This window comes from Tauraco erythrolophus, chromosome 6 (assembly GCF_009769465.1).
Source record: "Tauraco erythrolophus isolate bTauEry1 chromosome 6, bTauEry1.pri, whole genome shotgun sequence".
Classification (NCBI taxonomy): Eukaryota; Metazoa; Chordata; class Aves; order Musophagiformes; family Musophagidae; genus Tauraco; species Tauraco erythrolophus.
In genome coordinates, this window is record NC_141470.1 from 10,638,038 (window position 1) to 10,707,842 (window position 69,805).

Here is a 69,805-nt window from a genome sequence, read left to right on the forward strand (position 1 = left end):
CAACATTCATTAAGCAAAACTGCATCCCAGTGAAAGCGATAAACAGTGTCTTTTGATACTGACTCTTGATTGAACAGTTTCCAAAATTTTTTTAAGGAGCTTTGCTCCAAACTCCGTGAAAAGCTGTTTTTCTGTTTGCCCTTCCTCCTTTCCCAGGTGGCTGCGTGTCAGAGCTGACAGTGGCCCACCAAGAGCCCAGGCAGAAGGTGGCTGCTCTAAAGAGGATTTAATAACCAGGCAGGAGGAGGTGCATCAGCACGTGGTGAGGACTACACTTCCCGAGAGGCTCTGCGTGGCTGTGCCTCCCTTTGGTGGAAACCCAGGCTTTATCAAGAGCTGGAGGGACCAACTACCAGCTCTCTCTGGGGACAAGCAGCCATGGGACTGAGGTGTGGGATGAGGACCACCAAGTGCCAACTGCTGGTGACCAGCCTTTGTGTGATGGTGAGCAGGCAGGTTTGGGGAGATCTCTGCAGAACCGAGGTGAACCGTTGCCTTTCTTGTCCCTGCTCGGGGAGGGTTGGGTTTTCCCACGTTCTGTTTTTTGCAGGTGGAAGGCAAGCAAAGCCAACTGCCTGAGTTATCGTTGCTCCCTGGGTGGTTATCGCTGGCCACCAGCATCGTTCTTCCCCCCCCCCGATAGACTTCTGGTTTCTCGGGTCTGTCACACCGCTGCAGCTCTTTCATAACCCGCAGCCACCTCTAAGGAGAAAGGAAAGGTCACTGCTGGCAGAACGGGTGGTTTTCAGAAAAAAAAAAGATATTTTCTCCTGTCTCCTTGGAGCAAAAGAGGGAGGATGGACCTGCTGTAGTCGCGCCTGTTGCTGCGAGGGTGGTTGGCTGCAGGTGGGATCAGTGAGGATATGAAACTGCAAGGCTGCGATGAACATGTATGTGACAGACCTGTATCCACAAAGCGAAAGTAGTTCTAGGGATGCTTTTTTATCAGTTTTTGAAGCAAATTCAAGGGGCCCTTCTTGGCATCTGCTATCAGAGCTGATGGGAAATGGTGGAAACTGGGGAATGCTTCTGCAGGATGCTTCTGTGCTCTATGTGCTTGTTGCCTTTTCACTTCATCAAAACTCGCAAGTTTAAAAAGAATAATAATCTGTGTTTAATTCAAAGAGGGTTGGTGTCTTGGGAAGAGTGTAATGAAAAGGTGATGCCTTATTTTGGGCTACATGTGAAATGTATAGTTTGTCCAAATTTCAAAGTTTCAGGACCACTGGCTGTAGTGGCTGTACGTTGTTCCCTCTTCCACATAGCAGAATAAGGCATTTGGAGAATATCAAAGAATTGGTACCAGAGGTGTTTAGAGGAGGTGTTAAGGCACAGCTGCCGTGGATGGCAAGAATCCTATTATTGCTGTTGGGAGGATTTTAGACTGGTGTTTCTCAGAAATCTGAGCTAACCGGTGCTGCACTTAGCATTTTGCTGGGCGTGGATCGAGATATGCAGTAATGCGCAGCACAGAGAATCAGTAGGTGACACAAATTAGGTGATTTATAAGCAGAAAATGCTACGGCTTGGGTGTATTTAGTCTCCAAAACCATACTCTCCAGCAACAGCTATTAGTCTGCTCTGGAAGAAAATGTCATGCAGTGGGGATTTGGGGATTATGTTGACACAGGACTGTCACATTTGACACAGTGGTATCTGCCTTTAATTTCCATAGTGTAAAGTCACAAAATGCTGAAGCCTTATCTTGGGACCTAAGAGTGGCCTCGCGTCTTGTATTTTCCAGGTTCGTTACACTAGAGTTGGAGCTCTTTTCTAACTGTCCCACTGTTGGTGCCTCCATCCCAGCTCTGCTGTCAGTTCTGCTGTAAGGAGCTCTGCCCCAGAGCCAGGTGCCTTCAGAAATGTTCCCTCTCCATTGCCTGGACTTGCTCTGGGCAGCACAGAGGATATTGTGCTGGTAGTCACCCCATGCCTTAAGCGTACCAGTGCTCTCAGGGATGGGACAGAAACACAGACAGCCCAGCAGCATGTTGCAGAGACAGAAACCAACACAGATTACTCATAGTACAAGACTCAGCTCTTTCCACTCTATGATAGGAAATATAGCCAAGGGCAGGCAATGGGACTAGCATTGTAAAGAGCAAAGCAGGGAACATCATCCCTGCCTGGGCTGCGCAGGTGTGCTGCAAGAACATCAATCCTCTGGGCTTTCTTCGTGTGGTGGGAACTTCATCCATGGACCCTAGCCAAGAGACCACGGGCTGCGCGGTGCCACATGCACTTGTTATGCAAGAGAGAAAAAGAGCCTTAGTATGTTTAAGTGTCTGGGGTTTGTTTCTTTTATGGACAATTTATGCATTTTGGGGTACATGCAGTGGTCTTTGGATCATCAGGCTGTCTGCATCTGCGTGGGGCTCAGGAGTATCGAGATACACCTCAAAGCTCTGTGTGCTTTGAACTCAGCAGGAGCTGCTGCCTTGTAAATCATTTCTTAAAAACCTTCTTTTCCAGCTGCTGGGGTTGTCCATTGCCACGCTGAGCACAGTCACTCACTACGGGCTCCATTTCACTATCATCAGTGACATCTCCCTGGAAAGCAACTCCTACAGGGTCATCCACCACGCAGGTACGTCACAGTCACGTCTCAGTGAGACCTTTGGTGAACCCAGGAGGTGCAAAATCCGCTAAAGCAATTGAAGGACATGCAGAGGTATGGCAGGAGGAGGCAGGGGCTGGCTTTTGGAGGACATATTAGGACTAGCACAGTCCCACGGGCACTTTTTTTCTGCATCAGACCCAAACGCCTGGCACCAAAGGGTGCTGTGGGAGCACAGGGTGCCCAGGTACTGCTGCGTTTGCTCCTGTCCCTCTGTCCACTGTTTCTCCATCCTTCCCCTGTGCCGCAGTGAAAGCTCAGGGGGAGCTCAGCCAAAGACAAATCCAAAGGTGCAGTGGGGCTGGAAGGGCCCTGGGAGCGTGGGGAGAGGGAGTTGAAGCAGAGCATAGAAAGTTGAGGCTGGGAGGAGAAATGCACGGAAACATCTGGTTTTGGAGGAAATGTGGGGGGTTTTCCCTACACAAGGGAGAAGTATAAACTGAGTCTCAGGCACAAGGCTAGAGCAAAGGGGTGAGAACAGCCCAGATGCTAAAATACTCTGCTTGTGTCTGCTGCACTTGCTTCTGCTGCTTCTGCGGATCTACGATCCAGGCTTAAACATGCTCATACCCTCTATAGATCCTGATTCTCAAATTCAATTTAACAAGGCAGCTGTAAGAACTATGTTAGCTCAAATTTAAGGTACAGCCCTCCCCCTTTCCTGCGCACACCAGGCATTACATAGATTGACCCTTAATGCAGCTTGTCGCCCCTTTAAACAGATACTCCCGCTTGCTTTGCCTGCAAGGGTTAACTCTTAGCAGGGTTGGCCCTGTGTGAGGGTTGCAAAGCCCTTTGCAGGGCTGTGGTCCCCCAGCCCTGCCCCGGTACCGGCTGTGACCCTGCCTTAGCCAGGAGGAAACGGGAGGGTGAGTGTTGCCCCAGATTAGCAGGGCACGAAGTCCCGATAGGGACCGTGGGACAGCTGCTGTGCGACAGCCCCTCCCCGTTCGGGGGGGATCCTTATCGGAGTGCTGAAATAATTGACAGCGTGTGGTCTGTGGGGTGGACCGACACCCTTTTAGGGTGCTTTGCTCTGCTAGAGCTGTGGGAACCGACCGCTCAGAGGTTTACAGCCTTGCTGCATCAGCAAAGCATATGCAGATAGGGGGTACTGAATAAATTACAAAACAATTTCAGTTCTGCAACCTGGTCCTCTTGGGCCAGCTCCCCAAAATGCACTTTTTGGCCCCTCTCTGGGCGAAAGCATCAGACCAGGCCTCTGTTAGTCCTAAAGTCTTGATGTCTGACCGCAGCTCCCATGTCTAACTTCCTTCCAGCTTTCTACTTCGGGCTCTGCCTCAGCATGACCCTGATCCTCGCAGCCCTGCTGAGCTCTGCCGCCACGGTGCGGGAATCGCAGTGCCTCACCGCCATGGTGCGTATCGGGAGGGATGGGCTGGGAATGGCTTTTTGTAACCTTGGGCTCATACCCGTAAAATGTGGGGCTGGAGGCTGGTTTGCCTTGTACCTGAGAGCGTGCACGCCTGGGGAAAGAAGTCCTATTGCTCCACCCTGTGCTGCAAAGGGACATTTTTGTAAAAGGCATGACCTTGCAGAGCTCTTCCAGCTGAGGATCTCATCCTTCCGCTCCTCGTTTCTTTTGCCAGGGTGCTGTGTATGCGGCTTTTGGAGTGGGGTCAAAGGGAGGTGCTTATCTGCCAAAGCAATTGCAGTGATGATGATTCCCAGCACTTTTTTTTTTTTCCTCACCAAGTCAGTGCATGGCTTGTGTGGGAAAGCCTTAGCAGTGCAAGTTTGAATCCCATGTTGTTCCTATGACTTGTGACAGCAAAATTAGCCCTCCTCCTTACCCCTCACTGCAAACATCCACCGCAGCGGTGGTGCGATGGCAGCAGGCACAGGGCCTTTGGGCTGGACCTTCAGTTTTGGCCTCCAGGGAGAAGGTGAAGGCGTACCACAAGAGCTGAAATGCCACCTTTCTCCTCTCCATCATCCACAGTGAGGTGCCTGTTTGGGCCCTGGGCCACACCAGTGTTAGTAAACTGGACTGTGAGTTCAGCTCCATTTAAAAAAAGCACAGCCTGCACACAGGGCTTAGTCTGAACAGAGCCACTTCCAGCCTCAGGGCGGGAGGGATGAGCGGAAGAGCGCTGCTCACTGCATGTTTGCCCGTGTTGTGCGAAGGGCAGGAGTTAACAGGTAGGTTGCTGTGCATGAAGCCGTGCTTAATATAAAATAATTGCCTTTCTGTCATACATAAACTAGCTTTCAAGAGATTTCTCTAATCTATGTAATTGGGGAAAACTATACTAATGGTGGGAATGAGAAGTGGACACCTTTAAAACTTAGTGCAAAGCGGCTCCTGAAGTTAATGTTTACACCTTCTCAGCAGCAGTCTCCCTCTCTCTGTCTGAGGTGCTCAGAGGGGCCTGGGGGACACAGTTCCCATGAATGCTACTAGCGGAGTACCTGTAATTCCGCTCTCTTTTGCTGAAGTATACTTTGGTGTGTGCCTGCAATTACTGCATCTAAAACAACAGGTGGGTATGTACAGGGAGATTGTCAGGGCTGCCTGGAAATACAGTTGACCTTCTCTGTAATATTTATTCGGTTGCCTTATACCGTGTGCATGGGACATGCCACTGGGTAAAAGAGGTTGTTAAAATTATAGCTGTTTCCTGAAGGGATAGTTGAAGAAAAACATATCCAGTGAACTCCAGCATTGCTGTCCCTCCTCCAAGGGCCATCTGCTGCTGTTCTCCTTTCCCCTTGCTGTGGGGGTGAGGACAAGCAGGTTCTTTCCTCCAGACCCTTGTGGACTCCCCTAGCCCAGCCAGTTTGGTGTAACAGCCAAGCTATGGCCACCAAAGAAAGCCCTGGCTGGTGGAAATCCCAAACTAGCTATTTACTTTTCCTTGTGGCTCCTAGGGCATCCTGCTCACTTCACTTTAGCATTCATGGTTTGGGTCCTCTGAGGGAGGTGGCCGTCTTCATTTTGGACCTCTGATCATGCCAATGCAGTGAAGACACGGTGTCATTTCCTTGTGGGAAGGGGAGGAAGGGTGCGAGCTGCTTTTCCTGCCGCTGTGGCCGTGAGGCATCCATCCCGCTCTGCTCTCGGCCGGGGATAATGGGATCCCCCTTGGTCGCCTTTAAACTCCGCTTCCACTGTCTCCGGCAGCGTGAGGGGCCCGCGGGGCGTGTGAGGCTGCCCGGGCAGAGGGGGCAGCTCGCACCGCGGCGAGGGGCCGCTCCGCCGCGGCGCTTCCCCGGCAGCGGCCGGGCCGGCTGCGCCTTCGCCGCTGGAGGGGGCCGCGGGCTCGCCGAGCTCCCGCTCGCCGTTCCGCTCCCCGCTCCCCGCTCCCCGCTCCCCGCTCCCCGCCCCGCTCCCCGCCCCGCCGGGCCGCGGCTCTCGGCACCGGGAGATGCCCGGGGAAGGCGCTGGGGAAGGGAGCGGCCGCCGTGACCGCTGCCGGGGTGGCGGCATGTCCCTGGCCCTCCCGAAGTCAACGGGGTGCCCTGGGAAATACCCGAGAGCTGGTCGCCAGCGACCTTCGTCTCCGCTGCTCGTTGTTCAAGCGGCTCATCAGCATCTTATTCCTATAAATTGCCCCCCCCCCGTTCAGTATGTCATAGCCAGGACCATGTGATCTGATCTAGGTGGTCCTGCTCAGGCAGGGGGTTTGGACTAGATGATCCTTTGAGGTCCCTTCCAATCCCTAACATTCTGTGATTCTGTGATTCTGTGATTCTGTGACCAGCCCGCTGCTTGTGTTCCCACCAGTTCCTATAGCCCCCTCCCAGGGCTCATGTTTAATCTCTGATCTGCGAGCAAGAAATGCAGGGAGAGCCAGCCCCTGTGAGAGGTGATCACAGGCAGGAGTGGGCTTCAGGCCAGTGGGGCTCTGAAATTTGTTGTCAGGGTCTCGTCCTGCCCTGCTGATCCCCACTGGGCTGTAGCTAGAAGAAATGATCATCCCCTCTGCTTGTAGCATTTGTTTTTAACTTGTTAATAGAGAGGATTTTTCACCTTCCTCTGCTATTGATTTTAAAGGACTTTTCCTCTCCTGCAAAGCATGTGTCTTGTTTAGAAGACCATTTAATTTGCTCTTTAATCAAAGAGGGAAGACACCAGAGTATTGGTGCCTGACATCTGTGGCTGTATAGGAAACCAAGCCATGCTCAGGGGATGTCTGCATCGATATGGCTAATCCACCATGATGCCGCTTGGTAAATCAGTTACCCTGGGGAAATGCCAGCCAGGATGCAGAATGGGCTTAGAGGAACATCGGCTTGGTCACTGACTTCTTAGGTAGATCCCATCTCCTTCTTGTGCCTCAGTTTCTCTACTGACATTTTTTTTTTCGTCTATTTAAATTATAAACACTCACCCTGCCTGGCGATCTGGAGGTTTGCATGTATACAGAGGAGGGATCTCAGTCTTTGCAGGCCTTACTGGTGCTGTCCTAATAAAGATAATGGGTGTGCAGTGGTTAGAAGACAAAAAAGATCAAATTGGTTAAAGCATACATATCTCAGGAACTCGTCTTGTAGCTGCATCACCAGGCCACATAGACACTACTGTGCATCCACTGATGCTTGAGAGGAAGCTGTTTTTTAGAGAAAAATTTTTATGCTTACCTAAGGATAAAAAAATTATGTTCTAAAATCCTGGGCTATTACCCCCAAAGCTCCTCTTAAACAGGGAAAGTAATGACAGGTTTATTGATTGTCCTCGAGTTCTGGCAAACTGCTTTTTGGTGATCCGTGGTCCGTCATGCAGTCAGTCCTGAATGTAAACATCCTGCAGCTCTCACGGTCCCTGGAGGCCATGTTGCTATTGAAGGGGAGGAGAAGGAAGGAAAACTGCAGTTTTGCTAGTACTGCTTGTACAAAGGAAAGAGTCTGGCTCCAGTGGGGTTTAAGGCACCATGTGCTGTTGTCTGGTCAGGCGGAGAGAGGGGAGAAAAAAAAAGCAGGGAGCAACATGTTGACCAGAATATCCCAGCTGGAATTCTTAAATCTGAACTTTCAGCCTAAAAAACACTTGTGTAGAGCAAAATTTGCGTTCAGGGTGGAGCAGCTGCTCCAAGCATCGTTTCCAAACAATTTCTGTGGTGAAACAGCCTTAGTGAATGCCTGATACAACCCACTTTTTCACCGAGAGTGATGTGCCAGTAGGGCCAGTGCACAGCACAGGCTGTTTGCTTTACTGTTCCCGGGTGTATCATTGTAGGCAAGTGCGTAGAAGGTCCTTAATAACACTGCAGAGCACTTCAGCGTCTTGCTTTTGCAATGAATCTGTCTCCCGTGCTCTCCCTCACGGTGCGGCACTCCTGAGCGAGGCATCCGTGCGCCGGTGGACCCCGGGAAACAGGCGTGGGCAGAGCCGATGCGCTCAGCTGGAGCCGAGGACGGATTCCTCCTTTGGGCTGAGATCATGAGATCACTGGCTCGTGTTTAGAGGCAAAAAACATCGTGTGCTTTTATATTAACTGGGCCAGGGGGGGAGGGATGCAACCCGATGGATGCTGTCTGGAATCAGCTCCCCCCTTCTCCACCCCCGGGCTGTGAATTCTGGCAGGGAGCTGGCCCTTGCAATGGCCACAGCAGCACCAAAAAGCAGCTGGAGCTGAGCAGGGCACAGGTCGGCTCCTTCTCGGGGTGTTTGGCTTGGCCGAACTCTGAGCTAAAGGATCCCTCCCACATCCGAAGCGGGCTCCCGAAAGCGAAGGGGAGGCGGCATCAGAAAGGTGAATTGAAAGATGCACCCGCCAGCAGACAAGACGCTGTTTCTGCGGATTCTGCCAAGTCTCTCGAAGACAAATTGTTCCTTGCAGCCAGGATGGAAACAAGGTCGTTCATAAAAGAGGAATTGATGTCTGACTGGTGACAACCCTCCGGGGGGGCGGATGGGGCTGCCTCCTGCAAAGGGAGCGAGCGGGCAGCAGCCAGCGGCCGGCTCCAAGGAGCTCCGAGGGTCTGGGAGATGGTGAACCAGCCTCGGCCCTTCCACATTTTATATGCAGACTACACGTTGCCTTTTTCTTTTTTTCCTCCAAATGTCTTCTAATGTAATTAGAAAGTTGCTCTTCCAAAAGCCTTTTGGCTGGGAAGGGAACAAGCAGCCTATAATTCATTTATAAAATGTTCTCGGAGCCACGTAATTGCTCCGCACTGGCTGGATGGAGGGGGAGCTTCCTGAGGGGCTGCATCTCGGTATTCCCAGAGAAGCTAGACAGAAATAAAGGGAGAGCTGATGCTGGAGGTGAAGGACTTGAGATGTGGGGTGGAGCTGAGGAAGGGAAGATGAGAAGGAAGATTTTAATCTGCTGGGGTTTCTGGCTCCGGAGGGACATCATAAGTGCTGGAGCTGGTGGGAAAAGGAAGGGAGAGCATGGGGGGAGAAAACTGGGTGGTGCCACTGGCACGCTGTTGTTCTCACTCTCCAGGTTCATGATGGTCATCTCAATTAAACCCTTACCGGAATGGCACATGGAAGAGCTTTCACATTGCTATCAGTGCTGGTTTTTTTAATCTGCCGTAATTTTCTCTCTTTTTCTTGTCTGTGATCTTGATTTTGGTGAAAACATTGACTTTGTTATGCTATTTGTTTGGGGAGGAAATTGTTGGAGGAGGTGCAAAATGCAGGGTCTGGTCCTAGTGAGGAGCAACCTGAAATACCTCACCTCCTCCCCTCTCTAATTTGTGCCATACCTGCAGGGCATGGACTGCTCATCCTGGCTGCCTCCAGGCTTGGTCCTGCCGTGCTTTGGTCCGTGGCATCTCACCCTGTGGGCTCTTCCCCATCTTTGCTACTTGTATTCCCCCCTCCGTCACACCAGCATTTGATCAGACTTTCCTCTTATCTCCTTTAGGGTCTTCCATTATCCCATTTCAGCTCCTGGCAAAGCAGCAAGTGATCTCACTACCTATACAGCCAGGCAGCTGCCAAAAATATAAAAGAAAAGGAGAGACCAGACATACATAATTTAATCTTTTTTGTAAGAGCCCGTATCAGGGTTTTCCTCAGCAACCCGTGCAGAGGCTGAAACGAGGCAGCCCCGAAAGAGCGGGGAAATGCCACGTCAGTCTTGTTCCCACAGCCAAGCCCCTGGGCACGGTATCGTCCCTGCAGGCAGAGAAACACAGCAGGCAGCAGATGGACAAGAACCAGCAAAAGGCAGTTTATTGGCATGTTCACATTCATTTCCAGGATTTAAAGTAATGCATTTTCCTTTCTTGCCACATGCGGAGAGGAGTTTGGGGCGCTTTTTTTTTTTTTTTTAGCACCATACTTTTTCAGCGAAAGTTTTTTGGTGAAGCAGAGTTGGTAGCAGCAATGCTCTTCTTGCTCTCCTTAAGCTTGAATTTGGTACACCTTCATGAAAGATTTAATCTTTTGTAAGTGACTTCAGCTATATCATACTGTTAAAACACTCATAGAAAAAAAATTAGAAACCAAAATAAGCTGCAGTCAGTTGGGTAATTTTCCCCTGCTGCATAACTTCATGTTGGAAAAGGGACAGTTTCACGGAAAAAACTTGTAAGGGCAATAATTTTCTACTGGTGCTTATTCATCGTCTTTTGCCATTCCAAGACTAAGCTGTGGATTCATATTTGATGAGCCCATTTGGCCTTCAAACGCTTTACAGGCGCTTTTTTTTCTTCCTTTTTTATTTTTTTATTTTTTTTTTAATGTGAACAAGATCTTTTGGGCCAGCTGTCACAACAGGCAAGCGCTGTTTACATCAGGGTTGGGTTTTTTTTTGGATCGGGTTTGTTCAAATAAAGAGACAACGCATCTGACTTCCAGCTCTGCAAGCCTAGGGAAGAACGCAAAAGTCAAGCCGCCTCCTGCGTCGTTGCCATTGTTGTTTAGAGACTTCAGGGTCAGTTGCTGGCCTTGATTTTGTTTCTGTTGTCCTTTTGTCTAACTGGGATGGTGCTGATTTAAGGAAGGCAGCTTGGCCGTGCAGTCGCCACCTTGCTAACAGAGTAAAGTCCAGCTCCTTTTCCAGAGCACGCTGCTCTCCGTCCCGATTACTCGCTTCTTTATAGACTATTTGTGGGGGGTTTCCCCTCTTTAAAACCGACAGCTGAGTTTTAAACATGGGGAATTGAATCCTGTGGGTAAGGAGGAGTTACTCCGGGGCACGATCCTGCTGCAGAAGAGGAGCATAATGTAAATATAATGTTTTTCTCTCCTTTTTCTTTCCCCCCCCCCCGCAAGGGGAGTTTGGGCAGAATAAGTTAACTGCTGCGCAGGAAGCTGGGTGCTATTTTTGATCAACCCCTTCAAACAGCCACAGTGTAATTAGAGAGCTCCTGACAGAGAACCACATACTATCCATCTAATTTCTTTTAAGTAACCAACATTATGAGGGATATTAAAAGAAGGGGATGTTTAGCTCTAACTTTAACTAAACTTGCTCAAACGAGCGTTTTAAATGTGTCTCAACGGTGTTTTCAAATGGCTGTTTTTCTCCCCATACTGTAACTGATGGCATTTTTCCTCTTTATCCTCAGGGATTTTTCTGTTTTGCTCTGGCCTTCTGCGGATTGATCCCAGCTGCCTGCTGGAGATACATGCACAGCACGGAGGTAAGCCTTGGCTGCTAGGAAATACCACCAGCATCTCGTCAGACGGAGAGGTTTTTTGTAGTAGTGATTTCTCCCATAAAAGGGACATCTGATGGTAATTAAGCCGTCCATGCCGACCTCTATCAGATGCACGCTCTGTCGCATCCGTCCTTTGCAAGAACGGGGCCGCTTTTATCAGCTGCCTCTCTGATGGGGTCATCTGAAGGGAGAAGCCATGGAAACCCTCATGCAGGGCAAAGGCTTTGTCCTGGAGGCAAAACAAAATGCAAGCCTTGTTTTAAATAGCTTTGGAATTTTTTTGTAGAGGGTGTTTTGTTTTCATAGAATCATAGAATCATCTGGTTGGAAGAGACCTTCAAGATCATCGAGTCCAGCCATTCACCCTGCACCATCAGGGTCTCTAAACCATGTTGCTTAACACCAAATCCACACGGTTTTTAAACACCTCCAGGGATGGGGACTCCACCACCTCCCTGGGCAGTCTGTTCCAATACTTCACAACCCTCTCTGTAAAGAAATTCTTCCTGATATCTAACCTAAATTTCCCCTGGTGTAACTTGAGGCCATTCCCTCTCATCCTGTCATTCATAACATGGGAGAAGACACCGACCCCCATCTCCCTACAACTTCCTTTCAGGTAGTTGTAGAGAGCAATAAGGTCCCCCCCAAGCCTCCTCTTCTCCAGACTAAACTGTCCCAGCTCCCTCAGCCGGTCCTCATAGGACAAGTTCTCTAAACACTTCACTAGTTTTGTTGCCCTTCTCTGAACCCGCTCCAGCACCTCAATGTCCTTTTTGAAGTGAGGGGCCCAAAACTGGAAACAGTACTCAAGGTGTGGCCTCACCAGTGCTGAGTATAGCGGGACAATCACTTCCCTGCTCCTGCTGGCCACACTGTTTCAGATACATGCCAGGATTCCATTCTGTTTTATTTTAAATGAGATGCATTACTTTTAAAAAGACATTTCCAGCCAGCTCTAATTCCTGCAAACATCAATTCAAAGGCGATGGCAGGTTGTGACTGTTCAGGTTGTCTCTGACGATGGTCAGGAGAAACACCCAAGATGGGTGTTCATTAATCAGCAGCAGTGGTACAGTAAAATTGCTAACCCAGAGCTTGCTAGTGGCATAGTAGGTGGTGCTGGAGATGGATGGTGCTGGGGAAGTCGAGTTGAGACATGCAGAGTTGCTAAGGGACAGCCCTGAGCATCACAACAGGTACCCTCACCCCGGAGCTGGGGTGGCCCTGGGGCCAGGGTAGCAGGCTAGGGGGGAAAGCAGGAATTTAACTTAGTATTTAGTAGCCTAAAGAAGTTTAGACTTTTTTTTAACCCTTTCCTAATCTGGTATCATTTGCTTTTTGAGTCTTTATTCCTCTTCGCATTCAGAGGAAGGTGTTGCTGCTTGGTCTTGATTCCCCTTCCTACGTCCCTGCACTCAAAAAACAAAAAAAATTTAAGAACCTTAGGAGTGCAAAAAATCATGACTTCTCCTTTTTTTTTGAAAGCAGAACACTAATATTTTAGGCAAGTATCTAAATTATGTAACACTAATTCAGATAAGTGTTTGGGACTTTCATAGACGTTTCATGCAGTGAGTCAGTTCCCATCTCTTGTTTTGCTCCTCCCCAGCCCCAGGCATGTGCCACAACCTGCAACGCTCTGGCCACCAGTGAGGGCATGAGTGACATGAAACACCATCCCAGTGGATTAGGGTCCTGTTGATGCTGCCGGCTCATCTCTTTAGGGTTACAGATGGTGGGGGGAGATCAAAGACAGTGTCAGAAAGCTGGCCATGAAATTTTGTTCTGTGCTGGAGGAGCTCCATCAAAAGCCTGGAGAATCAATCCATACCAGGACTGTGGCAATTGCACTTCTGGGGACCAAGAAGCCCTGTCCCATAATAGTTCAGTGTCCTGTGCAAAAGTTAAAATCCAATCCTTCTAGAGGCAGAAGTCTAAAGGGCAATGGAAAAATTAAGGTGAGGGGTAAGGTCTTGCTTCTCTAGAAAGTTTATCCAGAGCTGACCAGTGTCCACAGTAGTTGAAAATCCTTTGAAACACGTAGGTGGCTACACTGAATCAGACCAAAGGTACCCACTCTCAAACAGGCACACCCACTGTTAGCCAAAGTAGAGGCATAAAAACCCACCAAGCACAAAGCAATGCTTTTTCAGATGCCAACAGCTTGTAGCTCAGGTGCCTGCTGGTGGCACCTCCTGGTGCCTTTGCCTTTAATGCTCTCAGTGGATTTTTCCTCTGTGAATTTGTCCAACCACTTTGGAAATGTTAGAGTGCACATTGATAGCACAGCAGTGTCACTCACCAGAAGAAGGCTGCAGCTCTAAAGCAGATTGTCACTTCTCCCACAACCAGGAGGCAATGGCCCGCCTTTTGTAGGAAGGGCCTTAACTTCAAGGTAATTGGTTAATTGATTACAAATTCCACAATTCCTAGCAGCCACAATTCCTAGCAGCTGGATCAGCTGGATCCATACAGCAGTATCTTTTATCTTACGTGACCGAAGTGGATTCAATCAGATCTAAGACTTCCGTGAAAAAGAGTCTTTCCACAGCCTCCGTACAAATTTTCCCTGGTTTCAGGCAAAACCATCAACATTTGTTATATTTGCCCTAACAATTTAATATGGAAATAATTCTGTTTTCGTGACCAACACAGAAGGGAGGCCTCGAGCACAGTTTCCTCCTTCTTCTGCAGAAGTTTCTAATGAGAGATTGAAACAAAGCTGCGATAAGTAAAGGAGAAATGGTGTCTCGTTGGTCTTGTGAAGTTGCATTATCTAAATAGACTATTTGCTTATACTTTTTAGTCAACAAACATGGAGTACGGTGTAAAAAAGCTGCAAGAAATAGTTGTATATTGGGTTAATACAGGGATGTGTCATTCAAAACAAAATTTGCTAAAAATATTTGAAGGAGAATTACTTTCTCTGTATATCTCTTAATCACTACATCTGTTTTTACTTTAGATTATTTTCCTGTTTTTTTTTTGCTTTGAGTGCCCTGCCCATAAATGCATCCATGTGTTATGGTTAGCTTTAGTAGTTGGTTGGGTTTCTTCAAGCGAAACAGTTTCCACTAGGCAAAACGAGGTGTTTTTCTAAAATGTTTACTTTTTGGGTAAAGAAAACCAGCAGTGTTTCTGACAGCAGAAAAATTAAAATACCATTAGAGATTGCCTTGGATTTCTCTGCTTCCTGAAATGCAAAGAGAAACAGGGAATATAAATGAGGAAAGATTTAATTAGGAGTGTCACTTACAAAACACATGGAAATTTGGTTTCTCTGGAAAGGCAACCTGTCTCACCAGTGAGAAGAATGCAGATGTGAGAGAGAAATGCAGATGTGAGAGAGAAATGCAGATGAGATGCAGCTGTGACTGCCCCTCCAGGACAGAAAAACAGGTAATGCAGTGGCACAGAAAGCCAACTGGAGCAGGGGGAAGTCTTATTATACAGCCATTTGTCTGTCTGACTTTCTCAAAGTAAAGAGCAAAATCAAAGCAGGTGTCCTCCCCTAGCCTGTGGTGGGTCAGTACTGTTGGAAATACTTCTAGTTGCCGTAATAGAGCGGTGTTGTGTTTTTAGGCTGATCCAGCAACTAAAACTCACACAGTCTCTCCTTCTCCAGTAAAGCAGAGAGGAGAGGAAAAAAAAAAACAAAGGGACTGAGGGTTGAGACAAGAACAGAGGGAGCACCCACCAACCATGGTCCCGGGCAAAACAGACAGGGCTTTCTCAAAGCAAAAGAGTTTATTAATGATTACTTAGAAGGACAAAGGGAAACAAAAACCGATTACTCGAGAGGACAGAAAGAAACAAAACCAGATCTTAAAACCGACACCTTCCCCCCCCCCTTTCCTTTTCCTCCCGGCTCTACCTCCTCCCCCCAGCAGCACAGGGGGCAGGGACTGGGGGAGTGCAGGTCAGTTCATTCCGTGCTGTTACTGCTGCTTCTTTCTTAAAGGAGGAGGAGTCCTTACACCCTTTTCCCCTGCTCCAATGGATCCCCTACCCACGAGGAAAAATCCACAAACTTCTCCAGCGTGAGTCCAGCCCACTGGAAACAATCCTTCCCCACAGATTGCTCCGGTGTGGGCTTTACCACAGTCTCGGGTACTTAGGGAGCTGTAGCCACTCGCCCCGGCGTGGGTCGTCACGCAGACTCCAGATGCCTCTCTGCCTTGTCGTGCACCCCAACACGACCATCCTCAGGCTCAGGCATCTTCTCCCCACGGGCTGCGAGTGGGTCTCTGCTCCACCGAGGCCGTCCTGGTTGCAGGGGGGCCGCCTGCCATCTCACCATCAGCCGCAGGGGAAACTCGGCTCCGGCACACCTCCTCCCGCTCCATCCTCACTGACCTGCTGTCGATGCGGCTGTTTCTGTCAGATCTCAGTCCTCTCCAGGTGAACTCAGCCCAGTGGGCACCCCGGGAGTGGGGTGCCCCCGAGTTCCCCAGCTGGCTCCGCCGCCGCCATTCTCCGTGGGCGGCGCCAGCCCGACGCAGGCAGCTGCCCGGCCGGGAGCCAGGGAGCGGGGCAGTGCCCTCCTCCCTTCTCTCCTCGATCCTGGGCAAAGCACCTTTTCCGGTTCCTTTGTCCTGACTTAAATAGGGCAATTCGCAGAGGCGCCCTATTGGCTCAACCCCGAGGGGGATGGCAGTCTGATCTGGTGGCCAGAACTAAGCCTAACCCGGTTCCAAAACCGGGGAGGTCACAGGGACCAAAACCCCTCTCCTACCACCAGAACCACCCCCCCCTCCACATCAAACCATGACAGGCGGGAAAAATCAAACTCAGCCAAATTGACAGGTGTCTTGTAGGCCTCATGGGATGCACACAGCTCCCAAGAAAGGAAGAGGATTTGAGGGTGTAAAACTGAATATGGATGAATATGCCCGTTACACGTGCCTGAATCAGTGCCTCTGAGAGCGCCGAGGGGCTACTGCCCCCGCGATCATGGCTAAACCAAAAGTTTGCATTTTCCCCATGCAAAGTATGTTGACTTACCAGCGAAAAGCCAAAGAGAAAATCAGTCTGTTCCATTTGGAAATGCCAGCTGAGAGCTGATGTCAGTGGATCCCATCCTCTCCCTCTCCACCAGCGAGGTGCCGAACGCCGGTAGTGCTGAAAGTGGAGCCCTCCCCTCCCTCTGCAAGCCAGGAGATAGGACGTCCCTCCTGCACCAAACCACAGCAGATGCTCCCAGTGGTTTACTCCACTTTTTTCATAAAAAAAGTCTAAATTTCCTTCATAAAGCAGACTTTTCTTACAGAAAATTGTTTAAAATGGAAAAGCCCAGTTTTCAGTTGAAAAATTGTTTTGATGGTTATTCTCAAGAGGTGAGAGATAGAAATGTTATTTGAAAATGATGAAAGCAAGATGCCCTTTTTGCCTTTGTGACTCTTTTAGAGACCTATCTACAGTACTTCTTACAGAGAAGCTGCATAGGACAGGAGAAAAAGAAGAGGTTTCTGTAAATATTTGATATTCTCAGAAATGGGCACTGTAAACAAAATGTGAATTTTCTCATTTCCCATTCTTTTCTGCTTTTGTGACCTTCTGTAGCTCCTGAATGGCTTCAGGCAGATGCTGTGTGTTTTAATTTCAAGTTACCTGCCTCCCACATAGACTCAGTGTCACCTGTCCTTATTCTTAAAATAACATATACCAGACATGCAAAAATCATGAATCTGAGGTTTATCATGCTTTACCCTAAAAGGTTGATCCATCTATTCAGCTGCATAGTTATTCCTGCTCTATTGACCCATCCATGTGTCCAATGAATGGGTTTTGCAAGGTCCAGGCTTCCTCCATACTGCCTTCTCAGGCTGCTTCGCATCCATCTGTCCGCGTTAAGGTACTTTCAATGAGGAACTAATAAACTACTCATTCCCAAAGTGTGTTTGCTTGGTAGGTTCTGCAAAGAAATGGTGAACAAAACAGGGAGGAATAAATAAGTCAGAGAAACATCCCAGATCCGGTCCCTACTTTGCCAGCACGTGTAGGGCAGCCTTTCTGTTAGGATCTACCACCAGTTCACAAAGCAACACTTTGGCTCTGTGTCAACGGCGCCAACAGAAAAGGTGCTGCTGTCACTTGGAGAGGTGTGAAAACTTTTCTAGGCAGATCAGCTGCTCAGAGGAAAGTCTGCAATGAAAATATTTGTAATCTGGAGGTTGTTGAAGGACCTTTTCTCCTGCTGGCTGTAGTGCTGGGCCATTCATGTTTTGGTATTTTCTAGCTGGGCTTGTTCCTGAGCCCCATCCTCACCTGCTGCGCCCAACACTCCTCTTTCACTTCTGTCCCATCACACTCTCAAGCCCACAGCTCCACAAACACCCCAGCCTGGCCTCCAAGCCCTGTGAAATCCTAGTGTGCTTTTCTGTCTGGCCCAAATCACTTGAGAGAGTTGATCCTTTTCCATGTCCGACCCAGTGCAGACAAGGGTCTCCACAAGGGTGAGGAGCACATCTGGTTGCCCTCCCTGTGGGCCATCTGGCCAAAACGTGTCTTGGTGGGAAAGTGTCACAAACCTGTCTGAGGATTGACAGTATAATCAAAGTGAATGAGAAAGTGACGTACAAGAGAGGGCAGGGAAGGGGACCTCTACTTGAGCACCTTTGACGCAACAGCTGCGGTGACCACGGAAATGACAAGGGTTTTGGCTGGTTTTCACCCACATTAGGAAGTCCTGATTGCTGAAGCCAAAAAGCTGAGCCTTGTTTTCCAAAGTCATTTTTATAGCAGCTCCTTTACCACAAATCACTGCCTGTTTAGGTGAGGTCTTTTAGTCATTGCCAGTGCAGCCCAATGCAGCTGGGACCTGGGATGCAGAGAAGGACGTAGAAGAGACTTATATCACATCTGGCACAGCTGGTGGGAAAGGCTTCTGCTTCCTTCTCCTCCTACCCAGCTTTCCTTCTCTGCTCACCCATTACCTGCTGCATTAAAAACCTGCCTGCGGAGGCTGGAGGAAAGGGTAGCCTTGCAGCTGCGGTATAAAAGACTTTTGGTCCCCTTGCTAGCCAACACAAAAATAGGTTTGGGGCTCCCTTCTGGGCCCTGCTGTGAAAGAGGCTGAAGGATTTTCAATGTCACGTCACCTTCTACTGTTCCCCTCCTCTGCAGCAGCTTAGAAGATCCATCCAGCAGCCCTGTGACGCTGGCCCTGATGGCAGGGTGAATCGGCAAAAATAAAATTGCTGCAAGATGAAAAGAGTTTTGCAACAGAACAAGCTTTTTAACTACAGAGATTCATTTGCAGGTGAACATTAGCTTAAACCCAATTAAATTATGAATTTCCCAACTCAGGGGAAAATTTGAAACCAAGCACTAGTGCAAATAGTTGACCATACTTCTGGCATAAAGGCCAAATTTCCCACATCCTTCGGATGAAGATGTCGCTTGGATTTGCACTTGCTGCAATGATATGGGAAACTCTTAGTTTTGCAACAGTCTCTCAAATTGCTGGGTGAGTTCAAAAGGAGGTTTCACCAGTGGCTTTTAGCTCCGCATGCGTAGAAAAGCGTTAGCCTCTGCATTGCGCTGCATGTAGTAAGAGAATAAACATGAGGATTTAGCTTTTTATGGAATGGGGAACACAAACCACTCGGGCACATTCTGGTTCTCCTGCAGTGTTGCTCTGCTTGAAACTTTCTTCAGAGGAACCTGTTTGCTCTGCTCTCCTCACACTGGGAAGAGGGAACGGAGCCTTTTATGTTTTGTTAGTGAGCAAGGTGGTATCTTTTGAGGTGGTGATTTTCTAACACGCCCCTGGGGTGCAAAACTGGGATTAACAGTTGCAGCTGTTAAATAACGAGCTACACCCAGGGCTCCTTCTTGAAAAGAGCAGCTTCCCTGCTCCTCTTGCTGTGCATGGGGTCAGTGCTGTTTTTTTTCTGTCTGCGTCTCTTCCTCCTTTGTAGTGCCAGATGCAGTGGTGCCTGGGTGCCAGAGACAAATCCTGTCTTTGCATGCTCAGCAACAGCACGTGCATGTGCATCACTTGGTTCTGCAGGTGTCCAAGGAGTGACACAGCACTTCCCAGGTAATTTCTTAAGTGGGATTGCAGAGGACTTTCTAGTGGCAAACCAGGCCTGTGTTTTTTCTAGGATCTGTGTTTCTGTCCCTCCCACTAGCGATGCATGTTCAGGTGAACTCTGTAAGAGTCCAGTTCCTCTGGTTTAAAGGCAGGCTTAAGTCCTAGAGACTTTAATGGCGCTTAAACACGAGCTGAAGGTGTGTTCGGGTGCTTTCTGAAACCAGACCTGAAGCATACAGGTAGTTTCCTTTTGTTTTCTGATTCAGCAGGGCTGGATCAGGATTGCAGCCACTCACAGCAGTCTTTCAAGAGCATTTTCAAAAAGCAGTGATTTGGCTGCCAAAACACTGAATAATCTGATGTCCCTCTTGCTCTTACTCTGTCAGGCACAATCACTTTGTGATTTTCCCAGTCTTGGAAGTCTGTGGAAAAAAAAAAAAAAAAACAAAAGGGAAAACCTCTCCCCCTTCCTTAATGTTTTTAAATATGTGACTCTTTCCTGGCATTTATGTTCCCATCACACAACAACGGCCCGCTCCTCGCAGCAAGACTCTGCTGTCCTTTGTCTGCTGTGCCACACAGGCATTTGTGCTCACAGCTTTTATAATTTATTGCTGCCCTGACGCTGAACCCACTCAGCCCAGTTTCTGCTGTTTTCCGTGGCAGAACGGTTGCTGGAGCTCCCATCTCCACCAGCGTCAGCTCTGGTACCTGAGGCCACTTGGATGGTCGCTGTCACCATATCCAGCCTTTCCGTGGCTGCAGGATGCTCGCAGCAGTGGGGCAGCTGCTACCAGCTCGGAGGTGACAGTGCTGCCCTGGGGCTGGCTCTGTTACTGATGCAACTCTTTTTAAGCTAAAACTAGTTTTAATGGTTTTTAATACTTTCTTTTGGGAAGTAGTCTCGCCTGGTGGTGGTTTCAAGTACTATGGGTGAGAGAGAGGGGGATGACTGAGATAATTTGACCGTGATGTTGGAAGGTTCATAAATTGCTGGGTCATGTGTCTGAATGACGGGTGCACAAAGGATCAGTGTGGGCCCTTGGCAGCACGTTGGGTTTGCAGTTCTGTTACAAAATGGGCTGAGATACTTAAAGTTTTTTTTTAAAAAAGCAACCAAACTAAAAGAAAACAAAAAACACCCCACCCAGCTCCCCAGAGGACCTTGATACGCTGAGGCTGGTGTTACACGAGATGCAGCCCCAGAGCTGAAGGATTTAGGGGAAAAAAACTCATTGGTGTTAGCTGCTTGCCTGAGTTTTCCGTGCTTCCCTGTAAAGCATCTGGTGCTCTGCCACAGTCACAAGGCCATGCTTCTGGTTTACGGCTTGATTGCGCTTGAGGCTGGTTGAGCAGGTTGTATAGCACACCCATGCAGCTAGACTTGTGCTGCCGTTTTGGGGCATGGAGATGGGAAATGAGGAGGAGGAGGTGAGCAGTGTAACGGCTCAGCACTTTCTCCCACTTTAAATGTTTTGGGCGAGGACCTCATGGAAGCGCTGGAATCAGGGAGAAACAGCTTTGTAAGGCTTGGCTTTTCGTTAATTTTTTGTTCCACCATGGTTTTTGTTCTCTCTCCTGTATATTTGCTCAGTGATGGACCAAAAGATGGTCAGTGGTTGCCTGGTCCTCTTTCAATACCAGGAAGTAGGGAGAAGTGCATAACTTATTAAAAAAAAAAAATATATATATGTATGTGTACATATATATAACACGTATTTATATATACTGGCAAAAAAAAAAAGGTGAAAACCATTTAGCTAAAAGCCTCATCTGAATCTTGCTCTACGCTGAAAGAGTGTAAAGTGCTGAGGTTGTGGTTTCTTCTAAGGCTATGGCTTGTGTCCTCAATTCTGGTACCTCAAAGGCATACGGAGCCACAGGAGAGGAGGATCCTCCTTCTGCTTGCCAAACTTGCCTTCCTCCTCTGCCGTGTCCAGAGCGTTCCTGTTAAGCAAAAAGGGGAAAGGCGGGCTCACCTTTGAGACAATCCTGACATCTCCTTTCAATATGTTCTCCTTGAGCTCCAGCTCTTCAGAGAGGTTTTTGGCCAACAGCTGTTGCAAAGATGGCTCACCAAGAAGGTCTCAGACTGTTCTTCTCAGTACAAGTCTACATTAGCTTTCCATCACCGTACATCAAGGTGACTACCTCAGATTGCCTGGGCACGGGTATTCACTGGCAGCGGGACAGAGTTTCACTGACACCTCTGCCTTGCAAAGGGATCAGGAACGGAAGGCTGATCTCCTCCTCTGATCTTTCTGTTCCAAATCTAATTACAGGTAAAAATTATCCTTGATAAATAACCTGGGTCAAAAATGTCAGTTTTCCTCTTCATAGATTCATAGATTTCTAGGTTGGAAAAGACCTTAGAGATCATCCAGTCCAACCATCCCTAATCCCCCATTAAACCATATCCCTAAGTAGTTCATCCACCCTTTTCTTAAACATATTCAGGGATGGGGACTATCTTATCTCTTGAAGGAGGTAAGACTGAAATTTGCTTTAGTTTCTAATAGGCAAGGGCGAGAACACTAATGGCTTGGAGTAAATGCCTTCCTACAGTCATAAATTCTGCTTCTTGAGGGATAAAGGATTTAGAGGATGATAAACAATCTCAAAATTCCTTCTTTCTTTTACTTTAAGTGAAAAATTCTACTCTGTTGTGCCAGCTGGAGTCAGCTGCATCAATCTCAGTGGCGATTTTCCATTTGTTGTATCCAGCAGCCCATCAATATCATCCCTAAATGAATGTTTCATTAAGGAACACAGACAGAAATGGGAGGCAGCAATTGTTTTACTAATTTAAAGCTGGAACGTTTCACCTAGCTTCTTCCAGGAAAAGAAGGTGTGACCTCCGTATCGCTTAACCTGGAGATTTTTCTTAAGCCAAAGCCCAGCTGATGCTTCATCTTCAGCTCTTGGTGGGTTTTACTGACGAGCATTGCAGGTGTGCTCTTCCAAGGAAGAGCTTTGCCCAGAAATATTCTTCCAGCAGTGGGTCACAGTATGTCACTAGGAACAGGAAATTCCACTTGACCATAATGATGCTTATGTGTGGGGGGACTGTAAGACCTTTTGAAAAGAAACCCAGACAGACTTTCTCTTCTCCAGCTATATCGGTCTATTATGTGATAACTACTGTCTGAGCTAAGGGATGGGGCACAGCTGTGGTTTTCTTAAAGCGTTTTATTAACAGTATCAGCGTAACTACGCAAACTCAAAAGGCATCCTGTTGCTTAACTGTGAGAGAAAGCACTCCGATTATTTTTAATATTTTTTTTTTCTCCAACACCTGGTATAAGAAACAGAAAAAGAAAATTGTTTTGAGGTAATGGACTGAAAGTTGCTTGTCAGTGGAGTGTGCGATGGGAATCTGTTGAGGATGGCAACTGAGAGCTGCAGTGTAGCTTTTCGCTGTCTTGTGTCCCAGATCAAAGGAAGACATAGGGATGAACTTGTGTCTGCTGGGTGGAATAAAGTTGCAAATCATGTGGTTTCATGACCTATCCTTGTGACTTTGTCTAACACTTTCTGGTTTTATTTTTTACACTATTAGGCATGCATGAGTTAGCATGCCATTTTGGGCTGGATAGACACTGCCATGCGTGACCAGTGCTTCAGAGCTCAGCTGCAGCTCTGAGTATAAACATAACCCCATTCCAGGCAGAAAAGTTGCTAAGACGATGGTTCATTAGTGCAATCTCTTGCTCTTGTATGTCTCCTCTTATTAAACCAGACCTCTCATATGCTCTGTGGTAGAGTCTCCTGCATAGAAGGAAAGCCAGTGATAAAAACTGAGATTTACTACTTTATGCCTACCTCTGAAATATTTAAATGAGAAAGATCTCTGCAGTAATCTTTGAAAACAAGCTGTCACACTGTATAAAGACAGTAATTTTCCCCTACAAACTCAAATGGTCCCAGCAAAAATCAGAAAGATGATGTGGAGGAACTGCAGTCAATTCACTCTTTAAAAAATGGTTTTGTAGTTTGATATTCCCTTATTAGGATCTGAATAGCATATTCAGATATTAGCTGGATATAAATGCTAGATATAATTGCTAGATAGAAATGCTGAGAACGACTAATCAGCAAATTGTACTCTTAGGCTTGCCCAGACACACATCCTAAGAAGAAATTATTGCTATAAAACATTTTCCATTTAATCACTTGCACTTTCAGTTCTTGGAGGCTGCTTGACAAAATGAAAAAATCAGTAAATAACTAAGAAGCTAGCTCATGAGCAAGATCAGAAACCGCATGCAATTGAAGTCTTTAGTAGTCATTATGTACTTGGAGATTACCCTCCTCCTCATCATCACCATCACTGTAGTCAAGCTGGCTGTGAAACGGTGACTGCTGGTGGTTTCTTTCCTTATTGTTTCCAACAGTTGGAATAATTTTCTGCCACAGCTTTGTTATGGGCATCGTGTTCCTTCAGTTCTTTCCCAGCCACTCTTTTCCTTCAAACAGCCTTAGTCTCAAGGTGTAACGTCATTGTGTGGTACCTAAAATAATGAGAAAGGTGCAAACCTGCACCACTGCATCAAGCAGGACCTCTCCTGATCAAATCGATCCTCTCCTGGTCCGTGCAGCCAGCAGGAGCTTGCCAGTCTGGCAGCTGCCTCAGGCTATGGGCAGCAGCTCTCAACATCTGGACATCACCTGCCCTCCTGCTAGGAAGCTTAGTGCAGAACGACCACCTGAGAAGCTGCTGAGGAGGATATCAGCCTCCTTTGAGCCCTGAGGTTTATTATCAAGACAAAACACTAATGAGCATTGACTTTCCTGCACAGTGAACTCGTTGAATCTGGGTTGCTCCTGCCTCACCTACTGGTTGCTCCGTGATGGGTGATGGAGCATCCTGGGAGCACAGCAGCTTTGCTGCAGATAAACACAGAGAAGACCCCAAGCCCCTCCACTTCTATGCCATGTTGACAGTTATGGAAAATCTTCTGATGTGAGCATTTAAATGTTGTTCCTGGTGACACGGAGCTGAGTCAGATACAAGCAATGTTCTCAACCTCCCTCTCTCCCTTCCTGGTTATCAACCTCTGCTAGTTGCTTGTGTTTTGGGCAGCCAGGCAGGGTAGAGCAATATTGCAGTCATGGCTGTAATCGCCTTGAATGACCCTGGTTTCACCTCTGAGCACAAGCCATTGGGGTTCTTTTCTCCTAATTTCCAAGTGCAGCCCCTTAAGGCTGAGCTGAGAAGCCTCACTGAGAGACTACTCTCCTCCAGGAGCCCCCATCCCTCCCCGCCTGGCCACCTGCCCCGTCTGCCTTGCCAAGCAATTTTCCCTTCTGAAAGCCGAGTGCTGCCTGCAGACCCTCTCCAGTTGATGCTGGTGAGGAAGCGAGGGAAGACAAAAAGAAGAAATAAAGTTTTGACTCCAGGCCCTGAAGGCAATTGTCATATCTTTTTCCTTTGAAACCCAGGCGGGAGTTGGCTGGGATCTGTCAAGCTGCGAGTTCTCACACATTTGGTAAATATTTAGGGTCTGATTCATCACTGAATCACTCTGTTATGTTTTTGGCTCTATTGGAAGGAACTGCTCCATCACTAGGATAACACCAGCCATCTGAGGTCTTCTCACCATTGTATTTTGACATCTCACGGCCATGTGTGCCTGTCCTCACAGGCCCCTCACAGGGAGATGGTGTCATCCCTGCCTGGCAGAGGGACTCAGAGCACCAACAGGCACCAGAGCTCTTCTTTGACCCTAAATCCCAAACTGGCTGAAATCTCCAGCCACCAGCTGGTGAGACCCCATTGTGATGCTGAAGGATCTACACATAGCAGAAGGTGATACACATGCAGCATTGCAGCTTCTCTCATGGGACTTGCTGTGTTGTAGGTGTCCTTTGGTGTGTGGTGGGTTGTACACCAGCTCCTGCTGCTGCATGGTGGTCCTTTTAACAGCTGCACTGTTTGTCTTGTTATACTTGGGAGAGCTTCTGGGGGATGTGAGAGGAGTGTATTTCCCTCCAGAGATGACCACGGTAAGTGTTTTGCATGTACAGATCTCTGCTTTCATTGCAGGTGGAAGACAGCATGATGGACGTGTATGATCTTGTGTACGAGGAGGTAAGGAGGAACGCCTCCAGCTTCAGGAGGCAGGAGCTGACCGCCATCCACGAAGCAGTAAGTTGTCTTTCAGCCTTAGCAGAAAACCTCTCTCTGGTATATCTTCCCATTGGTTTTGGCATTTTCCCTCGGGAACTGGGTCGTCCAGCCTGCTGCAAAGTCTGCTCCTCCCTTCCTACCCTTCCCTTCCTAGGTCTGACCAACCAGATTATCAACAGGAGGAAAGGGCCACCTACCTCAGCATTGATCTGGTGCAAGTTCTTCAAAGCATCAGCACCATAGTTAGTACGTGTTTTGTCTTGGCAGACTCTTGGCCATGCTTCCTATCCATAGTACAAGAAAGTGGATATACAAGCCTCTCGTGTCCCCGGTCAGGTAGAAAGAGGGGGGAAATTCCACATCATCCAGCAGAAGTATTTGGACTTGGTTATTTCTGTCTACCCTTGATGGCTGATGAATACTGGGGGCTATGCAGCCTCTCCCAAAGCTGGAGGCTGCTAGTAAGCTCCCAAAATCCGCCACCTAGAATGCTGCTGGCACAGGGGACTTCATAGCACAGTAGGTGAGCAAGGGTGGCTTCCCTAAAGACAGGGAGGATGGTTGCCCTCAAAGCCACAGGAGATGGGTGAGGATGTCCTTGATGGTTAGAAACCCCTGAGCCCTCACTGAGTAATGGAGATGTCGTCTCCTTGCACAGCAGGATCTCTTTGGGTAGTGAGTTCATGGCACGCAGCAGGGCTGGATGGGAAGGTCAGCTCCACTTGCCTGTTTCCAGACGCCTCCCATACAACTCTCTTTATCCTTCTGTGTTTCCTCAAATTATCATAACAAGTACTTTCCACAGCTGTTTTCATCCATGCTTCTCAAAATGCAGAAAAGGGCAAACGTTTCTCATTGCAACGATGGTGGTGGCCCTCAGTGATGACCAGGCGCAGTGGTGCTTCCTCTACAGGTGGTGGAGCAGTGCACCCAGAGTCCCCCTTGGTGAGGAGAACCAGGCATAACACCCAGCTTCATCAGTGGCTTATTTTAGCCACTTTAATTGATGGAGAAACAGTCCTACTCCTAGTTTTTTATTTTTCCTTCTGTTAGAGCTCCAAGCTGGCCAGTTCACCTTGACTATAAGAAACCAGCTCCACAGTGGGTGTTGTTGGGGACCACCCCCAGCCCACACAAAGTGCTGGAAACATGAGTCTGTGCATCCCTGGGTTTTCCAGAGAAGCTACCATGAGAGCAGATGTCACCATGGAGGGAGGACTTGGCTCCAGCCCCAGGCAGCAGTCCTGGGGGAACGCTGGCGAATTTGGGGCCAGATCCATCCACCTCCTCTGAATTTAACTTTGATTGCTGCAGCTGTGAATTGCATCTCTATGCGTTTTGCTCCTTGCAGCCCTGGTTGTACAGCCCTGCCTTGGGGCAGCAGGGAGGTAGGGTGGCCCATCACTGGTGCCTCCCACCGCAGCAGCTGGCAGCAAGGGGAGAGCCCCAGCGGGTGGCTGGCAAATGACAAACCTCTCTCTCTTCCAGTTCCTGTGCTGTGGGAAGATCTCTCCATTTGGGGACATGACCAACGTTGAGCGTGAGACATGTCCGCCTGGCCAGGTGCATGATGAGGGACAGGTAAGAGAGAAGTTTCATCCACCCCACAGCGGGGTTGTGCTGCTACCTGCTAACTGCTAAAACCTTATGGATGTTTAAGTGTTAGATGTGGTGCTTTCATGGTTCGGGCTTGCTATGGGTTGGGTTTGTTTTGTTGTTTCAATAAGGAGGCGTCTCACCCACTGGAGGAGCCCGGGTGGATCAGCAGGTCTCAGCCCTGCAGATGTGGTTTCCTTTGCAGCTCTAGAAAGCCTTTGAAATGCTTGTGTTTGCAGCCTTGAGGGGGTGTGAGATACCACGAGCGTGTGTCTGAGCTCAAAAAACTGTTGGACTCTTCCATGTGACACTAATTTCTGAGGCTTAGAAGCTGTCCCACTAACAGGAAATGTGGAATTTGCTGTAAATCCTTTTTCCCAGGGCATTAAATAGGTATTAAAATGAGAAACCCATGAAGCAAGATTATGATGCCGAGCAGTAGCTTCATCAGGTACACTTCACTCCTCCTCTTTGCAGTATCCCAGTGAGGTGGATGGAGAAGCCACCAGTATTAGACTGCCTCTGCACTGAAGCTGCAACATAGAGTTCACGCTCTCTAAGCAAATCTATTGTATGATTTTTTTTTTCCACTGGAGTAGCCAAATCAGCTGAAGTCGCCAAAGCCGCCAGCATCAATACTTACGTTTTCCCTAGGAAAAACAAAACCCTGTTGCTACAGCTATACGAAAACATTGTTGTTAGGCAGAGATGTCAAGCACTAACAGGACGCCGCGATGCACAGGCATGCGTCAGCCCGCGGAGCAGCGTTTCAAAGCGCTGCCTCCAGGAACAGTGCATCTCAAAGCAGGGTTGAACTCAACTCAGAGAGCAAAACCAGGCACCGTATGGGTGGGTGACTCTGTTGCCCCCTCCCCCTAACAATTGCCAGCTGGGAGAGGTGGGAGGGAGGGAGGGAGGATGCATTTTGCAACCCAGGGAACCACAGTTTGATAGCTGCGGTACATCATTCACTCTCTGGCTTTGAATGCTCTTACCTCGCTCTGCAAATCACTTCATCGAGGGCATGCTCTTGCATTTTTGAAATGGCTCTCTTGGCTCACACCTCCTGGATTTCCGTGGGGCCACTGGCACGCTTAAGGCTAATGTATATTAATGCTTGTGACGCCTTGCAAAATTGAGCTGTTTGTTAGCATCTTTGGGGAACGCATTTAGCGTTATGGTGTGCTCTGCTTTTCTGTCTTCTCATTTCCCTCTTTCCATTTTCCAGTGGGTGGAAAGAAAAAAGCTTGTGCGTGACCATGCTCACCTGCGCATGCATGCATCACCCACAGTCCAAAACTCATCAGACCAAGAAAATCATAGGTGTATTGTAGTAAAAGAAAATATACAGAGGTGTTCGCCTTCCTGCCTTCCCAAGCTGCAGGAAACAGCAGGATAAAGGAGAGCTGACCATGGAGCAGCCCAGCTGTGCAATGCTGCGTCCCACTCTTGCCCCATTTCTATCTGGGGTCATGGCAAGTGCTGTTGGGGGGACAAAGCCCCCCACCGAGCTGCTGCTGTGCTGCAAGGGCTGTCTTTCTCCTTCCAGGACTGCCTGCAGGAGATCCAGGACTTCCTGAAGAAGCACATGGACTTCGTCTCCACACTCCTGGGTGTCACCATCGGCTTCACGGTAGCTATGTCTGTTCCTTTGCATTGTGGCCCCGAGAGGCAGGCTCCAGTGGGGGAGGAGTGTCCTAAATTAGCCCCCCAGAAGCCAGGATTTCATATGATTTTTGGAGACCGGTAGCAGAGAAACAAGTGATGGTGGATTCCACCATGGAAATTAAGAAAAGGCCGGGACCTGTGTTGACCAAGCTGATGTCTGGAGGGGTTTTTCCTGCAGGAATAAGCTAGCTGCATGATTTTTGTGCTCAAACTAGGCACAGCATCTGGGATTGGGGGACTGCAGCATTTCATTCACCCAGGCTTGCCTGTGTGTCTTCTCCTGCAAGCAAGAGGCCATGTCACCTGGGGCAGGGCTTGCAAATCAGGTGGGCAGTCAGCAGCAATTGTGGAAGAGGAGGTGCAGTAAAAGCTCCGTATTTCAGGCATCTTGCTGCCTCTCCTTGCCCAGCGCTCGGCTCACTGGCTGCCTCCCAGCTCCGTCTGGGAAGTTGCTTTGTGCAGCCAGAGCTGGAAGGTCTTGAAAGCTACTGAGTCCCAGCAGTGGAGCTGGAGAGCTGTGCAGAAAGGGAAGATCTCATCCTATTAATGACCACTGATGAATACAGTAAGGTGCATCTCAGGCAGCGTATCTTTCCTCTCTTGTAAGGAGAGGGCTGCAAAGGAGAGGAGCCAGAGCATGCTGCCTGGGCTCCCAGGCGACGTCTTTGAAGGAGGATCTTGCGGTGGGAGGAGGAGGATCATCTTTGGAGGATGGCTTGGGTCAAAAGGGTCTGTACCGAATCTGTGAGTCTTATTCAGGGGAGGACAAAACAACAAATGAAATGCTGCAAGAGGAGTGTGTCCTTCAGCAGTGAGGGGGCTCGGTGACTGCATGGGGACGGTCCCTTCAGAGCTGGACAGCACTACTAATTAAAACAAGCCTGCTCATGTGCCCACCCACTGCTTGGCAGAGGTGTATCACTGTCATTACCTCTACACAAGGGCCCCGTGTGTGTGTGTTGAAGCACGCTGGAGAAGAATACACAGCAGAAGACATGTTTCTTCACCATGAAGGGAGGTTTGGTCTGCTGTGATATCTCCACACTGCTCCCCAGCTGGGGTGACCTTTCCTGACTAAATGTGTGTTCGGAGATTGTTTCACTACTTGTGTCTGCCTTGGCATGACGGTAGGTTAGAAGACTCCTCTCCATCTCAACAAAACCCAGAGGAACAAACGCTTTTGTATTTTCTACTGCTAGTAGTAAATTAGGAAAACCATTAGGCATTGCTATGGGGCTATAAATGTAACGTCACGCGTGAATATTTGGTGTCGCTTTCTAACGTTTCTCAGGTATAGGAGGAATTTCACTGCAGCTCTATTCAGACAAAAGCGGGAGCACTTTTATGATATACATCTTTTTTCACAGCTTGATGCTATAGCCAGATAAGGCGGCCACCTTTGAAGCGCGGGCGAGAGGAAATCTCGCTGCACAGCTCACTATTGTGATGGCAGGATGCGAAGGAAGCGTGCGACGAGGGCTATAGCTGCGCTGATCTCACTGTCCCCCAGCCAACAATGCACACACGTCCCCACATCAAGCTGCAAGCAAAGGTGCCTGCACGTTAAGGCAGGCTTTTAGGAAAGGGCACGTCGTTGCAGCTCTTGCTCTCTTTCCCACAGCAGCCGTACCTTTGGTACGCTGCCTGTGTAAATCCTGAGGGCTGGTACACCGGGCAGAATATCACGATACAGAGGAAGGACGCTGTCCTGTGTGTTCACACTGTGCACATGCATGGGGTGGGGTTTGGGTTTTGTTAGAGTTTTTTTTGCTTTTTTCTAATTTTTTTTTTTTTAGCCAAACAGTACATGAGGTTTGTTATTGTTTTTGGGTTTTGTTTTTTTTTTTCTCCCTATGTTATTTTCACAAAAGGCTATTATGAGAGAAAGATGTTTGTTTGCATAGAGGAATGTTTTGTGGCAGGAATTTGAAACCTGAATTTCATGGTTTCATCTCATTTTTTGGTATTTTTAGGACTGGGTTTGAGCTGTACTATGCTAATTCCAATCAGATGTTCTAACCACATGTTGTTTTTTTTTTCTCCTGTGCTGTAATTGATGTTCACCACTTTACTGAAAAACGGCACTCTCAAGAAAAATGTGACATCCTGATACATAAATTCAGAAGTGCCAAGTGGACTAACAGGCAACATCTATGATTGCTTATTTGCACAAATGGAGCATCATAATCAGTTCAGCATTTAATTGTCTCATTTATTTCCTTTTAGATTTACGGGATGATCCTGTCTTCATTCCTCTGGTTCTCCATCCACTTCAGCAGCAACCTGGACCGGAAAGGCAAATACATCCTGCGAGACAGGTAGAAACCCACTGCTTGGGCATCCCTACCAGTTAGAGCCATCTCTTGGCACAGGAAGATGTCTGAAGTCGCCCATAAAATCCCCCAGGAAGGCATTGTGTGGGGCAGGCTGTGGGATGTGTGTCCCGCGTTCCCGCTTCCTGCACTACAAGCTGTCGTGCATTTCCGAGCTGGTCAGAGCAGACGATGCTCTGCAGAGGAGCAGTCCCACACCTTTGCCAAAAACAGGCAAGGGCTGAGACATGCACCTGGGCTTGGAGCTGCAGATCGCCTCATCGGGGGACGTATGGGCTGTAGCTCCATGAGCAGGACACAAAGAGCCCCTTAGGACACAAATGAAGAGAAAAGCCCAGCAAAAATCGCAGCATTAAACCAAACTTCTCGTGCACTGGCACCTGAGCAGTTCCCTGTGACCCCCAAAGGCACAATGTTTCTAGGATGATGGCTTTGGATCACAGCCCAGGACCCATCTTGTGCTATTGGCAAATGTATGGACACAAAGTATGTCATTGCTGATGGGAGATGTGCTCCCCTGGCCTGGACACTCATGGTAATTGACTTTGGGCGCGTTTCTGATCATGCTCGAGTATGTAGGCATCCAATGACTGTCGACTGCTTTACCCATTTTCAAATATTGCCAGATTTACGGAGCTTTTGGCGGAGATCAGGAAAAAAAATCAGAAAGCAGCATGTGAACTTCAAAACAAATGACCAACGTAAGCACACATCCCTCTGTTATTCCTCTCTGCTAATGCAATACACTATTATTTTTTAATTCCTAAAATTTAGTCAACTTCCTACAGCCTGATGCCACACTGATTTCACAGGGGCTTGTTCAACATCCAGCTTCAGCGCTGTGTTTATCTGACTTCGATAACCCACTGTGCTGTTGTGCAATACAAAAGGACTTTGATATTACACATACATGCAGGACTGAAGTTTAAATCCAGAAGTGAACAGGACTGATCTCCAGCCAAATCAACCAATACGATGTCCAACTCCACATCCTCTGTACATCACCTTATCAATAATAAACAGAAATTTAAAAAGCCTCCGTCAACTGAAGAACTCGGTGCTCAGTCTCGCTCAAGCGACAGCTCCCTGGCGTGCTTTACCCTTGTTGTGAGCAGGCAGAGCCACTTCTGAGCCGAAACCCATCATTGCAATAGATTTAGCTCCTGCTGTAAGCTATATGGCGATGTGAAATGCCTGTTGAACCAACAACAGCTTTCACCCCTCTCCTTTGTGTGGCTTTTAGCCATGAAAAACAGTAAGTAGCAATCGTTTATTGAGATAAACATAGAAACCCCCATGCTGATGTTGAGGACAGGTCCTGGCCCTCAGGCAGGGGCTGCTACAAGTACAAGAACAGTGGTACAGCCTTCAGCACCTGTTTAGCATTGGGACATGGCTGCATATGTTTTGCATTGGAAAGAACTGCATTGAGGGTGCAGGAAAGGGCTATCGCTCCTCATCCCGCTCCCTTGGAACCAGTGGAGCTTCACCACTGCCTTCGCTGGAAGGGGAGTCAAATTCAAACTGCTCCAGAGTTAATATTCAAGCTACCTCCTGGCAGTCACCAGCATGCCTCAGTCTAGCAGGGGTTTAGCGGTGACAGGCACTTGCCAACATACCCGCTTTCCAGCAGTGGGGAAAGATTCACTTATATGTGTATGGATGTTCTTAAGTATATCACTCTCTGGACAGAGACAATCTCCCTTGTGAGCTCCAGCTGCTATTGTCCAGGCTGCTGCTATTGTTATTCCTCAGGCCAGCTGGCAGCTCATATGACTCATGGTTGCTTCAATAAAGACGAATTTCTTGCAAAAGGCCGTCATTCCTTCTCTTTTTCTGCCGTGCGTGAGGCTGCCTGTGTTGCTCGGGGGCTTGCGTCATGGAGAGCCTTCAGTAATTCTTTCAGTGCTGGGAGGAGATATTCCCCAGGCAGCTGATGCTCGCCTGTCCCAGCAGTGTGCCTGAGCACCCAAGAGGTGCTTTGGTCCTTTGGAGGAAAAGGAGCTGCTCATCAGTCTTATCCTACCCTCGGCCAGCTGCTGGGGCAGCAGGCAGGTATCTCATGAGCAGCAATACAAGCAGGGGCAGGAAGAAAGCTTAAGGACACGTTTAAGCAATAAAGAGAGAAGTATTTATATGAAAGAAATCTCCAGAGTTTCACTTTTTTAAACACTAGGTAGTCAGGTCTTGCCCACTGCTTTGGGTTGGCTGGACAGGTGATGATGTTCTGCTATATCAGAAAACACTGGAGATGGAGCAAATCAGTGGAGTCTGTTATTGGTGTGGGTTACCTGCTTAAGCCTCATCAACTTAGTAGAAAAGATCTTGTTAAAGCTCCACCACCAGAACTGCTAAAGCTGTAGATGCTCCTCCTTCCCAGGTCAGATTTGTAGTGTAGAGGGCTCATTATGGACAGGAGTAGCATATATACAATAAGGTGGTTGTGTCCTCCTCCCTCGGCTCTCATTTCCCTCAAATCACCTGTGATCACTAAAACTTCATCAGAAGCAGCAGGTACCTTTCCAGCACTGGTGATAGAAGTGTGTGTGTGCGCATAGCTGCTGTTTTCACACCTCTGTAGTGATTTCTGCTGCTTGGGGCAGGGACAAGAACATGGCCTGCACCAAACCATCTCACAAGGAGATAATGCACCTGGAGAGGAGTCATTTCTTCTTCCCAGTAAGCAGCAGACTGGAAGTGTGCAATTTCTTGTCCCAAGGAGCTGGAAGTTCCCTTTTTTCCTCTGGTAGCCAACCATGGGGTTTATTTTTGTGGTACAAAATACAGCAACAAACTATAATCTTAAAAAAGTAAACCTTGTTCTCCATGTACGTGCTGGCCAACTCGTGATCTGTATTCTCATTTCACCGATTGCTGGAGTTCCCCTTGTCGTGGTTTTAGGCTGATCCAGCAACTAAAACTCACACAGTCTCTCCTTCTCCAGTAAAGTAGAGAGGAGAGAAAAAAAAAACAAAGGGACTGAGGGTTGAGACAAGAACAGAGGGAGCACCCACCAACCATGGTCCTGGGCAAAACAGGCAGAGCTTTTCTCAAAGCAAAACAGTTTATTAATGATTACTTAGAAGGACAAAGGGAAACGAAAACTGATTACTTGAGAGGACAGAAAGAAACAAAACCAGATCTTAAAACCGACACCTTCCCCCCCCCGCCCCTTTCCTTTTCCTCCCGGCTCTACCTCCTCCCCCCAGCAGCACAGGGGGCAGGGACTGGGGGAGTGCAGGTCAGTTCATTCTGTGCTGTTACTGCTGCCTCTCTCTTAAAGGAGAAGGAGTCCTTACACCCTTTTCCCCTGCTCCAATGGATCCCCTACCCACGAGGAAAAATCCACAAACTTCTCCAGCGTGAGTCCAGCCCACTGGAAACAATCCTTCCCCACAGATTGCTCCGGTGTGGGCTTTACCACAGTCTCGGGTACTTAGGGAGCTGTAGCCACTCGCTCCGGCGTGGGTCGTCACGCAGACTCCAGATGCCTCTCTGCCTTGCCGTGCACCCCAACACGACCATCCTCAGGCTCAGGCATCTTCTCCCCACGGGCTGCGAGTGGGTCTCTGCTCCACCGAGGCCGTCCTGGTTGCAGGGGGGCCGCCTGCCATCTCACCATCAGCCGCAGGGGAAACTCGGCTCCGGCACACCTCCTCCCGCTCCATCCTCACTGACCTGGTGTCGATGTGGCTGTTTCTCTCAGATCTCAGTCCTCTCTGGGTGAACTCAGCCCAGTGGGCACCCCGGGAGTGGGGTGCCCCCGAGTTCCCCAGCTGGCTCCGCCGCCGCCATTCTCCGTGGGCGGCGCCGGCCCGACGCAGGCAGCTGCCTGGCCAGGAGCCAGGGAGCGGGGGCAGTGCCCTCCTCCCTTCTCTGCTCGATCCTGGGCAAAGCACCTTTTCCGGTTCCTTTGTCCTGAATTAAATAGGGCAATTCGCAGAGGCGCCCTATTGGCTCAATCCCGAGGGGGATGGCAGTCTGATCTGGTGGCCAGAACTAAGCCTAACCCGGTTCCAAAACCGGGGAGGTCGCAGGGAGCAAAACCCCTCTCCTGCCACCAGAACCACCCCCCCCTCCACATCAAACCATGACACCCCTTCAAGAAGCAGCACCTTTAAGGAGCCGGTGGCAAAGCAGGGACCAGCCAGACATGGTCTTCTACCAGAGCTCATGCTGTGTGTAGCAGCAGGGGCTCCTGCACATCCCACTGTCATTTTCAGGAGCAGGAAAGCGGATCCCTTTGACTCCCCAGTTTTTTGAAACTTGTTGCAGAAAAGTGCAGCTTTATCATTTTGTTTGCAGTCACAGAAATGGCAGCACACAGGAATGGCTGGAGGGAAGCTGTGAGGAGGGTAGGTGTCGAGCGGGTTTCTTTACACCTGCATCAACAAAAAATGCCTGTCCTGCAGCCAACGTGCTCACATTTACCTGGTCCCTAATTTGCTGCTTGCTGGGGGCAAATTACAGCTCTTGCTCAACCAGAGCAAAACCCCAGGAACCCATTTGTAAGCGCTGCTGAGATCTACCCGGTGTTGAGAAGAGCAAGAGAGAGATTTTGTCAGGATAAGAGCATGGAGTAGAGCAGTGGGGATGCAAAGCCAGCAGCCCAAGCATGTCAATGCTCGAACTCTTCATGTAGGTGTAGGCAAGAGCAAAAAAAAATTAGAGATAGACAAAAGGTGCAAAGTTAAATATTTAATTGTGAATGGCTCCAATTAATTGTCAATTAAGCTCCAGTAATTATGAATTAATTCTGCTAAGGTCACCTGAGCGATCGCAGTTTGGCCTCTCTACAGGTAAGCATTCGCTTGCGCTTGTGCGTTACCCGTTTCCTTTTATTTTAGGCAGACTCCCAGCTCTGCCTGAGGACATGGGAAGAGGGAACAACCTAAGGGCAGGTGATTACTTGCGGGGCTGGGGGGCATCAGCCCGTGGCAGCGGCAAGATGCCTTTTGTGCTGCTCTCCATCGCTTGGTGCCCACGCACCACTCGTGTCCTGCTCTGCCAGCATGAGTGTTAATTTCCCCTGAGGCTTTACGTGGGGCTCACCGTGTGCCCGTGGGTGGCCCGACCACAGCTCACTTAGAAGCCAGGGGAGCTTTCCCAGCTCCTGCTCCAAGGGCAGCAGATGCTGCTTTTTCAACGCAGTGCTCACGCAGCACTGCAGGTGAGGAGGGCTCAGCTTTGCACAGCAGCCGAGGATGCTCAAGGCTTCTGCAAATCAGTTTTTTTTCAGTACCCAGAAAAAAACCAAGGAGCTCAGTGTGCTTGTGAAAAGCACAGGTTAAGCAATTTACTGACTCTCTGGAGGGGTGTGGTGGTGAGGAGAATGGGAATCTTTCAGCCTCGTGGTGCACTGTCTGGCTCCAAAATGTTCTGCTATTTCCTGCCCTATTGACTATGTGTCTGCCACTTCCCAACGCTGCCGAAATATAACTTCCTCATGCAACACTCCCTTTGTTGTCCAGCTCTGATTCACACCCGCAGCAAGCTCCTAAAGGAGATGCTGCTGAGCAAGTCCTTCCGAAGCCTTCCAAGCTGGCAAATTTGGGAGGAGCTTTGCAGCACTGGGCTGGTAAGGAAGCCATCTCCTGCCGTGGTAAAGCTGCGTTTCCCAGCTGCAGACACACACAATATTTATTGAAGAAATAGTTGATAGACGCTTTTTTTTTTTTTAAACAGGTGAAGAAGCAATGTGTTTGCAAAAGCAGCTGGCTATAATTCTCCACTAGAAATGCAGCCAGCGGTGGTAGATGCTCCACTCAGGAGAGATGCTCCACGCAGGAGACCTCCGCCCGCGTAGCTGAAGGCGGGTAAGGTCAGAAGCTGCTTTGAATACACAGTCGGATCACACACATTCTCCAACTGTCACACGAAGCGTCATTGCGGTTCTCTCTTTTAGTAAAACACTACATTGGGGTCAAAAGGGGTTTTTGTTTTACTTAACCATGTAGTTCCTCTTCTGGGAGGATGAGCAACCAGCTGCGAGCATCGACCCTGTCTGCTCGGAGATGTGGCACCAGGCAGGACGGTGGGGGAGAGCACGAGAGCAAGGAGGGGGAGCCTGGAGCAGCCTCGGAGGCTGTTTTGGAAAAACACAGGCAGTGCGTTCTTTGCAGCTTTCGGCCGTGGCTGCCAAACCCATGACCACTTGCAGGCCCGCGGGTGAGGCGGCTCCGCTCCCGCTGTGCCGCCCCTCTCACCCCCAGCACAAATCCAGTGCCAGCTTTAGTCATCCAGAGTTTTGGGGGTCTGTCAAACAAATGATGCCTGGAGGCAATCTGTGTATCTACCCTTGCTAGGAGGGTCGTGAGGGGAAAAAAAAAAAACCATCTCTCTCTGGAAGAGGTACAGGGTGGTCGCTCACCTTGCGAGGAATGAGCATGTCTTGGGAGAAATACTTTCAGCCGAGCCCAGAGGTGCCCACTCGCGGCTAATACCCTCCTGTCTACCAGATGCTGTTCCCTTAGACCCAGTAAGTGAAAAAGAAAGGTCCTTCCCAGCATTTTTGCCAGGAAGATGCCTATCCCTGAGTGGCTCATCACTGGCAGCTGGGTTGTTTATGTTATCCGGAGGCAAAATCCCCCCTCTCTCCCTTGGCATCACTGAGTGCTATTGTTTAACCCCCATGTGCACCAGCTTGCTCACGGACGTGCTCACTTTCTCCTTAGCCCCGTTACATCAGCAATAAGCTATTCCAGTCTTTATTCACCTACTAATGAATTATACATCGATTACACAATAGAAGCTCTCTGCATCCATGGGCTGGGCTCTTGCTCTCCCACACGGCACCTCGCAAAGCGGCTCAGCCCTCGCTGATGCCCTGAGAAAAATGAACATTTGTTTTCTGGGCTGGCCAGCAGCGAAGCCGAGCTGAGAAGAGGGAGCGTCTGGGCTGGATGGGGAAACCCGCTCGGGTTTGCTCTCCCTCTGCTGTAGCGCTGGCAGGAACTGATGCTGTCCTTCCTCAGCACCCCCTCCTTCCTCCTCCTCTTTATATAACCTGACCCATCACCATAGATACGTTGACATAAATATTTAAAGATGGCAGAGAGGCAGACCGAGCAGACGGGAACCATTTGTTGAGTTTATTAGAAACAGAAACTTCAGGCACAGCTACAGGTCTCTGCTCGCCGCTTCTCTCCCCTTCCCCAAAAGGCTGCGAGGCAAACGTGACCCCCCCGGGCTATCACGGTGCTCCAGCTGAATTTGCAGAGCCAAGCACAAGGATTTTTGGATGAGCAGGTGCTAGCTGCTCCCACTGGGGCACAGAAAAGATATTCTGGAGATGTCCCCTTAGGTTTGTGGCTGACATCCTTAATATTATATTTTCTACTCAAAATGAAGGTATTGGCTGGCTCCCCAGGGCTGCAGGTGGGCCTCTCCTGGGGTGACGGACCTCCACCTTCCCACTGCCATAGGCGAGCCCATGCCCTGCAGGTTGCCTTGCTCAGACCCTGCCTTGAAAAACAGTGTTGTGTGGTGTTGGCTGCCTAGGAAGTTATTCTTATGCCCTCTGGGACTATTAGCTTCCCGCAGGATGAATTTCTGAGCTTCTTTTCATGCATCTCCAAAACATCCTGTTTAAAGATTTTTGGTGATGCTGCTGTTATGTTGGGGTTTTTTTACCACCTCAGGTAAATTGGAAATGCAGGCTATTTCTGTCATGTTTTCCACAGAAAATAAGATGCAGTGATTAGAAGCTAACCAGGACTTCGTCTGCAAAATGATGTGCATTTTATTCCCACGGTTCTCCATCATTTTTGTGCTGGCTGGGAAGAGGCCAGAGGTGCTCTGCAGCCAGAGCGCCATGTCAGCGGCCATCCCGTGGTCCTCAGCAGATGAAGGACTCCCATCTGCTCTCCCAAATCTCCCAGAGCCCCTGGCTTTTAGGTGTTTAGAGCCTGCCTTGATGCTGTTTCACACCCTGGTGCCCAGGTCTCCAGCATACAAGGATGTGGGTCTGTCCTCTCCCTTCATCCCCCTCCATCGCTTTTTATAAAACACAAGGGATTTTTAAGATGGAGCTGCTGGAAGGCTGGTGGGCATCTGCCTGGGAGAACCAGGCTCAAAGTCACAGGGACTGGGCTCCCTGAGTCCTTCTGGTAAGGGACTGCTGGCTAAACCCAGGGCTGGGAGACAGCTCGAGCCGCATCTGCTCTAACGGACCCCGGTGAGTCATACCAATAGATATGAGCTATGCCAAAACCCACAAGCATGACACTGACTTTTATAAAAAGGTTCACAACAGAAAAAAAAAGGTCAACCCAAGCCCAGCAGACAGAGGAAAAACACTGCAAGAGCCTCCACTCTCTGCTGCTTCACTTTGCCTGCAAACCCAATAGGGAAAGCAAAGTCAAACAGCCACTTGGGGACAGGGGGATTTTTTTATTTGGCCTTTTTTTTTTTTTTTTTACTTGTTTATAGTTTACTTTTTTCTTCAGTGGTGCAAGGCTTGGGAGGTAGGTAGCTTCTTTGCAGACCTGCCTGCAGCTGGCTGCTCCATAAACGACTGCGCATTAGCAGGGCGCACCGCTGTGCACTCGAACGGATCCCGTCCTCCAAAAGAGGGAAGTCATCAGCCCTATTCATAGCGGTTGCACTCCATACCCATATGTGACACCGATACATGAACTGAATTTGTGCAAATGATTTTTACTTATTTATACAGCAGCATTTTATAAAGAGCTGATAAAGCCGCCAAGAGTCTTTGAAATGTAGTCCTGGTACTTTGTGGACTGTACAGCGAGTGGTAGAGCATGACAAATGAATAGACAACATCTGAAATCACACGTAATCTTGGGAAACGGTATATGTTACCTTAGTATATGTTATCTTAACACTGTGCCACAGTGTGGGTTTTTTTGTTCCTGTACATTAAGGTCACGGTTTTCAAGTGCACCCAGCCGAGCAGCTTAAAAAAAAAAATATTTGGATAAAGCTTGAAATCCTTTTCCACTTCCAAGTTTTGGAGAGGACTTTGCTGGTATGGCCAGACGAGTGAACTCAATTTGGACCCAGTAGGCTTTAGCCTGTAACTGGGAGCTTCTCGATGTAGGAGATGGTGGGGCTGTGCCCCCGCTCCCTCTGCCAAAGGCCTTGTCAGTTTGCAGTTTGCAGGTGGTTCCTTCTTCTCCCTTGCACAGACTCTCCACGCGGCACCTCCAAGAGTTCTTCTGGAAATAGCCACCTATGTGCATGAGAGGCTCCTTGGTTTGTGCAGCCTCCTACCTTCAACCTCTCTGTTTTGATGGGATGGCGGGGGAGTATTTTTGGTTTAATATTTATAGCTGGATGGGATGAAGGTGCAGAAAAAAAGATGACATGGGATGCTATGATGTAGCAAGTGAGCAGCTTCAGGATCCTGCCATTATCCTTTGGATTGATGAGCAGTAGCCACGCAGGATTATGGCTATTGCTGTAACCAGATGGGTTGTACTGATAATTTAGGAAAGCAGTTACATGCATAAATAGCCTTGTGAACCTCTGGCTTCACTGGTAAGGCTGGATGAGTGAATGTGGCTTAGAGACAAAGGGTTTATGCATCCACGGCAAGCCTGTAATCGGGGACGTACTCAGCATAAGTAATTGAGGAATGGGGCCAACTTCTATTCATTCCCTGTCCCTGCCACTGCAGAGAGCCGTGGGCTGTTACCAAGGGGCAAAGAAGGGTTCAATGAACACGACAGAGCCCTGGACCATCTCATTCCTGAGGGCAATGGGATGATTTCAGAACAAGTTGATTCATTTTCAGCGCAGATGCGTAGGAAATGTGTGCTTCCCTACTAGCACATTCCTGCTTACGGGATGGGTGGCAGGGAAGACTCCAGCGAGTGTGAAAGTGTTTGTTTGGCTCAGAAGCTGCTCCCTGAGATGCTTTTGCTAGAGGAAAGTGCCCAGGCAGAAAGAGGGCAGGTGTCCACGACCGACACTGTAGCTGAGCACTGAGTTCATATTTAGCATGGTGAGGTGCTGACCATTGCTGGACCTGCCGGCTGCTGCCTTTACCAGAAGTCCTCTCATGCTCTGATTAATCAGTGACTTACTGTCCTGCCCCTACGAGAAGCGAATGAGCTTGCTGGAAGCATAACGTGGGGTGAGAGCAATTTATATTTCTAGGAATGAGCAAGTGGGCCAAAGCAGGTTTTGGCCAAAAGATGGGGAAATTTCATCATACTTTTGTTGCACAGCTTTGTTTTTTTTTTAACTAAAATTTAACTAAAATTTCTTAGCCATAGCGAGAGGCTTATTTGAACCGTTGACATGTGTGACTCTAATCTCTTTGGTGGGCAGCCCTGAAGCCCCCCAGATGCTCATGTGACCCCTGAGTGGTTCTACTGAACTTGATGCAATTGCTTGGAGTAATAAAGCCACAAGCTTAGGCAAAAAGTGTTTGGTAGATCAGAGCTTAGGGTAAAATATGAGGAGAAAAACAAAAAAGAAAATGCTTCTCTGAATGGCAAACTGTGAGTTTTAATGCAAAAGTACTTTTCTCTTTTTATTTCTTTAGAGGGGAGCGGTCCCCTCATGGGTGCACCCTAAAACTTCTGTATATAGAAATACAAATCTTGGGGCACCCTGCACCCATTCACAGTGGTTTCTCCCCCCACCCAGGCTGCCTGATGAAGTTTAGGGGACAGCAGTGAGGTTTAAGAGACGGTGGTAAAGTGTAGGACATGGTGGTGCCACAGCACCCCAGCACCCCTCCCCCGTGGCTGCCACGTGCGTGTAGGAAACTTTGAGTTGTGAGCTGCCCCTGGTGGGTGGGAAAAAGAGGAGAAAAAGGGGAAAACAAAGAAACAAACCTTAAAAAAAAGGAAAAAAAGGAAAAAAAAATAAAAAGGAGGAAAGAAAAAGAGTAAAAAGGGGAGAAAAGAAAAAAAGGTGGAGAAAAGAAAAAAGAGGGGAAGAAAAAGGAAAAAAGAAAGAAATTTTTTAAAAAGGAGGGGAGAAAAAGAAAAGGAAAAAGAAAAATGGGAAAAAAAAAAAAGGAAAAGGGGAAAAGAAAAAAGGCGGGGAAGAAAGAGAAGAAGAAAAAAGGGAAAAAGCAACATTCGGCCGCAGGCTTCGGGAAGGGGCGGGGGGCGGTGTGTGCCGAGCCCCCCACCCGCGAGCGCGCGGGGGGGGGCGGGGCGTGTCGGGGCGGGGCCTCGGGGGGCGTGGCGTGGCGTGGCGGGTTGGGTTATCCCGCCCCCGCCGCCCCCGGCACCCAGCCTGAGCCTGGTGACAGAGGTTGAGCCGAGCCGCCGTTCGCCTGTGCCGCGCCGCCATGGGGGTGGAAGGCTGCACCAAGTGCATCAAATACCTCCTCTTCGTCTTCAACTTCATCTTCTGGGTGAGCCCCGGGGGGTGGGGGGGGGGGGGCTGAGCCACCCCAGCGTTTTAATAACGGGGCTCCAGTATGGCGCGTCTGCCTTTCACCCCCCGCCCGGTATTAAGGCTTGCTGCCTGGGGTATGCCCCAGGGGTTGCTTTTTTTAGGGGGGGGGGATGTGTGTGTTTGTGTCTGCCTATCCTTTTTATTTTTTTTAATGCATGCGTATATATAAATTATTTATTTGCACATGCGTATCTATTATTTATATACATTTTTTACCGATATATATATATAGAGAGATGTTTATACGCGTCCTTTCCGAGCGGAAGGGCGGAGAAGGGGGGTTATTGCTCCCGGGTGGAGTGGGTGGGGGCAGAACTGGGGTGAGGTGGGGGGTGGGGGTGCGCAGCGGGTCGGCGTCCCCTCCGGGGGCGGCTGCTCCCGCACCCCCTGTTGCTGTGGGTCCGCGCTGGGGAAGGCGGCGGTTCTCAGGCAGCCGAGGAGGAGGCGGGGGTTTGGGGAGGGGGTAGGGGGGGAATGGCTGCTGCCAGGCGGAGGGAGGAGAGGCGCTGGCCGAGCCGTCCGCCGCAGCGGAGCCGGAGGGGAGGGGGTGTTCCAAAAATATGGGCGGTGGGGGTTGGTTTTGCTCTCCCCGCCCCGAGAACTGGCAGGGCGGGAGCGGACGGGGCTCGACGGCCCCTGGCAGGCGGCCTCGACGCCCGTTTTTTGGGTCGTGCCCGAGCTGGGGGCCGCTGTCTGCTCCGCCTGGGAAGTTATTTTAGGATGCAAATTTTAGCCAGGCTGGAGAGGTTGCCTTGCTTTTCTTGAGAAAGTTTCCCATTAAATAAACCATCCAGACACGCAGCTAATTTAGCAAAAAGCGGCGTATCCCGGTTTCCCTGCAAACTGGGTTTGTCCCGGTTACAAACACCCTCCGGCAGTGGGGGGCTGGTGTGGCAAGAAACCGTCTCTTCCCGCTCCTGCGCCTGGGAGCGACGAAATGTGCCAGAGCAGGCTGCCTTTATTTAATTATTTTTTTAAATTAAAAAAATAGGCTGTTTTCCATTCCCAAAAATTATATTTTTCTTGCGAGCAAGCCCAGCTCCACCTCAGGGAGGTGAGGCACTGCTTGCAGAGCACGGGCTGCGTGGTCAAGGTGCACCCCTTGTCTCATGCCCCGCTCTGGTGATGAGGAATTTGGGGTTTTTCCTCATGTTTGCTCACAGCGAGGAGGGCTGGTGGGGCGGGGAGGGCAGCAATGCCCTTCCAGAGCAAACCCTGCCTCCGCACCCGGAGCTACGCTGCCCAGCTGGAGCCTCTGCCTGCTGCCTTCTCCTTGGGGGTGCGCGGTGCAGGGTCTTGGAGGGTCCCCACCTCTGGGAGGTGCATGGCTAAAGTGCTGCATGGGAGCGAGCACCATCAAATCCGGCCTGATTTCAGGCCTTTTCGCCTTGTTTCTGGGTATAACGCTGACCGAGGGAGAGATGATGAGCTCTGACGACAGCCGTGTTAATTGATACCTGATACTTGATGCGTTTCCAGCTGCAAGATGAATGTGGGACAGTCCTGGGTTTGTTTGTTTGGGTTTTTTTCAACCTTTCCTCCACCTTTAAAATCGCAGGACGGAGGCACATAGCCTTGTCTCTGAAGTGTTGTTCCTTCCGACTTACCACACTTGTCCCGGGACTTTTTCTTCCCTTCTGGTCCCAGTTTCCTGCCATTCTTGTTGCTGAAGCCACTGGGTGTGGATGGGAGGGAGGAAGGGTCTCCTGGGCGGCAGGGAGGATGCTGCAGGCTCTGCACGGCTGCCGGTCCTGAGCAGCCTTGCTCGCTCACCTCAATCTGCGTTTGCAAACCAGCTTATCTTTTATAAATGATCCTTTTGCTTCCAAGAGGAATAGCCGATCCGTTTAATTTCACTGTTAGGACTTCTGGTGCCTTGTACTACCTCTCGGAGGGAGCCTCACCCCTGCTCCCTGCCAGCGTTGAGGGGAGATGCTCCACTTCCTCCCAAGGAGGGGTGCCTGTGAGCTGGGACCCACCGGCTCCCCAAAACACCTTCCAGTGCTGTGCTTACCCGTGGCCAGTCCCCTTGGACCACCACCTCCTGTGCAGATGGGGAGCCTGGGCTTCGCTAGAATTGGCGATGCTTTCTGCTGGTCAGCTGCATGGTGGTTGAACACAAAGTCTTGTGGTTTTCAAGCCCTTTTGTGTTGTTTTTCAAACCAGCAGTCGAGGGGAATTTTAGGTTTACCACCAAGTGAGTGCAGTTAGAGGCCAACCTTGCAAAGCTGGGCAGGTGCCACATCGTGCTGCACCGGAGCTTGCTCCAGTGCCCAAGAGGAAGAAAGGAAGCAATTCTCAGCCTTAAGGATGTTAACAAATAGGAAAGAAACTCCAATAAGTTTTTAAAGTCGTTCTGCAGGAGTGTAAATAAACAGACACCCCTCTGGCTTCCTCCCCCTTCCTTCCCCTGGCAGCACAGGGGGGGTTTCACGAAGCTGCTGTGTTGAAGAGCAATAGGAAGAGGCAGCCCCGATGCCAGCTCCCCGCAGCGCCTTGGCAGCCCTCTCTGCCCGAGGTGTTTTGCTTTTATTTTATTTTTTGGAGTTGTTTTTCCTTCGTGCGTGCGTTTTTGAGAAGACGCCAAGGTGGCTTTCGAGCAGGGAGCAGTGGCCACAGCATGGAGCACGTGTACAAACGGGTGCCTGTTCCAGGAGAGAAGGGTCCCCGCGTGTTTCGCAGTGACATCCGCCTATGGAAGCAGTGGAGGAGGCCACAGGCAGCACCTGGGGACCTCACCCCATTAGTAAAACATGGGGATAGTAAGACAAAAGCTTTTCTGTGCTGCAAACTTGTCCTGAAACCTTGGGATGCCCAGCAGCGAGGGAATGCTCGGCTTCCTGGTGAGAGGGAGCAGTAGCAGTACCCGTTACCGAGTGATTTTGCTGGTATGGTGGGCAGTCCCAGCTCACCCTGCAGCCAGGAGCGGGGCTGGGCTGGGCGCGTGGTGCGATGGAGGTGGTTCTCCATCCCCCTCTCAGTAGACAGCCAGACTTTGAGTGCTCTCCTGAATTATCCGAATCTGAAAGCAGAGCTCAGTGCATGGGGCTCAACTGACCACCGCTGCAAAGAGTCCCTGGGGAGGCTGAAGGAAGCCAGAGAGCTATTTTAAAATGTAATTAAACATAACCAAGGAGAAATTGGCTTGCTTGGAGAAGGATCGCCCAGCTTGTCGGCTAATACAGCCCGTGGCAGCCTTCCAGGTCTAGAGCACCGCTGACTGCCCTACCAGAGAGGTGTGTAATTAAAAGGAAGAGCTTGCTCCTAATGCCATTTTCCAGGCACCATGTAACTCTTTTCTCTGGCTTGTGTTGAGGGGATGTGGTGCAGTCAGGATGCAAAGGGGAGGAAGGGCAAGACCAGAGGGAAGATGGAAGTGAAAGTCTGTCTCGACTGTGGTGATTGGAAGGGAAGGGGTAGAGGAGTTGGGTATTTTCTTGTGCAACACTGGAAAATCTGTTGGCTGTCCCCTGAGGTCCACAAAGCCTGCACAAAGATACTTGGCTTTGGTGGAGGGAGGTGGCAGCTCTCTGTGTTGGTGGTCCCATGGTGACTACTCTGTTGAGCGGCTCATGACCCTCCTGATGCGATGAGGAGGGTGGCTGGGTACCGCTCGTCACAGGTGTAAAGGCAGAATGGAAGAGCTGGTTTTCCTGGTTTCCTGCTGATGGCTCTCTGGGATTGGCTTCTGGGCTCGCTGTTGAGTGGACACAGTCCTACCATCACCTGCGAAACCTCTTCTGAAGTTTTAGTGTGCAGAAGGTTATTTAAGCAAGTCTTTTGAAGAGAGCAGTGCCCTGCCCTATGGGGGTACCCAATTTCAGTTAATGGGCTGGGCTGCAGTCGCGAGGAGGGCGCGTCACTGGTGGTTGGAGGGAGATTGCTCTCTTTTCCTGAGGTGGTTACTCTGTCAACCACTGTAATGCTTATCTCCTGCAAGAGCATTAACCCACGTCCAATGCCTCGAGAAACGCTTTGATCCGGTGCTGTGCAAGTGCCTTTCACTGTGTTATTAAAAAGAGAAAGCAGTTGTATTACCATTATAGTTAAATGCTTATGTATGGGGCCAAATTAATTCTAAAGCAATATCTGAAATTGTTTTGCTCTCCGTTGAGGGCGATTAAACCCTGCTGGTAGATGTCAATGTATAGGGATACTTCTGTCCGCAGAGGGGATCCAGCTGCGACAGGCAGGGAGCAGCACGCAGGCTCGGTGCTCCCCATCGGAGGATCTCATTCCTGGATTTTGGTGCCGGATTTCTGCTCTCCTCCCATCCATCCAGCTTTATTTGGCCTCTGGCGTGCTGCTCCTCCAGGAGCGTTCCTCTGGAGCTTGTTTTGAAAAGCCCTGCAGTGTTGTGGGGCTGGTAACTATAGGTACCAGCGGAGAATTTCATCCCGGCCGGCAGCTCTATTAATAGCCACTGCTGGAAGGTGGCGGTGGCTGCGCTGCTGGGAGCGGGGCACGGGCTGCAGGCTGCCTTCCTCCTCCTCCTGCCTGCAGAGCACAAGACTCTTCCCAAACACCCTTTCAGCCGTTCCTGGGCAAGGAAGAGGCTCCAAGAAGAGCCCTGCCTGTCGCTGCGGTTTGCAAGCGCCTGTGCCGAGCTCGGCGGAGAAGCTCGTACGTCGCGTGGCTGTCAAACTGCAACCGCATTTGCCTGATTTTAGTCACATCCCTTGCTTACCGCGAAATGTCTCGCGGGCGTCCTGACGTGTTGATGCACCAGGGCGTCCCACAGTCCACCCCCACAAGCGGCGCGGGGACGATCTCTAGCAGTTCTTGCCTGAAAATTTTAGGTGAATTTTTGGCGTGAAGTCCCGCCGTCGTAACGCAAACACCGTCACAGCATCGAGGCAAAGTTCCTGGGTTCGTGGGCTGCTGTCCGGCTCTCAGCTCCTTCCTGTACCCCGAGCCCTTCCAGCACTTCTGCAAGGCACGTCTGTTTGCAGTAGAAAAGAAATTCACCTTCTTTCCAGGAAGTGAGTAGGCCATGTGCTCCTCTCCTAGAACCTGTTAGGTCCTACTACGCATCTTGCAAGGGCTTGTGTTGCCCTTCCAAAGGTGATTCTCGTCAAGCTATGCATCTCTAGCTCCTTGCTTTTTTTTCCCCACTCTCACTGGGTGTGGTGACAAAATGATGTTTCATTATTTACGCTGTGCATATTAGAGAATATGGTACCTGCTGCTCAGCTGAGAGGCCCAGAGGCGACCTGGGAGCGAAGCATTCAACCCCAAACTCACAATTCATTCCTGGCTGTGCGATGGGCTTCTTGCATGGCAAGATGCTTCAGCCTTGACAAGTCATTTCATCCTTCTGTTTCCCACGCCTCAAAGGAGGGGGATTCACTTTTACTCCTTCTCAGCTGCTTTGCAGGTTGTGCTGGAGAGGAGCCGTGTGGAGCCCCAGTTGGGCTCCCTGAGCCGGGTCCAGGTGCCATCCCCCCAAGGGCCCACCTTCCCAGTGGTGTAAGGGGAGCTGCAAGCCTGTGCAGTGTGGAAACCTGCTAAAAAAATCTCTGATCGTCTATGTAAACCATAAACCAGCTAAAATCCTTTAAGCTTTCTTGGCAGCATCCTGCTTCTTGTAAGGAGTTGTGGTATTTTGCAGGCATGGTGGCGCAGGCTCTGCCAGCAGCGTTGTTGCAGCCAGGCAGGAGCTTCTCCCGGCCCTGGAGCCTGTGCAGGGTGAGAAGCAGTGTCCCAGTGGCAGGAGCGACCGTGGCCGCGGCACTGCTAAAAATACAGCGTTGTGAAACTGCTGACACCTCCGCTTCCCTCCGCCGCCGGCTCGAGCCGCAGGATGTCTGCTTTGCCTTGACATACCCGGCAAGCTGCCCTATAGCCAGGACTACTTCCTCCTCCTCCTCTCTGCTAGGAAACCTATTTTGGATAGGGGCAGATGGAAGGGAGCAGGAGGAAAAGGGCTGGGGGCAGTGGAAGGGAGCGGGGGGTGATGCACGTCCTGGCGTACGTGAGCGTCTGGGGAGCAGCGGGTGAAGGTGGGAGCAGCTCCGATGTGGGGTGCTCCACATTAAGGGGGAGAATGGGGCCGTTCCTTGCACCCCTAAATCTTAGGAACTTCTTAGGGAGAGGAGGAGTGGCTGAGCTGTGAAAGATGGACTCGTTCCCTTGCCCTGCAGCTGGATCTGGGAAATTTTAGGGTGAATGGCACAATCCAGGAGGGAGCCCTGTTACATGCATGGTGGATGGGGCAGCACACCCGTCGTCGTCATGGTGCTCAGACAGTGATACTCCTTCACGTGGGGTGCCACTCCATCACCTTTCGGGGGGCTGGGAGGCTGCTTTTTCCTCTCCCTTAGGCAGCATCCGATGGGGGCTCCCCCCAGGCGTGCCAAACGGGAACAGCATCCGTGTGAAAAGCAGGCCTTGGGCAGGCAGGATCCAGCTGGAAAAGTCTGGCTGCCTGTGGAAGAAGCAATAAATCTCTAGAAGCTGGAAAATTGCAGTAAAGAGGAAACGCCGGAGCCTGACGCGCCACCTCCACGGTGCAGGCAGGCTGCTCGGGCGCGATCTCCAGGGCTGGCCCCATCCTGGGCGGCACTGGCTGTGTGGTGGAGATCCCATGCCCTGGACTGGAAACCTTCTAGGCTCACGGGGGATTTTTGAAGGGATGGGGAGATGGAGGAGGTGTTATTTTCATTGAAGGGTTGTTTTCTTTTGGGATTTGGGAGGTGCGTCTGGGGTTTAATTTTTTTTTTTTTTTTTTTTTTAAACAAAGGCATACAAAAGTGCAGGTAGGGCAAGGCAGCAGAGTGAGACCTTAGAATGAGGTAACCTGCACAAGATTGTAGATACCTATGGGAGGCGGGGGAGAAAAAAAAAAAGCGATATTTAATGTATGAGGATACACTGCCTGGAAACCAGTGTGACGCTGCTGATGGTGGTTGGAGCTCTTCTGGCTCTTGTGTTGGCAAACAGCAGTGATTGTAGGACAGGGAGGGAAGAAAATGCCGAGCTTATCTCTGGAACGAGTTGTTGTGTTAAAAAGGTTGCCTCAGGTGAGGTGCAGTGGAAGGCAGGGTTACTGTGGCAAGCCGTTTCTCCCTCTTGTCTTCTTTCCTTCGGGAAGAAAGATGCCTTAATTATGTTCTGCACTTCTCGGCAGTGGAAGGATGTGTGATTTTCATGGAAAAAGTTACTCGTTGTGGCTTAAAACCCTGTTTTCATTAGTAAGTGAACATCGCTTTCTTAAGAAATCCAGCTGCTGTTGGATTAAAACTTCCATTTGGAGGTCCTCTGAGCTCTGTTAAAAAAGCAAATGGAGTCAGGCGGTGCGGGAAGGACGGACATGGGGTGTTCCAGGGGCGCGTTGGGGCTGAAACTGGGAACATCTGGAGATGGTTCAGCTGGCTGCTGTAGGCAGACCTCGCCACTGGAGTGGCTTTGGTGAGTTGGAAGGGACTCTACCTCTTCAGCTGACGCTACCAGATGATTGAGAAATATTTTGAGGATAGCTTGCAGCCTGCTTTCAGTTCTGCATTGGGCATTTTGGGGCAAATTTGTTGGGAAAGCAGCTGCTGCTCCTTGCGCTGGTGTCACCCCAGCCTCGCCGGGGGTGCTGGGTGGGTGCTGCTGGGCGTGGAGGGCAGCGAGCCAGGGCAGAGCAATGTTTCCTTGCAGAGGGAAAACTAAACCGAAAAGCGCTGCGGTCTTTTCTTTGCCTCTCCCAGCCAGCACAGAAACCTCAACCGTCCTCAGGATCTCTTCTTCCCTCTTCTCGGGAGCCACCGAGAGACCTTTACTTTCAGAGTGGCACTGATTAATTCGGGGACATTCTCCTTCTTCTGAGAGGATTAATATACAGGCTTTGTTATGTCCTCAGACAATGAACGAGCCATACCAGGCTGGATTTGGGTAACTTTCTGCGAAGCCACGAGCTGCCTTATTTGGAGCTGGATTTGAGCATGGACTGTCTTTCGTGACTTTTCTCTGTAGCGAGTGTTTGGAGAACCTCGAGTGAGATCTCCCAAGTGCCAGAGGGATGAGGGATGAGGGACCATGCTGGCAGGGAAGTTGCACTTGTTGCTGTGGGAGAAGTGTTAAAAGTTAATTATTTTGGTGGCAAATTGGAGGAAGGCTTGTAAAATCTTCCCTCCCTCTCCAAGGAGCTGATGGAGTTTTTCTCCCTCCAGTAAGCATAAAAGCCCCGAGGCCAGCTTGCCCTGTGAGTTTTGCACACGTATTGTGTGGTTTTGCACCAGCTTCAGTGGCATCCCTGTAAAAATCTCTTGGCTGGGATTTGCAGAAATGAGCAAGGAGGAAAACCGCCAGCTGACCTGCCGAGGGACAAAGCCGGACCCCCACCGACAGCCTGTCTTGCCCATCCGAGTCCTCGTGCGTTCCCTGAGGCTCTGCTGCACTTGCACAGCTGAAGACTTTGCACTTTTGCTGAACAAACTCTCTTTTTTTTGTTTTCATGTGACCTTCCTGGTGCCTCTCATGCTTGTAGCTGACCTGACTCAGAACCTTTTGGAAAAAAACATGTTTCTGCTTCTGTACTTTTTGGTAGTTATCTTCCCTTATTTAAGATGAATAGCTTCGAGAATTTAGGACACTCAAATCGGCATTTGAACAGGCACTTCCAGCCTTTCCTAGAAGTGATATGGAATTCTTAACTTTTTTTTAAAATGTGTGTTTATTTTTTTCACCTTCTCTCTCGTGGTTTTAAGTGGAAGCGGGGAGGTCGTGGAGAACACAGTGAGTCCTGCTGGAAATGTTCCAGCTTGAATTCTTCCCAGTGACACCTTCCCCTCCACCGTGCTGCCAGTCTTCTCCTGTCCTCCACTGCTGTTCCCCACCCCTCCCTGGAAGAGAGAACAGTGAGGAAGTCATGCATAAAACTTCCTGTTATTTGGGCATAAATATTCCAGCGGTAATCTGGGTTGATGCTCCATAGGCAGAACATCTCCTGGCGTGTTTGAAGCGTGTTTTGATCCCTGCCCTGGGACTCCATCACACGTGTCCGTGTGCACACGTGTGTGAGTGCTCTGCTCTCCCGCTGGATGCCAGTGGGGGCAAGGCAGCGGTTTGAGCCTCTGCCCAGCAATGTTGAGCAACTTTGTGGTAGCCTCCAAAAGTGGTGTGGTTGTGCCTTGGCCCAAAGCGAGGCTTTGCTCTGCTTCAGTCCCTGTGTTCAGACGTTAAGGAGAACCATACGTGCTAGAGGATGAGCAGAGCGCGGTCCCAGCTCGCAGCCCACCCACGGGGACCTGCGTTCACATTTCTCTTTTTCTGTCTCATTATGAAATTACACGGGCAGTGAACCGAGCAGTGGAAGTGACGGCCACAGGGATTCCTGTGCTTGCGACACTCCTTAGGAGAAGGCTAGATATTAGCCAGAGCGATGCTGCGAGGGCAGCTGGTGTGGATCCTCCCACATGTCCCGATGGGAGACATCGGCGAGACCCACGGGGAGGGGAGTAATGGAGTATAACACAAATACACTGCTGGAAACATTACCAAGTCCCACTGAGTGTGGCTTCTTAGCCATGTGTATGCTCTTAAACGCCATGCTAAATGTCGAGGTGTGGACATCGTGGAGAAGAGCGTGTTTTTTGAGGATTGGAGGCGTTTTGGATCCCCTGGGAGCAGGTGCAGCAGCGGTTCAAAGTCATGATGTCTCTGCTCTTGCTCTAGATCACTAGCAATTTTACTGCCTTTCAGTGTCATTTCAGTTGGTAAAGTCTCCCCCGAGGCAGAGCAGCTTTTGGGGGTGTAGAAGGCTCTGTCCCACTAGGTCTGCTCAGACTGGAGACTTGAACCTGGGAAGTAATGTGCATGCAAGACTGAGGGCAGAGGGGAAATACTGACAGTCCTCCCGCTTTCTGAGCCACAGTCTCCCCATCCTTCCTACCTAGTTCTCAGAAGATCAAACAACACCCAAACCCCTGTTTGTACATCATGGATAAATGAAACAGGGTGATAACAGCCAGCTGGGAACAGGGAGTAATGAGGGCTGATCCTAACTTCTGCTGAAAAGCTCTCTTAAAATCCTCAGTCATGCATCTTGTGCTTCTTGGGTAAGGCTGAGCCTTCCATTTTAATAGCGTAATAAAATTGCTCTTGGGAAAGAAATCACCTGCAGGAACTGGAAAGGGCTTTGCATGTCTCCAGAACGTGAGATCTTCTCGTGAAGCAGGGAAAATGGTGTGACTCGCATGGTATGGGGCGTAAAGCATGCTGCAGGGGTGAGACAATGGTTGGGAAGGATCTTCTTGTGTGTGAAAAGAATAAGTAAGAATTTACAGAAAGATGAAAAGCAACCCTTCTGTTCCCGCCTGAAAACTGCTGCTCCAGGTCCAATGTGACCGGAGCGGTGGGTAACACCTGCTTCCCTCTGCTTTCTCCCCAGCTGGCTGGAGGCATCATCTTGGGAGTGGCCCTGTGGCTCCGGCATGACTCGCAGACGACGAATATTCTCTACCTGCAGCTAGGGGACAAGCAGGCCCCCAACACCTTCTACGTCGGTAAGTAGGTCTGGAGGATGCTGGTGCCGTGCCCCAGGGTGGACTGCAGCGTGCCCAAAAGCAGGGTGGAAAGCTCCGGGTGAGCAGCAAGGAGGTCAGGCTGGAAATACCTCCTGCTGCCTCCGTGCTCCCCACAATAACCCTGGCTGTGCCAAGCGAAGCGTTGGTTAAATGTTGGCTGTGGCCCACGCACAGGGTCCATAGTCACGGCGGCTCAACGCACAAAAAGACGAGTGGCGGCGTAGTGGGTTTTCTCTGGTGCTGTTCTCTGCTGCAGGCTCCCCCGGAGCATGTTTGGGAAGAGGGGGCACTTCTTGGAAGCGTGTCTTGTTTCCTATCCAAAGGGATGTAAAAGTAGCTGACAGAGCGGCTGGCAGTGGAAAGTGAAGGTCGGCGAGCTTGGAACTCATGTTCTCCAGGAGGGGCAGGTGGAGCCTCTGTGCGTTACGGTTAAGCTTAGCATGATTTTTATGAAATGGACAGCATGCTGGCTTGCTGGAAGATGAAAACCCCTATTTTTGCCGTTTTCCACTGATCCCTGGTGGATGAGGAGGAGCAGCTTGCAGGAGGGGCTGGCTGCAGGCAGGGGCAGGTTCAGGGTGCAAGCTGCTGGCGCTGGGGTGAGGACCTACTTAATCCCATGTCCCGTTCTCACCTGTAGCTGAAGTTACCTTCTGGAAAGGATTTTCCTTTGGTTTTCCCTGCTTGCCCATGGAGCGATATGCTGGAGCCCCTGTCCCCGGCTGTGCCTGGTTACAGTGATGCTCCTGCTGTAAATAACGGTGGGTTTTGCTCTCTTGCTGTCTCCCCTCTCCTGCCTCACACCCAGAGCTGTATTTACAGCATTTCCTCATTGTAGGTTTTCAGTTTTAAGAAGTGAAAAGGGAGCTTTTAAGAAGATAAACTCTTTCCTTTCCAGGAACTGGCCCCAACATCTCCTTCCTTCCTGGGGGCCAGCAACTGATGTCTCCCTAGTTAACGCATTTCTCCCCAAAACTGGGGAGTCCTGGAGTGTGGGGGCCTAGTCCTCGCCTCCTGCCTGTTGGGCATCCTTTGCTCTTCCACCCCCTGATGTTTCATCTTTGTCCTCAGCCTTTGTTATTTAGAAGGCAATGAGGAACTGACCGTGGCTTTCACCACTGCACTGACTTTCCGATGCCTGTGAACCGCCCATGGTTTGAGGCTGGCTGTCTTTTTAAAGTTATATTCAGCAACAAATCGGCCTGGATTCCTTCTGGCAGCTGTAATTTCCATGCAGTAATAGCAGCAGAGCATTTCTTTCAGCTGCTGCCTCTCTCAGCCAGCCCTCTGGAGTCTGAAGGCTGGGATTTCTTTTTGCTTTTTCTTTTTTTTCCCCTTTCTCCCCCACCACCACAACTGATACTCTCTCCTTTTTCTCTTCTGGCATCCAACATACACATGCACATGATGTTCCCGCTTCGGGAGCGGGAACATCTCTGGGGATGGCCTCCAGAGCTGGAGTATTTTTTTTTTCCCCTCGCAAACCATTTTTTGGTGTCTAGCATGGTGTGCTGATCCCAGGAACTGTCAGGAGGCCTTTGAAGGCTGACCAGGCTCTGCCATGGCACTGCAGGACAGGGGGAAGCAATAAAAGCTGTTAGAGGAGGAAAACTGGCACCATGGGGTTTGTGCTTGGTGAGGAGGGGCAGTGGGAAAGCGGCACTTCGATGCCTCCTGGTTTCGCTCTGTGTCCTTTCTCCTGCCCCAAAGTTGGAACTGTTTTGTTAAAAGCTGTTTTCCTGTGATGTCCGTGTGTTACAGGAGAGGGAAAATAATTAACACAGCCCGTCGGTTTGTGGGATTCGATGGTAATGGAGAAGTGGGAGTGTGGGGAGCAGGGCAGCTCCCGCGTTTCCAGGTGCGATGCTTATCTGCCTCCAGCCTGCAATAAGAAACCCAGAAATAAGGCAGGTTTGCTCCACGGCAAGCTCAGATCTCTTGGCTGCAGCTCTCGATCGTGGATTGGGCTTCCCCCAGACCCCACTGCAGAGTTTGCTGCTGGTGAGCTGCTGGGGAAGGAGGGGGTCTGGCTGTGCAAGGGAGCAGGAGGAGAGGAGCGGTCCTTGCTCGGAGCTTCCTCTGCAGCCGGAGAGCTGCTGGCAGCCGCTCGTGTTCCCTGCTCACCCAGCCAGCCCGCGAGGAGGGAGCTCCTGGGGTTGAGGTTTCCCACAAGTGGTACCCCCACCCTCCACCCCACCTGGCTATTTGGCACTGCGTCCAACGAGTTGCCCTGTGGACTGGCTCGGGAGGGTATTAAACGAGCTCGTTTCTGGAGGCTTTTTCTCAGCGCGGCTCGCGAACCATCCGATCCCCTAACCACTTGTTGAGGTCTTGGCTTTCCTCACTTCCGTTTTGGCTTTGGACTCGATGCTCCAGCAAATGGCAGGTTAACCGCTTAGGCCAGGGATGGGGATAGTTGGAGCACCGTAGTTTCATGCTTTTTGTGACTCTGCTCTTTATCTGAGCTAGGCTTATGGTTTAGTATGCAGTTGTTTGCTTTATTTGTAGCTGGAAAACTATGGTCCTTCTTGCTTCTCACCCTTGTATGACACTGCATCTGGAGTGCCCTGCGTGTCGAGGCCAGGCAATGTGTTAATAGCAGGTCAGAAAACATCCTTCAGGATAGTAGAGGCATTGAGAAGTTGGATGTTAGCAACTGGTTACCCATTTCTTAGATACTTACTGACCCTACACATGAAGTACTGTTTTTCTTAAAAAAACCCAAACAAACAGCTGTGATTCAATGAGGTATAAGAGCCTGTGGGGAAAAGGCTGAGCTGGTCCATCTCTGCAGATACTGGTACAAACTGGAGTGGTCCGATCTCTCCACAGTAAGTGGTGTCACTGGTTTCAAAAGCCCCTGGGGATCTCGAAGAGGCAAGTGACACCAGACTTACTGCATTTGCCCCGTCTTAGTGGGATCATAGTGAAGGTAACGTGTCAGGGGAAAGCCAGGATCCCCATCCTTCAAGGATTTGGTTATGTGATGTCCAGAGATGGACACTGCGGGCGAAGCACTTCCACCAAGGTGGGGACAAAAGCCTTGGCTCCTGTTTGCCTTAAATCCTCACCCTTGGAGTTCACGTTTCCCCCTTTGCTGGGCTGCCTGTGTGCTGGGAGCGTCAGCAGGTGCTTATCCCTGCTGCCCGCCCTTCCCGTGCTTTCCCTGCGGCTGCCGGGCAGTCTGGGCTTGGCTCTCACCTGCCAGACCCAAAATAGTCCATCTGCCTCCAGCTGCTCGCAGCGAGCGACGGGGCGACACGACCCGCCGCTCTAATTAGCTCGGCCCTGGGAGTGGGGCCAGCGGGAGGAAGAGTGCAAGGGCATCCGGAGCTGGAGTGCGGTTTTTCCATGTGGCTTTTTGGGGTGAGGAGGGGATTGGTTTTGCTTCTGTTTAGTGGTTGGTGGTTTTTTTTTTTTTATTAGTAAATCCTCTGCTGGCCAGGATTGTGCTTCCCAGAGCACAACGGCACCAGTGCTCCCTGGTGTGAGGTTTCAGACAGGCACGCAGTGGTGGGTTGACCTTCGCCACCGAGACTGCTGCCGCCGCTCCTATTCCCCGCTGTCCTGCTGGGTACCACTGCCCCAACAGAAAGGCAACATTTTTTTTTTTTAAGTTTGTTTTTTTTTTTTTTTTCCCTAGCAACCAGGCTGCTGATGGTGAATCCGGCTCCCAAGCAGGTCAGGCAGCAAAGCCTGTGGGAGTCAAGGTGGGGCACAGCTGGGGGAAGCAATGGCTTTGGGCTAATTTTAAGGCTGTGAGCGTGCCTGCGAAGCGGTTATGCTGCGGTAGTGCTGGAGGGGAGGCTGGATAATGGGAGTGTAGACTCTCTTCGCCATCCTCCTCCATACAAATACAACCCAGGGTGATAATTTCTGCCCTGGAAATGACTTCAAGCTGCTTTTCACGCAGACTGGGCTGGAAGAAACAGGCCAGAAAGCACAGGGGTGCTTTGAAGTCTTTCTCACAAATGAGTCCGCATCTGAGTTGAACTGCAGTCACATCTGCCTGCTTGTCCTTGAAGTCAGCGTGGCATCCGTCACTGGCAAGCTTTCGTGGGTGTCCTCAGGTTTTTTTTTGGAAGTGATGTCCTGAGGCTTTGCCAGCCTCAGGAGGATCTGACCCTAGCAGAGAGGAGGGGCTGCCAAGTGGTGGTGCGTATGTGGGTAGGGATCGGGTTGCCTGCCTGAGCTTCCCCAGGGCTTGCCCGCTCTCCCTATGGCATAGAATCATAGAATGGCTAGGGTTAAAAAAGACCTCAAAGATCATCTAGTTCCAACCCTCCTGCCATGGGCAGGGACACCCTCCACTACACCAGGTTGCTCAACACCTCATCCAACCTGGCCTTGAACGCTTCCAGGGATGGGGCATCCACAACTTCTCCTGGCAACCTGTTGCAGTGCCTCACCACCCTCAATGTAAAAAATGCATGTGAGGATGCTTTGACCGCTCTTGCTGTGGGTCCCAGAGGTGGCCTGCTGCACAGAGCATCCCGACACGTCATCTAAACAGATGTGTGTTGGCTAAGCGGTCATCAAGGAGCTGTGCCTTCTGTCCACAACAGCAGCTTTTTTTCTTAAGCAGCCTTTTCAGGACTGCCTTGGACAAGTAGCAGTGATTTCCAGGATTTGAGAGATGTGGTTTTTCTTGCAGAGGGGGTCGTGCTGAGCTCCGGTGTGTTGCCAATGCTCTGGAAGCCAGTAGTGCTACAGCGAGTGTGGACCTGCCATGGGCAGCAGGGAGTTCTGGGTTTCTCTTCGCGCTCCCGTCCTCGTCCCCATCCCTCTAGAAATATTAGACATCTTTTAAAGGTGGTGCCAACATCTGTATATCGTGGGGTTAGGCTCAACAGCAAATCTTTCACTAAACTTGTTGTGAAAGGGCTAGAGAAGAGTCCCAGTGTCTTGGTCTCTGGGTCCTGTAATAAACACCCAAGAAAAACGGCCTTCTGTTTTGGCGTGGGGCGCTGCAAATGCACGCAGCTGGCTCAGCACTGGGCCCTTCTCTCTCTTACCTGGTGGGGCTCTACTTCTCCAAGGCTCTGGGTGTCGGTGGCTTACTGGTGGAGACATGAGCTGTGGTCAGGCTTGCGTGCTTGGCAGTGGAAACCAAGGTTTGCGTTTGGCCTTGAACCAGAGTGAGCATGTTGGATTATTTAAAAAATAAGAGATGTGTGGGGAATTTTTTTTTAAATGGAAGTACATACATTTTTCTCACTTGGCAATAAACTCTTTTTTACGGTTAAAGATGACTTAATTATTTAGTCCCTTAAAGAAAAGAAATGCTGAGATTTGCTGGTTCTAGATTTTCCTCTTATCACTGTCAGATCAACTTCAATCATAGTGGAATTCTCTTTTTAAAATAGTGGTTTTGAGGCAAAATGCTTTGTCAGTACTTCCCTCCAAGTATCTGGCTTACACCATATAGCTGACAATACAAACCATCCTTTTTGTATTCATATCAAATTAAAAAAAACAACTTGTATTTAATTGTAATTCGGTCTGCCGTCATTGTGACCAACTCTTGCGATAACCAGACCAAAACTGGTTATGACTTAAGGCCATAAATTGGTGCCATCGGGTTATTTTGGATTCAGATCTATCTGACTACAAGTAACATAGTTGTCCTACTCCTTTGTCCCCTCCCATTGGCTCTGCCACCCACTGGGGACCTGTGCCAGAGGTGGCCTCTTGCTTTTCAGAGCTGTTTAAACCCTTAGCTTTGACAGTTTTCCTTTGAAAACCTGCCACATGTTTAGGCATGCAAAGTCCACAAGAAATCCTGTGGCAGGATCGGGCTCTGCCAGTGGTGAGACACCAGGGCACGTGGAGGGGTCCACCAGTGGTGTAGGCTGGGACGGCAGAGGTTCCCGCCTGGGTATCCTGTGCTGTGTCACCATCGTCCATCCCAGTCCTGGAGATGTGCAGTAGACCTCCTCACAGCTCTCGTGGGCACGCTGACCTTACAAAACTCGTCTCCTTCTAGCATTTTCTGGGTAGGCAGAAGAGAAGAAATGTGAGTGTGGCATCTCTGTGGAGGCTGTTTGGGGAAGGGTCTGCACGCACGAGGACGTTGTTCTGGGTTTTCTCCGCCTCTTTTCTGACAGAGGTGTCTCTTTTGCTTCCTTGCCTTGTTCTTGCAGACCAGGGCAGCTTGTACAGCCTTTCATCTCCCGCTGTGAGCCACACAGACCCAGGAGAGCTCCCTGTGCTTTGCGACACTATTGCTCCATCTGGAAGTCATAAGCAGCTGCAGAGCAGCAATGTTTTTCTTGGGAAGGGAGGTGGAGGGAAACAGAGGGGCTTCCCAGTTGTCTTCCACCAAATCCTCTCTTCCAAGAATGTCCAGGAGACCTTCCCTTGCAGGCTGGCTGATGCAGCCACCCCTTTCTTGCTCCCACCCCATCCTGGAGGGACTTTCCATGCCTTGCCTGAGTGCCTGGCTGTGGAGAGGGTGTTCTTCCAGGGTTTATGGTGTGAGGTTGGAAGGAGTCTCCTTCCCAACCCCGTCTGATGATGCCACCCTTCCCTGCAGCAGGGGTGGTAGCTGAGCCTCATGATGTTCAGCATCTCCAGGCCAGGAGCCATGGCAGGGTAGGCACCACCCCTCCCTCCCTCCCTCCGAGGCTTGCAAAACTCTTGGATGTGCAGAGTCTCCTCCTGGGAGTCTGTTGGAAAAGTAAACATGAAAATCCCTCTTCCCTCTGCTCTCAAAGGGCATCCTGCGGGGAGGGCAGGTATGGCTTGGAGAGCTGCCTGGGCTTCCTGGGAAGCACGATGTGGGGCTGGGGGGGGTGTCTTTCTTTTTTTTGTCTTCTTTTTTTTTTCCTTTTTTTGTCTTTTGGAAACATTACCATGGTGACCTGGGGGAAGAGACTGACTTCCACTGGCTCAATGAGTTAAAGCTGCCAGGAGAAGAGCGAAGTGCGGGGAGAGGTAGGGCACTGCCCGGGAGTGCCCATGCCTGGAGCTGTGCAGTGTCTCCGATGAGGACGATGGGGCACAGGAGGAGGGCTGGCCCCGCTCCCTCCTTGTTTTACAGGGACTCTGCTGTGCTTGTTCCTCCTCTTTGTTTTTCATCATTTTTTAAGACTGTTTTTCCTACTTGTTTTTTTTACTTCTCAGCAGGGACAGGACATGGGTTTTACAACCCTGCAGGCACCAGTGATGCTGCTTGAATGCCAGAGCAAGTAGTGACGCTGAATACTGCCTTTTTCTCTCCCTCCCCTGCTCCCAGAACTGAGCATCCCACTCCCTGCCTGGCCTGGAGGCAAAGGACCCTCCATGGAGGTATCGGCTCCTTGAGCTGGGATCTGAGCTGGCCTCTGGGCTGCTTTTCTTTCCCACCCAGTACCATCAGAGAGAAGTGCTCAATGACTGTTGGTCTCCTGGGTTTGATGTTCGGGGGCTTTCCACGTGGCTAAAGCTTTAGGAGGTCCCTGCAGCCCAAAGCAGCCCACGCCCTGGTTTTGTCAGGGAAGGAGGGCTGATGATATTGAGAGCAGTCCTGAGGAGAAGGACTTGAGGGTGTTGGTTGATGAGAAGCTCAACATGAGTTGGCAACATGTGCTTGCAGCCCAGAAAGCCAACTATATCCGGGGCTGTATCAAAAGAAGCGTGGCCAGCAGGTTGAGGGAGGTGATTCTGCCCCTCTATTCTGCTTCTGTGAGACCCCACTGTGTTCAGCTCTGGGGCCTCCAACGCAAGAAGGACATGGAGCTGTTGGAGAGAGTCCAGAGGAGGGCCACAAAGATGGTCTGAGGGCTGGAGCACCTCTCCTATGAAGACAGGCTGAGAGAGCTGGGGCTGTTCAGCCTGGAGAAGAGAAGGCTTCGGAGTGATCTTATTGCAGCCTTCCAGTACCTGAAGGAGCCCTACAAGAAGACTGGAGAGGGACTTTTTACAAGGGCATGTAGGACAAGGGGCAATGGCTTTAAACTGAAAGAAGGGAGATTTAGATTAGATCTAAGGAAGAAATTTTTTACGAGGGTGATGAAACACTGGAACAGGTTGCCCAGAGAAGTTGTGGATGCCCCATCCCTGGAGGTGTTCAAAACCAGATTGGATGAGACTTTGAGCAACCTGATCTAGTGGAAAGTGTCCCTGCCTGTGGCAAGGGGATTGGAACTAGATGATCTTGAAGGTCCCTTCCAACCCAAACCATTCTATGATTGGTACATTGCTGCTGCTTTTTCTTACATGTTATGTCCTGATGCTCTTGAGCAAAGAGATCCTGTCACGGTCGCTGTGCTCCTGCTTTGAATTCAGTCAGGACCCTGAATCTGTCTGTAATGAGGAGATGCAACTAAGACTGGTTGGCCCTCTTCCCTAAAGCGTTCTTTTCTAAGGCTCCGTCTCAAAAGGAAGATAGAGGACTCCAGGCAATATTGACAGCACCCGTCCCTGTGAGTCCTCCTGTGACTTCCCCAGGATCCAGGTCCTGTGTCTCACGGCCTGCTTGCGCAGGCAGCTGGTTACACCTGGCAGCTTCAGCAGTCGCGTGTACTGCCGCCTTCTCAGAGAACGTGCCGTCGGGTTAGAAATCACGCCGTGACGTTGCTCAGGGATGTGGAGGCACGTTGGTACCGTGAACACACAGAAATTATTTGCTCACTGTACCTGTTGCTGCAGCTCTGGCTGTTCCCAGGGTTATCTGCTGCTGCTGTTGGATGGAGCAGTGTGACTGTAGGCACTGCGGTTTGCATTTTATACCTCTCTGATTTTATTTTTTGTTTATGGCAAACAGCCTTGCTTGTTTTAAAACCCCTGAGAAAGCTGCAATACAAATGAGCTGGGAAGTGGCGTGTGAAAGGCAGATGGAGCCTTGCTCATGCAGAATTGTGCCAGTTCGGGTGGAGCCCTGAAGGAGCTGATGCTGCTTCGGTGTAGAGTTTCCCACCCAGGACAGGCTGGCAGGGGTTAACCTCATCTCTGATGAAGAGTGAGGAGGCTTGGGCTGGGGTGAAGTCTCCTCTGGCTTTAAGGCGGATAATGTGCCATTCAGGATGGGGATGACAGGTGCCTTGCTCACAGACACGGTGCCCAAAACCATGCTGGCCGTCAGTCACCCTCGCCGTTTGCCAGGAATGAAAGCTAAGATGTGTCAGGCTGCTTTCTGGGAAAAGGGCTTGGTTGTTCCTGTCTGGGCTGTGACTGCTGTGAAATAGCCCCCCAGCTGCCCGCGCCCAGTCTGGAGGCAGAGACCCCCCACCACCAGCCCCATCCCTTGAGGGGAAGGATGGGTGTGGGAAAACAAACACCATCCAGAGCGTGTGGTTGGGTGCTTTGGTTACCTCTGTTGCTTTGCAGCCTCCAGCGTGGCTTTTCCGTGGAGAGACACCGCTAGCGTTCATCCTACAAGACGCTATTGTTGTATTTAAATATTTTGTGCTTGTTTCTAAATGAACTCCGGAGCAGAGTGCCGCTCCGTTGCCTCCCAGGAGACTGTAGTGCTCTGGCCCTTGGTAACAGAAGGTGACTCTGTAACGGCTGCTTGTTTGTGCCTGGGAATGAAGCTGGCCTTCATCCCCAAAACCTTCCAGGGTTTTTTGTGGCTTTCAGAGTTCAGGCTGGTCATCGCCGCCCTCTCCCCAGCCTGGCCGCGTGTTCCTGCTGCTCCCACCCCACCATTTGCGTCTGCTGAGCTCCGGTCAGGAAACCACCCATGGTGCCCGTCTTCTTCCCTTCCCTCCTTGACTCCGTGCTGTTTGCTTGCTTGACAGTGACGCTGGCTCTGGTGAGGAGTTGGCGAAGTGTGAGCAGGGAGAGAAGCGGGAAGCCAGGACCACCTCACTTGTCTGTCCAAGGTCCGCACAGCCTGGCTGGGGTGGGAGTGCAGCAGATCAGGTTTGGGTTTGGTTTTTTATGAAGCTGCACAAATCCCAGCAAGACACGAGTACAGAGGCCTCCAGAAGTCTTCTATAAAACGGCAAATGTCTCTATTCCCTCTTAACCTCCTCCATCAGTTGAGGTTCTCACTGGGCTTTTATCTCCTAGTTTTCAGAGATCTAGTTTTCCCTACCTGCCAGTGGCTTTTATGTCTTCCTGATGATCTCATATAAGATGTTTTTTACAGTGAGAACAATCATTCACAGGGACAACCTTCCCAGGACCATGGTAGAGTCCCCATCACTGGAGGTTTTCAAGATAGGATTGGACAGGGTGCTAGATAGTCTTATCTAGGCTGCTTTTCTCAAAAAAGGTTGGACCAGATGATTTTTTGAAGTCCCTTCCAACCTGGGCTGCTCTATGATTCTGCAATCTCCTGGCTATATTTGTTTATCCTGGAAGTGGCTTTTGGTGTTTATTTTTAAGAATTTGAGAATAAAATCTTCTGTCCATCCATGGGATGTGACATGGTTATTGGGGTCCCTGCAACATCATGCTTCTTAGGCTCCAGATGTGCTGCATCTGCTTGATACTCATCTACCGGAGTGGCTGACATGAATGTTGGCTTCTCAGCCCTTGATATGACTTGCCCCCAGCCCAGTTTTGTCTTCTCTCTGCTGACCTAATGTGAGAAGTCCGTGCTGTGCTTATGGATGAGCAGAGTTGATTTTCCCAGAGGGACTGGTGATGAAGACTCCCCAGTGGAGTCACCCAAGGCTGTAAGATTCATAGATTCATAGATTCATAGATTTCTAGGTTGGAAAAGACCTTAGAGATCATCGAGTCCAACCATCCCTAATCCCCATTAAACCATATCCTCAAGTAGCTCATCCACCCTATTCTTAAACACATCCAGGGATGGGGACTCAACCACTTCCCTGGGCAGCTTATTCCAGTGGCTGACAACCCTTTCAGAGAAGAAAACAGTGGCTGACAACCCTTTCAGATGGAGAAACCTGATGCAGTTTGGGTTGAAAACCTAAACCAGCAGCATCGCTGGTACAGGCTGGAGCATTGAGGGCTGGTTCTGGTGACACAAAGCAGACCTTTTTTGTGAGAGACCACTACTGATACGTCGTTCTTCTTGAAACAGGAGTTACGTAGCGTCCGAAGATCTCCATCAGTCTCTCTGGAGCTTGGCAAGCATCCAGCAGACAGCCTTCGTTTTACAGGATGCGTTCGTGCCTTCCCATCACCTCCAGCCCCTTTGAGGCCCCTCTTTGCCATGCACGCCCTGGCTCGCTGCGCTGGCTCTCTGCCCGGCGGCCACCGCCGCTCCCTGTGCTCCATGTCATCTCCAACTGTTGGCATAAAATCACCTAATTCTACTTCAGGTTGGCCTGTCCTTTCCAAGAAACTCTCCTGGAGGATTTCTTTGGCTTGTTTTTACCTTCTCTCCGCACCTTCAAGCAAAGAGGTGGCCCAGCCTGTCCTCTCTCAGGGAGCTTCACCAACCCAATTGCCCGTTGGGTTTGTGTGGCTACAGGGCACTCCTGAAGCCCCTTCAACACGCATCAGGAGGTGCAACTCATGGTTTTTTTCTTTTTTCCTCCTTCTACTGCCAGCGATGCGGCGAGGATGTCGGTGTCACCGGCTGCCGGTGCCGTCAGGTTTTGTGAAGAGGGGCTTCCTGCGGGGTCAGCACGCTCCATTGTGCCGGCACTTCCCCTGCAGCTGGCTTCCTCCCTTCTGCGGCACCTAAATATAGCGGGAGGCATTGTGCGAGCGCGGTGCCGGTGAGAAGCGCCGGCCGGAGGGTCCCAGCGCCGGGGCTGCCGGGGCGGTGTTTCCGTTGCTGCCTCTCGCCAAGTTGGCCCTTGCGTGGGCGCTTGCGTTGTTTGGGTGCCGGTGACTTCTTTGTTTTAAGGAGAGAAGAAGCGGGAGTCAAAGTTGACCCTTTTCCCAAGTTTGACGTGTCCGTAAGGGGATTTCAGGCAAGTCGAGACCGTTAGTACGTATCCGTTTTTTTAGAGAAGAGTTTAACGTGGCTTAGCTCCGCTCTCAGTGCGTGCCCTTTAGACTTTGCTGTTTAATTATCGGAAGATTGTTTGAAAGCTGCAAAGATAAGAAAAACTTCAAAGGTGACGGGCATGTACAAGCAGTTGTAATCTTGAGCTCTGTTTATGTTTTAGTGCTGTTCCTAAAGGGGAGTTGACAGACTGATTAATAACTATAAAAACATTTTACTCATAGCAAAAGAAAACATTTAATTGAAGGAATGTGTCTCCCAAGCACTAGCAAGATGCACTGTATTGCTGTTACCTCTGAGATGCCCCATGTACGTTTATTCTCATCCTGATTTTTTTTTTCCTCACTGTCATTTAAAAATAGCGTCTGCAGTCTTGCCTCATTTGTAATTATTTCTTTGATTATTTTTTGCATATGTCAAATTGCTTTTGGATGGAAAGTAGGATTCACTTACAAAGCAGTAGAACCACAACATTTGAGAATATTAGTTAACCAAAAATGTGCTAAATGTGTGGGATACATCAGGAGAAAGCTGTGTTTTTGGAAAAGGAAACAAATTTAACTGAGCTGGTAGCATTTGTCTGAGTAACTACCATGGTCTCACCAATCTCACGGTCGGCAGGACCATGGCGATTACTAGTGGCAGCAGACCTGAGCCTTGAGCTAAGCTCTTGTTTCCTGGATGAGTAAAATTCCATTCCTCTGTTTTCTGAGCCCCTCCAATGCCTAGTTTCCAAGCTTTGAACTAGTCGTGGAGTAAGTTGACCGTGCAAATTTAATAAGCTGAAGTAAAAAACATCTTCCTCTCTGTAGAAGAACTTATAATGAACAAAAGCCAGTTTATATTAAATTAGATGCTAAAGCAGTGCTTCTCCCTTAGTTTTGTGGCTCATCTGTCTTTAAAATGTTAGCTGGATAAATATTTGTATGACGATTAATATAAATAAACCATATGCCTTATTGTTTATTTTAAAAGATGTAATTCTCATCTGCTCTGCTGAAATATTTAGACCAGTATGTATGCCATGGGAACTCCCATACTGCAGCTTTGAGGGTGCTGTAAAGCCTTTGTCCCGCTCGCAACGTCCTCCGCCTGTTACTGCTTGAGCTCTCCGTGTTCCCTCCGATTTTGGGGGCCGATGGGGTTTTTAAGTTGCAGCGGTAGCAGCTTCAGAAGCTTTGAGATCTGACTCGGGTATGTTGTGTTGTTCCAGTCTGTCTGCCGCCACCTCTGCTCGTATCTCCAAGGCCTTAATTCTGCACACCCCTAATTAGCCGCCCCGGGAGCCAGCGTGTCTGGCCAGGCGCTTGGGTGCTGCCGGACAAAGCCCTGCGGTAACGCCTTTGCTTCTCGCTCTCCCTTGCAGGGATCTACATCCTGATCGCGGTTGGAGCCGTTATGATGTTCGTGGGGTTCCTGGGATGCTACGGCGCTATTCAGGAGTCTCAGTGCCTTCTGGGAACGGTAAGACCTTGGGATGCCGCTTGGCACCATGATGTCCCTGCCGCGTCCTGCCAGGCGGCACGTGGCCAAGCCTCCCTTGCCAGAGACTTCTGCAATGAATGGGGCTGGGAAGCTGCGTGAGCACGTAGGTGGGAACTAGGTGACCTCTGCAAGGAGCACGGCAGCGCTGCTTGGCCAAGGACACCTCTGCCTGGCGTGCCGGAGCTCCGGCTGAGCTGGCAGGCACACAGCATGTGCCTGGCTGCGGGACAGAGGCCATGGCCAGCAGCGTAGCAGAAGAGGTGCAAACAGCAGAATTCTTGGAGATTCGTTTTCTCTGTTATACGGGAAGCTGCCTCCATGCTTTTTTTTCCTGCCATGGTCTGGCTGTCTTCCCAAGCACCCACTAAACTTACCTGCTGTCCCCTACAGCTTCCCCTTTCACTCCGGTTCAAGGCTGCCTGTGGTGATTCCAGTTCTTTTAAGGAATCATCTACTATTTTTATCTGTTTGGACAAGGAAACAGCAAAGATTTCCCACAATATCTTAGTGAGGACGTTTAGGTGCATCCTGGAAAATCCATTACTGAAGTGCTGCAGGCCTCCTTGATGTGAGGCAGCAGCTCAGGATTCCTGGCATGGGATGAGCTTAATTGTACAAACTGTAGCCACACCAAAAGCCTTTGCCTCGGGGGTAAGGGAGACACATTTATTTAAAGCAAGTTCTCACATGTGGTTCAGCTTTAAACTGAAAAATAAAACTTGGGGAAAAAAAAAAAGAAAAAAATGGAGGGGTAAAATATTTAAAAAAAAAATAAAAATAAAAATTGACAGGGCTTTCCAGCAGTTGGCTTCATTGGGCTGGAAGATTCTTGGTGGTGGTGTAGTGCCCCACGGGTGTGGATTCAACTGGGACAGAGGGAAATGGAGCTGCTTTCCCTCGCTCTCCCAGATGGCTTCATCTCTAGTTGCTTCCGTTTCCCAGTAAGAAGGGGATGCTTCTCACCAGCCTTTATAAAGCACTTGGGGACGTCGGTGGATGAGAGCCGCCGTAGGAGCCTGCAGGCATTACCGCTGCTGCTGGGAACAGGAGGAGCCCGCGCACAAATCTGACAGGGGTGGCTGTAGCAAGGCCTGGCAGCTTTGGATTATTTTTTTTTTGTTAACGCAAGCGATTACAGAACCTGAATTACCCCTTACTCCCTCTCGAAGTTGGAAAGAGGATTAGGAGGGCAGATGGTCCGACGTACCTGAGCCCCGACAGGGAAACCGGCTGCCTTGGCTGAAACGAGCAGCTCTCGCTGCCGCGTGCTGCCCGCGCTTGCTCCTGCCTTGGCTTGCCAAGAGGAGGCTGGAGACGCCTCGCTGTGACGCTTTCTGCTGGCCGTGGCTCCTGCTGTGCTCCAAGGACACTTCCAGGCAGTGTCCTCAGGGTGGTTCAGGGAAGCAGCCACTCTGCGCTCTCCTGCAGCCAGCTGGTTGACTGACCACGGGCTTACTGCAAAAGGGGAAAGTACCAGGAACCTTTGCACCATCAGAATCCCGTGCTGGAGAGGCAGCATGGAAGCCGAGTGGCAAGACCCGAAGAAGTCAGGAGGGAGCCGCTTGGCACGGAGCGGGTGCTGCATCCCAGGAAGGGGCAGGGGCACATCTGAACGCCAGGCCAGGAATGCTGCCATGTTCCCGTAGCGCCAAGCGGTATCTCTGGCTGAAAGAGTCTTTCTGAGCCTTCGGGAAGATGTGCCTCCACACCTGGGATAAACGAGCCATCCTTCACTGGAGGGTAACCACTGCAAGAGTGAGCCCTGGTGCTTAACCAGAGAATTACCATTGCCTCATGCCCACGATTTAGGGTGATGTGACTCCTTGGGGGGGATGTGGGACCCAGTCCCCTAAAGATGTTCCTGGAGAACCAGGGGTAGATAGGTGTCTGTCAAGGATGACTGTCATGAGGATGGAGCCAGGCTCTTCTCAGTGGCATCCAATAATAGGACAAGGGGAAATGGATATAAGCTGGAACATAGGAGGTTCCACTTACACATGAGTAAGAACTTCCCAGTAAGGGTAACAGAACACTGGAACAGGCTGCCCAGAGAGGTTGTGGAGTCTCCTTCTCTGGAGATGTTCAAAACCTGCCTGGACATGTTCTTGTGTGATCTGATCTAGGTGGCCCTGCTCCAGCAGGGGGATTGGACTAGATGATCATTTGAGGTCCCTGCCAATCCCTAACATTCTGTGATTCCGTGATTCCGTGTGTCTAAATAGCGGTTGGTTGTTCTGGGCCTGGACAAGGATGCTGGAGGTCCTTTCCTGCTGTCAGGTCAATAGTCCTGTTTCCATTTTGCTGATAACCCTTTGCCCTGGCACATGAGAGCCAGCTCATAGCACCATTCTGGAAACTCCCATTTCCTCTGTTGAAGAAAATGCCCTGAATGTGTCTGGAATAGAGACTGCCCAGGATCCAGGCGCTGTTATCCCTCCCTGTGTGGTGATTTTATGCCTTCCCCTGACTGCATTCATTTCTTTTGCTTCTTTACTTCCATGCTGACTCTCCTATTTTGAGGTTTTTCTTGGGAAGAAGTCGCTGAGGGTGATGTTGGCTGCGCATGGAGCGTTCCTCTCCCTGCCTCCCCACTTGGCTCTGATGTACCAGCTTTACGCTTCCCGTTCCCAGTCCAACAGACCAACCGTCACAACGTGTTCCTGGGATCTGAACAAAAAGATGGAGGGAGGCTTTGGGGGGATGGCAGGGAGGAGTGCTGGAATTGCACAAACAGGGTGGGGCTGTGGGAAAACATCAGTATTTATGCAAAAAACTGCAGTAGCCTTGCAGGGCTGTGGATGCCAAGAGACTTGGCCATAAATCACACCCTGACGCCCCGCAGCTCCCCGGCGGCTGAAATGTGCTTTTAACCCTGCACTGGCAATTCCTGTCCTCGGAGCAACTGTGGCAGAGCACCAGGCTGGTCTGGATGGTCCTTTGGGTGCATGAAGAGGAGCAATGTGTCTTGTGGTGCACAGGGCATCCTTATCCAGTCCCTGTGTGGGAAGGGCTCTGCTAATCCCCCCCGCCTCAGTCACCGCAGCGGGAAGCCTGGACATGGGGTGGCATCCGATGAGTTATAGGAAAACGTGTTTGGGCTGAGCGTGTATATGACAGAGAAAATGGTTTGAAGTCAGGTGACACCTTGCTCTGATCTCTGTCAGTAGAAGTGCTTCTCCACGCCTCTACCCACCTAATTGCTGCTTTTGCCTGTAGCCAGGTATTTTAAGTGTCCCTCTCTTGATTTCTCTTTGCAGTTCTTCACTTGCCTGGTGATCCTGTTTGCCTGCGAAGTTGCGGCTGGAATTTGGGGATTTGTCAACAAAGACCAAGTAAGACAACTCTGAAACCTGTGTTTGTGGGACTGGGAGGCTGGGGCAGAACCACAGAAGATCTCAGCATGAGCTGTTTTGCTCGCCAGCTGCTCCCAGACTGAGTCACGGGGGCTTGGATTAGCCGTGAGACCCGGGCAGGTCACCTAACTCCTCTTGGCCAGGCTGGTGGACTTTAATTGTGAGCACTGGATGGTAGCAGCTACCCCTTACGCTATATAGTGCAATGTCTGGAGTAAAAATAGCCGTGTCTCGCCGCATCTCCGC

The 69,805-nt window shown here is 50.2% G+C and overlaps 2 protein-coding genes across 2 annotated transcripts in view; both read left to right on the forward strand.

Annotated features, from left to right (window-relative positions):
- Window positions 1-325: 325 nt before the first annotated feature.
- TSPAN32 (tetraspanin 32) lies at window positions 326-32,010 on the forward strand. Its single transcript, XM_086612793.1, has 8 exons — window positions 326-444; window positions 2,473-2,587; window positions 3,898-3,995; window positions 11,111-11,185; window positions 25,291-25,392; window positions 26,863-26,955; window positions 28,520-28,603; window positions 30,865-32,010. The coding sequence occupies exons 1-8, from the start codon at window positions 379-381 to the stop codon at window positions 30,958-30,960; spliced, it is 729 nt and encodes a 242-aa protein (XP_086468919.1). The 5' UTR covers window positions 326-378; the 3' UTR covers window positions 30,961-32,010.
- Window positions 32,011-42,182: 10,172 nt separating this feature from the next.
- The window catches only part of CD81 (CD81 molecule), a 36,578-nt gene continuing 8,955 nt past the window's right edge, over window positions 42,183-69,805 (forward strand). Inside the window, exons 1-4 of the mRNA XM_086613798.1 lie at window positions 42,183-42,309; window positions 52,729-52,843; window positions 66,088-66,185; window positions 69,464-69,538. Of these exons, the coding sequence (XP_086469924.1) occupies window positions 42,244-42,309; window positions 52,729-52,843; window positions 66,088-66,185; window positions 69,464-69,538 (354 nt within the window). The 5' untranslated portion in view covers window positions 42,183-42,243. The remainder of the gene's footprint in view (window positions 42,310-52,728; window positions 52,844-66,087; window positions 66,186-69,463; window positions 69,539-69,805) is intronic.

Bases quoted from the DNA above. Each gene is read 5' to 3' on its own strand.
- TSPAN32 (XM_086612793.1), top strand. From the start codon at position 379: ATGGGACTGAGGTGTGGGATGAGGACCACCAAGTGCCAACTGCTGGTG. The intron at 3,996-11,110 runs GTGCGTATCGGG...CTTTATCCTCAG, and splicing joins CGCAGTGCCTCACCGCCATG to GGATTTTTCTGTTTTGCTCT. The intron at 28,604-30,864 runs GTAGCTATGTCT...ATTTCCTTTTAG, and splicing joins GTGTCACCATCGGCTTCACG to ATTTACGGGATGATCCTGTC.